The sequence below is a fragment of the Falco rusticolus genome, chromosome 4 (assembly GCF_015220075.1).
Source record: "Falco rusticolus isolate bFalRus1 chromosome 4, bFalRus1.pri, whole genome shotgun sequence".
Lineage (NCBI taxonomy): Eukaryota > Metazoa > Chordata > Aves > Falconiformes > Falconidae > Falco > Falco rusticolus.
Window position 1 is genome coordinate 52,230,823 of NC_051190.1, and position 71,905 is coordinate 52,302,727.

General features: G+C 44.0%; 1 protein-coding gene across 2 annotated transcripts; it reads left to right on the forward strand.

Annotated features, from left to right (window-relative positions):
• Window positions 1-1,496: 1,496 nt before the first annotated feature.
• Window positions 1,497-37,062, forward strand: MYL3 (myosin light chain 3). Of its 2 annotated transcripts, XM_037386930.1 has the most exons (8): window positions 1,497-1,586; window positions 1,979-2,121; window positions 23,499-23,526; window positions 27,774-27,923; window positions 29,056-29,229; window positions 31,261-31,338; window positions 32,644-32,679; window positions 36,242-37,062. In XM_037386930.1, exons 2-7 carry the CDS (start codon window positions 1,999-2,001, stop codon window positions 32,670-32,672), a joined length of 582 nt encoding a protein of 193 aa, XP_037242827.1. In that variant the 5' UTR covers window positions 1,497-1,586; window positions 1,979-1,998; the 3' UTR covers window positions 32,673-32,679; window positions 36,242-37,062. The 2 variants fall into 2 exon arrangements, with proteins under 2 accessions (XP_037242827.1, XP_037242826.1); XM_037386929.1 differs by lacking the exon at window positions 1,497-1,586 and having other exon boundaries at window positions 1,906-2,121.
• The last annotated feature ends 34,843 nt before the right edge of the window (window positions 37,063-71,905 follow it).

Sequence of the window (71,905 nt, forward strand, 5' to 3'; positions counted from 1 at the left end):
GCTGCACAGCTTATAGTGTGTAGATCAATAGGCTGGTAAGCTGGTCTCAGAAACTTTTTCCTGCGTGGCCACACAAACGTGGGTTGGGACTGGTGGGCTCCATCAGAGCAGGTCTTGTGGCGTTTGTGAACTGAATAGAAGTGACAGAACTAGAGTCTGGTCTGGGAGAGACAGTAGACAGATTTCTGCATAGCTGTTCATGGAGACACATCCTTTTGCTGCTACCAGCTTTGACCAGAATTGAGTTACCTGGAAGGCAACACACTGGAGGGAAAAATGCAGTTCTCCAGGTGGTCCCTGAAACAGTGAAATGCCAAAACACCAAAATACCTCACTAGGTTGGTCAGGAGCAGCTCAGGGCTCCTGTCATAGGCAGTGTTCTTGAAGTGTCCTCTTTAATTAGAGGAATGAGATTTGCTTCCCATTATCCAAAAAGCATAAACAACCATTACTGTGACAGTTACGCTATTGTAGCGATGTATTTATTACTGTAATAAATGCTGTGGCATTGCCTCAAACCTGGAATCAGAAAGCAGGCTCTCATTCAGGTAGGACCTGGAACTACACCATATTGTATAGACACAAAGCTCAGCCCTGCTCCATTCCCCCTCCAGTCTCTCCAGGTTCCCCAACTGCTTTCACTTGCTGAAGCCATGGTGGAGACAGCAGTTCAAAGGGGGTGGCCAGCTTTCTGTGTAGGAATCATGTGGCACTTCCAAGCTGCTTGTGTACTGCCAGTAGTGGATGGGCTACGATTTGGGAGCAGCTGGGCGGGATAAAGCACAAGCACTCTTCCAGCAAAGCCAGCCAGGGAACCAGGAGTGCCTAGAGCAGCTACTGAGGGGTAGGCTGGTGGCGGGGTGGGCAAAAGCAGGTCTCAAAGGGGTCTGAATGCTCTGTTATCAGGATGACGTAGTAAGAAAAACAAAGAGATTTATGATTCAACTGATACTTATTTGAAATGCCAGCACAGATCCCTTTTTCAAATACATTGTGATTTGGGGGGTGGTTGTCTTGTTATGGGGGGTGTTGTTTTTTTGGAAAAAAAATAGATCAGGCAATGTGGAAGTGACCATGTCTCAGACAGTGACCTGATTTAGAAAAATAACATAAGCAAATGCGGATCTGAAAACTGTTAACTCCATTTTGCTTTGAAGAGGAGTTATCTAAATCAAAGTAAGGCTGGGATTAGAAAAGCTTCAAGTGGATACCCTTATCTTAGTTATTCTAATAGGAATTTGGCATTCAAGTCCCTAAAATGGTCTGGAAAATCTCAGACGTAAGGATGTACTTACAGAGACCCAGTGTTATCCCAGACGCTGTGTGTGCGTGTTTCCATGCTTGTTAAATACTTTCTGCTATAAGCAATACTGGTTCTTTGCACCTTCCTAGGAGACCAGTGTGTGATCTGAGGTAACAATTCTCCCCTGTGCCAGCTAACGTGTTGATGGTCAGCCTCCCATATAGCTCCATCCTCACGTCTAATTATAAATCTGTGGTCATCTTTTAATGAACAGCAGCACAACAAAGGCCGGGGTGCAGTCCAGCCTGAAAAAGGGACGCTGTGCAGCAAGTGAGCTGGGAAGGTAGGTGTCAGCATGGCCCTGGGGATGATAAAACCCATTGATGGACCTGGGTCATAACCCAGCCACCCCGTGTACCGCACATGCATGCACATGCGCACCAGAAATGTTTGACCCAGCGCCAGCCTCAGCCCTAAAACCCCCAACCTCTCATTCCATTTAAGTGTTAATTCATAACAATGCCGTATCTGATGGCTCTAAAATAGCCCGGTAAATGTCTTGTCCTTTTATAGCAGCAGCCCTATTGTAAGCTCTGGCATGTGACAGGTTGGAGAGTGACACAAGTGTGACTTCAGGAGACTGGACAGGCATAAAGACCTGTGTGCGCTGGCGATTTATCTTGCAGCAGCCACCTCTTCCCTGACTGTCTTGTCTCCTTCTCTCCCTTCCTAAAGCAGCCCACCAGCAAACCAGCATGCCTCCAAAGAAGCCCGAACCTAAGAAAGCTGAACCTAAGAAGGAAGAACCCAAACCGGCACCTAAACCAGCAGAACCAGAACCCAAAAAAGAAGTTGAATTTAACCCAGCTTCTATCAAAGTATGTATCTTTTGAGCTGGCATAGGAGGAAGTGGGCTGGTGGGGCTTGGGTTGGTGGTGGTTCTGGTGGTGGTGTATTCAGTACTGTGAGATGACCTTCTCCAAAAGCAGCTCATGGTTTTGAGCAGAGAGTGTGCAGCAAAGGCAATTGCCGCAGGCAGAGTAAGAGTGGGACCAAAGTTGCTGAGCGGGTGTCTGCTAAACAGAGAAGCTAAAAGCTGAATTTTATTTTACCTGAAGATGTTCAGATGTGTTTGTCCCATCTTATCCCCAAAGTATCAGATTTTATTGCATGCAAGTTTCACTGACCTCAGTGGGAACATGACTGCTCCTCTGCAGGCAATACTGCAGGTACATGTCAGGAAGCCTTGACTGTACCCGGGGCTGACCACTGACTAACCAATGGCCAAGGCCAGACTGGAGCGGGCTTGGATCATGTGTTGAATTAATTTCTGTCTGCCTGGAATGCATCACTTTTGTAGACATTACCAGTCTGGGACTTCTTTAAAGTGAGCCTTTGACACCTCCTGCAGTTTTCCAGAAAAGCCCAACTGGATGGCAAGGGAACTATGTGCTTATGTGCGTACTTTGGAAGGCAGAGAGAAACTTGGGCAAAAATCCAGGTTTCCTGTATGACCTGCTACTTTCAGGTTCTGCCCCAAGGTTCCTCCAAAGGGCATGAGCCTTCTCCTCCTCCTTTAGAGAAATTTCTACTGGAAAGAGTCAGTGCTGCTCCCATCAGGGTTTGCTGAAGTCTTGTTAAAATATGCAAGGATAAGATTATATTTCCTATATAGGTTTTGAGAAAATTTGGGGTCACTACTGTTATCCTGAGCTGCCTAACTGGCATCACGTTGCCCTTTCAGTAAACCACCCCATTGACAGGGAACTGCCAATGTTTAGGAAACACTCAAGGTTTTAAAGCTGTGAAGTAGTAATTCCAGTGAAATGATGCTGGAGGTCTGTTTTCCTTCCACTTGTTTTTTTTCATGGAAATTGACCCTTCAGCAGATAACTGAGAGTGACTCATATTTCAAAAGAAATTTGTATCAGAGAATGATAAGGAGAAAGAAATTATATGTTCCTATGGAAATGACCATGAAATGACCTCCTGACTTATAAAAATGCAATAAGCAAATGAAGATCTAAAGGTGAGTAGTTCCCCTTTGCTCCTTCTGCACCACACATGTTCAAAGGCAATGTCAGAGGCCCCTGCAGGCATCTTTAGAAACACCTCTCCCGTATTGTTTGCACAGTAAATACCCCAAGATGGACCGATACTGCAAGGCATAGCAGGATTTCTTTGCAAGGCATTGTCCTTTGGGAACTGTCCTTTGGGAAAAGGCATTGTTGCCCTTGGGAAAAAGAAGAGGAGCTTTGCAGCATCTCACGGGTTTCTTTCTCATAGGGATTTGGCCCAGACAATGACTGGGTGCAAATCAGCATTATTTGGTTGATTAGTTTAGAGCAGCCAGATTCTTTCCTGTTTCTTACAAGATACTGAGCAACCAACAGGGGAGTCCTGGTGATCACCTGTGTTTAAGGTGAGCCATAGGACATGAGGCAAGACTAGATATTGCTGAAGAGGAAAAAGGACACAGCTCCACTGCCATCCATGGCACCAACTCCTCAGAGCTGAGACGAGGGATGAATGTCTCTGGGATCCTCTCTTGTTAGCTCAGAAAGTAGTTTCCCTCTCAGGAAAACACAGAAACTATGTGAGGAAGGGCATAAGTTACTCTGTCTCTTCGATGTGCCTCCTGAGCACGTGGCAACATGGCTCTTGCGTGGCTTGTAAATCATGGACTGCTGAAACTGTTTGCTTCTTCCACATGGGACTGACTCCTGCAGCTAGGGATTTATAATAAAGGAAGCACTGACAGTGGGTTTGTCCTGCCTTGAATCATAAAGACCTTGCAAATCTTTCAGTTTTAATACCAGTGAAAAAAACCCAATAATTTGTAACTTTATCAAGAAGTCTAATTACATGGAATTCAGTTTTGGGCTAGTTTTTAAAGTACTGACACTCGAGTAGTGCTGTGCTCCGATAACTTCCACCATGACCTTGAGCAAGTGGTACGTGGTGGGATCCAGCTTTCTGGTAACGTCTCTGTACTTAACATTCCTGCACTGTAAAAGGAGGAGAGGGCAATCGCAATAGCTTCTTTTCCAGGGCACACATAGCTTCAGCCAGAATACCATGACATTGTGATAATGTTCAGCTGGGATACTCTGACACTGTGGTATGAAGGGCAGCTAAGTCCAGTAGAGAGATGAGCTGTAATTAAAAAAAAAAACACCAAAAACCAACCCTCAAGCTGGTACCGCTTAAAAAACATTTAACACCACCATTTCAGGATCATCAAATACATTTTCATCCAAATAGGATTTGAAACCAATTCATTTTTTGCATTATTTTTTAAAACGTACTCGCTCTGCACACTTCTTCATGCAATTTCTTATTTTGCCTTCCAGCACAATTTGCAATTATGGACTCCTATCATATTTTTTAAAGTGCTAATAAGTGCATATTGAGTAAGTAAATCCAGTACTCCTGTGATAGCATTGCTTCATCTTTGCAGAGAATATTCCATTATCTACGATATAGCAATTAGGACCAGGGAAAGCATAGGTAGATGCATGGGTTGGGTCCACGGTATTTTTTTTCCCCAAAACTCATATGCTATAAGGGGAGACAGTATTCTCTAGAGAAGTTTTCCTGGGAGTTTTTCAATTAAATGTTTTTAATCAAAAATGCTTTTGTCAAAATTGAAGCTATTTGTGCACAGGGCTGGCAAATATACTGCTTCCTGCTCCATAAACCTAGCTCTGGTGGAGCTCAGGCCATCTGGTGTAGATCAGAACACCTCCCTAGATCATTGTACAACATTTGAAAAAAATGCCTTAATGAGTTTTTAAATTCTCCAAACATCCCTTTACTGCATTCCAGGATGAAACTCATTCTTGTTTTCATGCAGAAGATAATCTGTAGTTAAAAAAAGGCGAGGAAAACAACCTTGTGTCAAAACAAAATGTTAAAAATTAATGAAATGCATCCTTTGATAGGAATGTCTCAAATTATCTATATTCATTCTTAGACCTTATTGCACAATTTTGTATTTGGAGTTTTTGACCTTTTTTTTTAGGCACTAAAAAGCCTCCAAACTAACATACTTCTGTGGTAGGGAAATGTACTTCTTGTTTCAATTTTCCTGTGTGTTAGTCTGCTGTCATGAGAATGGTCTAAAAGCCTTATTTTCTTATTTTTCTTTTTTTCTTAATTTTCTATGAGCCATGTTTGATTTTCCCATTGTCTTTCTCTTGCCGTTTCATTGTCTCAGTCTGTACCGAGTCTCTACTGGGTTATCAGCTGCAGTAGCCTAAATGTGAGATAAGTCCCATTAAGTACATGCAGTTATTCTAAAGTGTTAATGTTACTCACATATACATTCCCATAGGATTTGATCCAGTACTTTGAATCAAAGTAGATTGTATGTGACTGAATGTTGTTTGCAACTCATAGAAAAGAGGTTGTGGTTTTTTTGTTGTTGTTGTTTCTTTGTTTTTCTGTAAGAGTTTGGCTGAGTCCCCAAAGAATTATGTTTTTAAGAAATTGTTTCTAGGGCTCCTGAACCTCTTTACTTTGGGGAACAGATTGTCCTGAAGAGATATTGTTGCAAGAAGATTGTCTGTTGCATATACCTCATTCATTCCCACCCAAATGCTGTCTTTTAGTAGGGGGGAACATTTGCTAGATATATATTCTGCTCTCCTGAAAAATAGTAAGGCTGATGCAAAACAGGATTAATCTTTTATTGTTATGGACACCAAAGTTGTGTCCATACCATTAACCATTGGAAAGCTGATCATTGATCTTAAATGAATCATCTGTAATCAGCAGAGAGAAACTCTCCTGAGGTTTATCCCTTGCGGGTGTGCTGAACACATATATCAGGATGGATTGGATCACCCTTGGAAGACGCTGATCTCTTGATAAGGGGAGATGAGACAGGTATTTGGGTGCCGATGTTTCAGCTGCTAAAGATAGCTGAGATGACGTGTGCTCAAAGTCCAGTGAGTCCTGGGTCCCAAAAGGCCATGCAGAGACAACTGGCATATGTGAGGACCCGAAGGAACACAGCTTACCATATAGAGTTATCCTTGATAGCCACGTTTTCCCATGTCATCACTTGATATGCTCATTGTAGCAGCATACAGTAATACAGGTGCCTGGGGAAAAAACACTCATCGCTTATTTCTGTGGAGCGCTGTGATCATGAAGCCACGTGAAACTTGTTCTCCCTGAAATGCCCTGCAGGCTTCTGAACATCTGCAGGGATACTAAAAAATAAAAGTGTCTTCCCTTTTTCTGCAAGGACAGATGTAAAAGCATCTGGGATGGGAGCAGCCGTGGGGAAAATGTACAGGCATGGCACAGCACCGGTAAAGATGGGATCCTGCCGGACTTGTCTGTTCAGCTGGGAAGCACAGAGCGTGCCACAGTGTGACGGCCAGGTCACAGCCAGCAGATGTGCAGGGCTGCACGTGCGAGCTGTTGCTGCAGCGTGAGGCAGGACTGGGCAGGCTGGGGTGGCTGCACTCCCAGGAGAAGGGATGCAAACATCTCCTGGGGGAGATGGATTGATTGTCATGGGGGAAAATCCCATTTTAGCTTCTAAATGCCTTGCTAGGTGGGATTGGCAGAGGAGATTTTGCTGCCTTGCTGAAGAAATTATTCTGGGCTGAAGTGACTGAAATGATTATTTCGGAGTGAGCTTGGATGTGGGAGAAATGTGAGTTAATAGTGGACATTCGTGTGGGAAGGGCTTAGGGGAGTGGAAAGCAGGAGTTACTTTGTGGATAGAAAGGGGTTTGTTTGTGGGATGAATGTGCTGCGGGTTTCGAGCTTACTGCTGGAGAGGGAAGGGTATTTTGCACGTGACAGAGGAAGTTACCTACGTCCCTGCCTTCCGTAAGAAGCGGGGGTGTGAGTGGGTAGAGGCGAAGGGTTTTGTAGGCAAAAAGGCTTCTTTGTAAGTAAGAAAGCTGAGGTGTTGGCCCACTGGAGACTGTTTCTGAGTGTGCAAAAGAGTTGTTTTATCTGGATGTGTGAGGGAACCATGAGCTCATGGGCATGCGTCTCTTCTGGGATGAGAGGCTCAGCAGCGGATAACCTTGTAGCTGGTTGGTGGCAGGAGTCTAAGGTCCTTTACAACCCATGGAAAACATGATACAACAGGTTGTATAAGAAAGAAGGGGCCTTTTCTTGCCAGAAAAAAAAAAGGCCATTTGCTGGGCCAAGATTAGGACATTCCAGTGCAAGTGTGATTTTAATCTCGGCATGTTGAAGAACCCCTTCCCTCTGGTACAGAGACAGCAGGAGCATGTGTCTTCAAAGCCATCAGCAAGCTGTGTAACCCCTGCTGTACACCAGCAAAGCACAGCTCCATCAAGAGTGCCTCAGGTAAGATGGTGGTACAGGGCTGTCCCTGAGCCCCCAACACAGGGCAGCTCCGAGAACAGTTTCCTTGAGTCTCTGAGCAGATGGTGTCCTGTGGGATGCTAAAGGCATCCAGCTAGTAAGGGCTTGTCTGATCCAAAGAAAGCCTGGCTGGATATTCCATGCAGTGCACATATCATACCCAGCTTGCACAAAGTAGTTATGTTCTCTTTTAGTAAGATGCTGGGGGGCAATGCAGGTCTTTGCTCACTTTGAAACCTGTCCTGATGTTAGATCTCATGGAGTTTGGCCAAGCCTTCCTTGAGAGCGACGTGGGATGCCTCTTTATATGCATGTATGCCTGAGCCTCCAAGATCAAGACATCTTTATGCATGTATGCCTGAGCCTCCAAAGTCAGGACAGCTGAAGGTGGTCACCATATGAGTTCCACCTCGAACACCCTCTCATCTTTCTCTCTCTAATCTGTTTTTTGCCTTGCTTTCATTCCTTCCAGGTGCTACACATTTCCATTGTCATCACCGCTATTATTATTGGCCTACAGTGCGTGTCGGTAGAAATACTTTTAGAGAGCAATTTCCCTCCTGTGCTCACATATGTGAAAGTTTCTGAAGTGGGCAGACACCTGCCAGGCTAAACCAAGCCCACGCTGGGCCTCTTTCTCTCTCAGTGGTTTCTTCCTGAGCCTTTCAAGCCCAGAGAAATTTGAGTAGTGAGTCTTTAGGAGGCCCCAGGCGAAAATGAGTGAAAGTTTAGCAAAGACAAGAGACACCATTGCGAGCCCGAGCTCGCGGGAGTCAGTAGGAAATGTTTCCTTTTGAGTGTTATGGGATTTGCCTCTGACTCACCATTCTTGCCATGGACCAGTGCTCTGGCAAGGTGTGAGAACTTTTGTAAGCTTATTCTGATTTATTTTTAATTTAGTGAGAGGCAAATGCCTCTTAGGTATGTGCTGAAAAATTGCATAGATCCGGCAGAATATCTTCAGGTGCATAGAGGCAGCTCCCTTTTTAGCATCATAACAGTACAAACTCCTGTAACTCCGCAGGAAGACTTCAGATGCCACTTATTTTAAATACCAGATAACTTTTTTAGGATGGGATGAATTAATCCTCCTGCAGGTATAATATGGTATAGCGCTTTCCCTTTGTAAGTGGTGCTTTCTCGCACCCTGTCTCACACCCTCTGCATAGCAGGGGGTGCAGAGGTCTGGTGTTGCACACTCATGAGTCTGCATGGGGAGGAGAAGCTCAGCTGGAGGATGCTGTCAGGGCTGTCACCACAGTCTCTGTTCCCTTTCCAAAGCCCCCCCTGCCTGTGAGAGGCTACCCAGCTACCACAGGTATCTTCTCAGGAGCTGGTGGCTGAGACACACTGCCTTGCACATAAAAATCAGCTGATGGTCAAGCTTATAATGCCCAACTAACAATTTCTTTCAGTGCTTCTGGATGGACCTCAGAGATTAGCATAATTAAAATGCCATGCAGCCATAGCATGCTTCTAAATGCAGCTCTGCTCTTTTATTCTCCCCTTTATTTATCACACTCCGTGTCATTCTGGAAGCACAGGACGTTCCCAGCCACGCTGGCCATTGTAGAGCAGCTTATAATAGTGGAGTGAGCACCTTTCTCCCTCCTGTCCCTCTCTTTGCAGCAGCTGGCCCCAGGCTGACATGAATTTGGCAGCTTGCTTGACAGATATGAATCAGTGCCTGAAAGTATAAAGGGTATTTTTCAGCGTTAGGAAACCACCTGTGGCCTTGACCCAGCAAAATGTTTCATCAGAAGAAGGGATGTGGGATGACTGAAGTCCCCGGGGCTGTAGCATCCCAAAAAGAGATGATGCCCAAGAGATGCAGGCCAGGATGCAGAGCAGGGAAGAAATAGTAAGATGCTGAGCAAGCATGCATTAAAACACAGCAAAAGGGTTCCTTTGTAGTATATTCCACTCATTCTAAGGGCCAAAACTGAATAGCACTGGAAATTGAAGGAGCTTTCCAGATTAATTTACTGGGCCAACAAAAGCCTGGCTATCTTTGTGTATCTTCCTTGTTTGCAGAGCTGGGTGATGTTTCTCTTAAAAATATTTTTTGGGGAGACTTGAAAGTGCAGTTAGGTGGTACCAGAATGCTTTGCAAATAGACACAGATTTTGCAAAGTTTTCCAAAAAAATCTGAAAAGGATAAAGAAAATTACCAGTTTCAGCTTTTTTTAGTTAATTCCCTCTTTAGACTTTTTTGATCTGAAGCAGCTATTCATTTTGAATGGTTCTTTCCTTCTTATATAAAAAAAACAACCAAAAAACCAAAAAAAAAAACCACCCAGAAATTTTTAATGGTGGAATTACCTCAGTTTGGGCAGAAGAGAAAATTTTGACCAATCTGGAACATTTTTTCTCCCTCATTTCCAACTAAAACTGTCATCAAGTAGAACACAAAACCCAAACCTGTTTTCAGTTTTAATCAAAATTACTTTTTCCCTGAAAATCTGGAAATTGCTCAGTGGCACCCTAAAATACACCACAGTATGATTTTTTTTTAAAAAAATAATAATTTTCTGGGTAGTTTCCTCTTCCAAGCCTTTGTTATGCAGCTGCCAAAAAATAACTTCTTTGCAGTGTCTGGTGTCTGTGGCACAGAGACATACAAAACCAAACCTGTAAACAGCTCAGCTCGGTCTGAGGGATGTAGAGACGAAAACCTGTCAAGTTTCATATGTTCTTTTTTATTTGTAATAACTCGGAGTTGCAGTGTTACTGAATCCTCAGGCCTTGGAATATTTAAAGCAAAATAAGCAGCTTTCTGAGCCTGTATCTGGATTGCTGAGAAGCAGAAGTGCAGTGGGATTTTCTGAACATGGCTTTCTTTAGTCTCTCATGGAAAGGAGATGATTTCTGTGGAGGATCTGAAACACCATTAACTTTATTTCCCTAATACATAAGGAAAAGCTGTGGTGCTGGGTAGACCCTGCCCAAGGGTAGCCCAGCTTTAGTGAGTCATTTGGAATCATGGAAAGTAAGATTTTCTGCAGGTGTGCCTGGGAGGATTTTTAATCTCCATTTCCCCTTGTAACCCTGCACGTTCCACATCTTTATCTGTCTCCTCTAATATTTATACACACCTTGTCCCTGCAGTATTTCCCAGCCTGCTTTTCAGAAGCATGGAAATTGTGCAAAGCAAAGAATTGTGCAAAAGCACTAGAGTTGGTTTGAAAGGGTTTGCACTGCTCTCAGCAGGGTGATTTCAGTGCTGTTATCTTCCCAGTTGATTTTCTCTTTTCAGTCATTATCTCAGACAAACTAGGACACGAGACATTGTTTATTTCTGCTTTGCCACCAAATGAACTTTGCAGCCTTTGGAAAAGTGGGGGGCGGGGGGGTGGGAGAGCGATGAGCAAATAACAAGTCCTGTTTTGACAGTTTCTGGGGTTTTCAAGCGGCTCTGCACCAGGTCTTGACCTAGGAAGCCCTTAGGGCAATACATCCTGCCACAGCCATTTATCTCCTGAGATCTCAGCCAACATGTTTGTCTGCTTGTCCAGCACGTGGTGTGGATGTGGCCTGGTAGGCTTGCTTGCGTGTCTGTAGTTGTGCCTAAGGTAGGTTTTCTTTGATTTATACATGGGGAAGTAAGCAGCATATCGGTGGGGATATGTCATGCTATGGGTGTGCGAACCCGAGGTGGGAAGCGAGCTGCCTACCCGTAGCTTTGCCATTGTCCCTCCAGCCATGCCTCCCAGCCTTGCCTTTTCCTTTGCCTCCCTCCCATCTGCCCCTTGATGAGCAGGGAGTTATTAAAAGCACACTCTGGGTATGGAGCAGCTCTGTAATAAGATCTGCATTTCTCACATAGCTGCTAAACCTCAATCAATATGGTTTTAATCGCCATTTGTGTAACGTGCAATAACTATTAAATTTAAATTAAATGCATAGCTCAGAGCATGCAGAAGGCCCTGGCCAAAGTGCTAACTTTTCCCAAGTTGCTGGAAAGCTGGACTGTAGAGACAGAATATTTATTCCTCTCATAAACCAGTTAAATCTTAACTTGGAGAAGGGGAAAAAATGTTGAGAGTAGTTATACTAGAGATGGGGCTGGAGAGGAACAGTGGCTCTTAATACAAAGAGAAACTTTGGGTTTCCCAAACTTTTGCAAAGACGTTAGTGTTCGGGTAGAGGTGCCTGGGTGCATTTTTCCCCCGTGTCTGTGCTAAAAGGATGGAAAAAATGTTAGTGGGGTGTTCCCCGTGGGAAACAGAGGCACCCAGGTTGTGAGCTGGATGGGGACGTGACTCAGAGCCAGATGATGATGATGATGATGATGATGGTGATGATGTGCTGCCTTCCCTCCCAGTCCTGCACCCATCCCTTCCCAGGGGCAGGCTGGTTACCAGCCTGTCACCGAGTCCTTGCTGTGCTGGCCAAGGGCAATGCACCTCCATATGAAAAGCACTGCCAAGTGAAAGAGCCCTTCAGCTCCGCTCTGCAAGTCCCAGGAGTGACCCTGGGAGCTGCCGCCTTGGGTGAAGCCCTATCTCTGCTTTCACACGCTCCGGAAGCAAAATGGGGACAGTGATAAATTATAGCTCTGAGATGGGCTTTCATGAAGGGTTTTGAAGTGTTAGAGGAATAGGACTGATCTAAATACCTAAAAGATGTTATGGAGCAGTTCCCCTTGGCAGCAGGAAAGGGCAGGGTGAATCTGCAGTGATTTTCAGGCTGAGGCGTGCAGCGGGTGCCTGCTTAGGGTAAAATCGGGGTGACCAGTGAGCTCTGCACTGAAACCAGGAGCATGAGCAGAGCTCCTGCTGCCTCTCTATGCACCTGCCTCCAGCTGATGATGACACCTGCCGACCTTGCTGCACAGGCTCTGGGATTTTGGGTCTGAAATCATCCCAGCCTCTTCTAAAGCTATAGTGGCGCTGGATAGTCTCCAAGTATAGAGCTTTTGATGTTGGACTAGAGCGAGCTCCTCCACCTCCATCATCTTTCCTCCCCCAGCCCAGGGACAGAGCTATTTGCTTAGGCTTTGCTGTAAGGTTTCCAGGTGGCAAAAAGATTGGTTAAACCTCAGGTGTTACTAAAAATAGCAACAACAAAGCAACATCAAAGCATATTTCCTAACAAATTTTCATATAAACATATATATACATATATATGTATAAAATTATCATATGCTAGCCAGTGTAAAGAAGTGGAAAGGAATATGGGAAAGGAAATGGACGTAATATTAGTAGAGGGGCAATGCCAAAATAATCTCCAGAATGTTGGGGGTTTTTTTCCTCCTAAGCAAATTTCCTTCTTGAGTTTGATTTCATGTCTCATTGTATGCACGCATCTTACATGGCATTTTCCCCTCCCCTGTCCTATCTGCAATCTGAGTCCTAAAAAAAGCAGACAGCAGAGAGGGACTCACCTAAATTTAAACTGAAATCATTATGCTATGCTCAGGGTATGTGGTCAGCGTGCAGCCCACCTCTCTGATGAGATAGCTGCTTACCAGAATCCCAGCCATAGCCAGGGAACCGGGGGTGACTGCCTTAAAAACAGGGATCAGGAGAGCTTTAGTGGCTTTTGCTCATGCATGCCATCCACGTCACGGACCGACTAGTAGCAGGGGTCAGTCAGCATAGCCCCTCCAGTCATGCATACACCGATGCTGATTTATCCCAGCTCAATACCTGCATCCTACTTTTCCAACAGTCTGTGCTGTAGGTCCAAAAGATTCTAGTGCCGAGATTTGAAAGGATCAATGCAGGTTTATTCTGGTCCTTTATAAACCATCATCTCTCACGTCTGCTTTCTCTGGCTGCCTTCGGGGTTAATGTGTGTGTATGGTTGTGAACGCGAGTTGTGTGTACAATATTTGTTAGGGAGAAATCCTTCCCTGTAAGGGCGGCGAGGCGCCGGCACGGGCTGCCCAGAGCAGCTGTGGGTGCCCCAGCCCTGGCAATGCCCAAGGCCAGGCTGGACGGGGCTGGGAGCCACCGGGGCTGGGGGAAGGGGGCCCTGCACGTGGCAGGGGTGGGACTGGGGGGTTTTTAAGGGCCTTTCCAACCCAAACCAGTCTAGGATTCTAGGAGATATATATATAAAATATATATATATATATAAAAAAAATATATATATATAGTAAGTGTGTGTGTATGTATATATATAGTATGTGCATGTGTGCACAGGGATGTATGTAAGAAAGAAATGTGTGTGCTGTGCAGTGAGGTATATTCGTATGTACATATGAATCAACACACACAGGTAAACAGACATAGATAGAGATGTGCAAACATTTCCACCCATGCATGCCCCTAGGAAGTTTTCCATTATCCGGTTGCCTCGTGCATGTGTAAGCGCACACCGCACCCATGCAGGGTGCCTGGATGGCCCACCCGGGGACCCGTGCCCCCTTCCCAGATCTCCAGTGGGTGCAGGAGAGCCAGGCCCTGCAGCCTGCCATGCTGGGACCACACTGGGATGGAAGGTGGCACTCAGCCCACCACTTGGCCAGAGTATCCAGCCTCCAGCCTGCAAAAGCTGCTCGGCTTCAGCAGCCTTGTGCATCCCAGTGATCAGAACAGAAACAGGGACAATTCATCGATTGTGTTTTCTGGGAAGCAGTGGAACATCACGGCTATTGGACAGATGTGACTGAAAAATCTCCTGCGAGAAGTGTGTTCCTGTGAATGATTTTAGAAAAACAAACTGATTTATAACCCATCCAGCCTTAAAAAAAGCAGCAGTGGGGAACAAGGAAATAAAACCTCAAAAAACCTCAGCTATGGTTAAGAGCAGCATGAGAGTAGCTGGGGGTGGGGGGGTGGGGGGAGGGGCAAAGAGAAAATAAAGAAGAAAGAGAAAAAATCAAGAGAAAAAAGGAAAAAGATGAAAGAAGAAAGAAGACAACAAAGAAGAAAAAAGATAACAGAAAAAAGGGTAAAAATAAGAAAACAAAAAAGGGAAAAAAGAAAGATAAAAGAGAAAAAAGAAAAAAAGAATAATTAAAAAAAGATAAAAAAGATAAACTGTTTCTAAGGAAAATAGCTCAAACTTTTCAGTGTTTGTGGTTAGTGCTGACTAGTAGGTAACAGCCACAGCCTGGCACAAGGTAAAAACGTTTTGCCTCTTTGTTTTAATGTTTGCAAAAGAAACCCCCACCTGAAATGAAATGCCATCAAACGCCATGCTGCTCGGTGACAGCACTTTATAAACACAGCGACTGAATCTTTCTCCAGCACCTGTGTGTATGATGGCAAGGAGCGTGCAAAGGGTGTGAAAGGGCGCGGGGGGCTGCGGCAGGGACACGCTCAGACCTAGGGGGTCTTGGGAGAAGCTTGTTTTCCAGTGGCACCTTGCAGGCTCCACTGCAAAGCCTGCAGAAAACCATCCCCAGCCAGAGCACTTGCTAATGTGATCAGGTTTTGGACATTGACACTGCTGTAAGTGGACTGAAAAACAAACCTGAAACTCTGATACATCAGCTCCAGTTGCAGTTGTAGGAAACTTCAGATTTGGCTTCTTTCCACATAAATAAACCTCTAAGTCAAGCAAAGGACCCCAGCAGGCTGAACTGAAAGGAAAAACTCAAGGTGGTGGCAGGGAGAGGGAAAGGATTTCTCTTTCTTTTATTTTCTCTTTCTTTTATTTTCTACCAGAATCTGAAATTTCAATAAAAGGACAGGATTTAAAATTTCCGTCCTCTTAACCAGCCTCCCAGCTGGGGCTCTGGAGCTCCCTGGTGGTGCTGGGGATGGGCAGGAGCATCCAGGACAGCTGCGGTTACACAGCGAGATCAGAGCACGCTGCTTTCAGCTCACAATGACTAACGTCCTGCTTTGGAAAATAGTAATAAAAAAAACCCCAAAGCCACCCCCAGAGTATGTATGGCAGGTATTACTTTGTGCTCGTGGATTTTCTATGGGGAAATTTTGGCCCATTTTAAAGTGGGGCTGGGTTATAGTGTGATTATTTTGGGAGCAGCCTGTGCCCCGCACCTGCCCGCTCCATGACACAAAAGCAGAGCTCTCCCAGCTGCCAGCACGTTATCGCGGGGACTCTTGGGCAGCTTAACCTTGGTGTAGTTTTGGGGTGTTTTTCTCCAAGACAGTTGCAGGGCAAAGAGTGTGATGTTTTAAAGGGGTCCAGCTACTGTTTGATTTTGCAGGAACGGCAAGTGCACAAGTATGGGACTGGATTAGGTGGGGGCTGGAGGTTGGCATCACTCCATCCCATCCCTGGGAGGGCTTGGGGTGGCAACAGCTGCAGTGCCGGTGATGGAGAAAAACACCACCTTTGGGACAGAGTTGAATGGCTGCACCGTGCTGCTGTGTGAACCGTACGGTGTGGGGTTGTGTCAGGGGATGGCAGGGAAAACATGAGTATTTCCTACCCAGGACACTGAAGCTCTTTTGTGTGCACTGGGCTTCAAAACACTGTCAGCCTAGACCTTGGAGGAGGAGAAGTGTGGTAGGTGGTTGTGGTGGCTGATGCTGCTGGTGGAGGTACTTGCCAAGGTATTTTGTTTCTTGGGGGACCTCACTGTGTATGAGCAAGAGCTTCAGCTTCCACACGCAGAACTGATTCCTTTGCTTCCAGGAGATTTTTGCTTTACAGATGCCTTTTTCTATGCCTTGCCTGAGACCCATCAGGCTCATTTCACTTCGGCCAACTTAATGCCTCACATGGTCTCATTCACCACTAGCATGACTGACACATCAATCAGTAACCTACAGGAGTTACACAACGCTGTCATCTGAGAGCAGAATTAGTTCAGCAAAGGATGGTTGTTTTTAGGCTTGGTGGGAAATTAAAATGTTTGAAGAAACCAGCTTGAATTTTCAGGAAGAGGTTTCAGCAACACACAAAAAACCCACAGAAATTCCTTTTTGGCAACTCAAAATGGGTTTGTTCAGCCCCAAAAGAATTGGTTTGGTAGGGTTTGGGGTGATCTAATGCGGGGCAATGGGATTCTTTATGTCAATTTTACATGAAATATGTCATTTCAATATAAAAACTTCTGAATTTAAAAGAAGAAAAAAGAAAAATAAAGAAAAACTTCCAGTATTTACAAGACAAAACATTTGATTTTGAAAATGAAAGACAAAGGCTTTTATGTCGAAATAATAATTGTAATAATAATAATAATTATAGTAATGCCTCTTTTTTTTCCTTACTTAAGCTGTTTAAAAAATTAAATAGAGAAGTGTTTCCCTTTTCCTGGGTGCTTTCCAGCATATCATATCCACCAGATGCAGTATTTGGTGACTAAGTTCCCTGTGCTGTTTGAGACCTTCCACCATAAGATGAGCATGTTGCAAGGGGCAGTGCTATCCCATAATTACTTGTGGAATGGCAGAGTCCACCTGTCCCGGTGCATGTGGCTTGAGAGAGGGGCCTTTTTACTTCCTAGCACCCACTTACCAGAGGTGTGAGGGCCTGAAGCCCCTGGAAAACATTGCAGTGTGGTTCACAGGCTGGATCCTTGGGGCTCAGCTCTTCCCATTACAGACCCAACCCACGAGCTATTGTCCACTCCAGCAGACGGCACAGGCACCATCTGACCTCTCCTACACCCCAGGCTCCCCCCGGCATTTAACAGAGGGTATTTCTTGGGTTTTATAATTGCTTCCCTGGTTGTGAACATCTGAACAAACATCTGCTGGTGAGGCTGGTGAAGGGGGAGCTGCAGAGAAGGTGAGAAGCCAGCTGTTGATAAACGGCTGGACAATCCAAACCCATGTTGCTACAGGGAGAACAGTCAGTCTACAGTGTTTTATATTTCTGGTGCTGGCTGTTGGCAGAAGCTGTCTCAGATCTCCAAAGCAGCTGTGTCATTCTCCTGTTGAGGCTCTGGCTCTGGAATTTCCCTTTGCACTCTGGAAAGTTGTGGTAATGCATTCCCCATCCAAGAAAGGGAGCTATCAGTTTATAGCCTACTACCAGAGCAGGAAAAGCACAGTGACCGAAAAGCATGCTGCTCCTTCAACCCCAGAAGGTGTTTACAAGAAAACAAGGGGCAAGGGGGTGTGAAACCCTGCCAGGGGACTGCCACCCAGTGTTCTAGCTCAGGCTGAGGATGCAGAGCATCAGCACCAAAGGTGAGGCTGCTCTGAGTTGCCAAGTGCTTGGACAAGCTTTCTGCAAAGTGTAAAGCTGAACCTGTGCCCTGTAGATGCATCAGGCTGCGGTTCCTCACTCAGGGGATTCAGAACACAACAGTATGGCTGAGCACATGTAGTCTGAGGTACTGAGGTTCAGGATTGTGTTGCATTTCTTTCCTGGCTGTAGGACCTCACGGGTTCCTCAGTTCTGTTTCTCAGGCTGTCTGCACCACTGATCTCATGTCTCCCCACAGTTCTTCACCACCCCATGACCTTTAGTGCTGTGCACCTACCACAGCTCTCCCACTCTCCAGCTCTGTTACCACCTGGGAGCATTCTGTGGAGTTACTCTGAGACCCAAAATGGTGCTTCCTAACCCCAAACCAGACACTGCTCCTTCACAGAAGGCTTTTGCATCCACATCTTGAGGGATCAGGAGAATCAAAAGCCACAACACGGCAGACCTCATCCAGATTTATTCCAAAATAAAGTAGTATCCTGGAAGTCATAAAGTCTGCTGAGACTATAGTGAGAGCAGTGGTGATACACTGCTGTAATTTTTCAGCTCTCAAGAAACCTAGGTAAAAGAAAGATTCCAGGTGATCATCTTCTGGTGAAAAAGAGTGCAGGCTGGAAAAAAAGGTGGTTGTATATTTCCTTATGTAGCAGCATCCTCTGCATGATCTTGACAAAGACTTTGCTGCATTTTCCTGATCATGAACTACGTATCTTTTTAACGAAAGATTTCAATAATTCAGCTGAAAATAAGGATGGATTTCTACTTTCACTTCTCTTCCATTATCAGTATAGTTAGGCATTGTAAAAGGTCAATAATTCAGTACTCTATTTGATTCCCAAGCAACATAATTTGTGCCATTCCCAAATGACCTATCATTTCAGTCCAACTTAAAATAACTTTTCTTCTGAAAACATTGGGGACCAAACATAAACCCAAAAACAGAGTATCAGTAGACTTTTATGGTTGCATTTCTATTCTGCAAAATGTTCATTATATTTTAGCTGTTCCCCATGAAGGCCAGGTGGAGCATCTCGTACTGTCACGTGTCGCAGCTTATATACCAGCCAAGTATCTTTACGTTGTACCATGCCTTCTCCCATTAGATCACGAGCTGAGTAGAAATAATGATAGTCCTTAGGGTAACCCTGGGAGCTAAATGCAGACATACCAAAAGAGTTTCAGAAAGCAGAGGGGAGGAAAGCTCAGGAGTGACTATCAAACAACAGTAAGGGATGGAGCTGTATGAGACTTGACCATGTGTCAAGGTTTGCCCGTGGGCAACAGAGAATATGTACATCACAATTGCTCTGCACAGAAAGTGGTGGGAGAGGGGATGATGTGTATTAATAGGTTTAAAAACATCTTAGTGGAAAAAAACACATGCTTGTGAAATACAGATGTAACATCAAGACAATGATACTGATCTTGATGGCCTTCTGGGCCTCTTTCCATCTGCTTCATTTCTGCCTCCTAAATTGGTCTCCTAAGAGCACAATAAAAAAACAAAAACAACAAAACAACAAACACCAAACCCTTTCCCTTCTCCAAAACTAGCCCTGCCATGGCTAAGTTAAAACTTTGCTGTTTGTATTAGGATTCCTCAGTGTACTACAAAAAAAGAAGAATACTTTTTCTTTTCTGGAGGGGCTCCTTGCTTGCGTTGTCTAAATGCTTCCCACAAATAACCTGACTGGTGGTTAGCGACAGTTTTGTTAATAGGACTTATTTCAAACTTGGTTATGTCTGACTTATCCTGCAGGGGGTTATGTGCTTCATTGAGATCCTGTGGGTGTATAAAAAAAAAAATTTCCGAGAGATGAAACCGTGAATGCTGTTAACAGTGCCAAGGGGTGCGTGCATCCCTCCCGGTGTCTCTGCGACAAAACCGGCTTAATGCCATTGTTTAGGCAAAGAGGACAGTAGCATTAGGGCTACAGCTGATGTCACCAGTGACCAGGTGATGATCCCTTGAAACCAAGTTTGCTAAACCAGCAGGAAAGCTGGCATAACGCTTCCCCTTTGTTATGGAAAGATTTTAGTTCAGATATCTGGTGTCTTCAAGGAACACACAGCACGGTCCATGCATCAGGGCAGGAGACAAGCGGGAAGAAATGAACAGTCAGGAGCTCTGTCTCTCCTGGATTTGTACCAAATACCACCGCTGTGAGCCTCAGGGCTGTGGGTGCTTGGCACTCGTAGGAAGGTCCTTGCTTTAAAATTTCAGTTGCCAACAGAAAAAACGCTAGGGGAAACTCAATTCTTCTGAAGTGCCAGTATATTTAAAACAAACAAATGAAAAAACAAAACCCCAAGGGAAATCATCCTAATCTACTTCCAAGGAGCCAGAGAATGTAAAGCCATACCTGGGAGAGCAAATTTACCTTAAGCCCATGACTAGGTTTTTGCAGCCTCCAGCTGCAGGTGATGAGGGCTGCCTTGCTGGCCAAGCTCGGTGAAGTGTGGGGTGGTGCTGGTGTGCGGCCAGGAGTGGGTCTGGCCATCAGGGATGACACTGGGCACTTTCACTCCCTTGGACGCCTGTTGCATCAGAGCAGCAGATGCAGAGCTGCCTCCAAGCATGGTTGTGGACCACTGTTTTTGTCTGCAATGCATTGGGGCTCATTTGCCTGCTGCTTGGCTTAGCTGAACCCCATTTTTACAGCCTGTCCCCTGGAGCCCTCCTGCCCAGGGTCTCTGGAGCAGCCCTCATGGACAGCTCTGCACTTGCTCTTGGTACATGGAGATGGCTTTGGTTTGGTGTGCTCCACACCGTTCCGAGGGATGGGGAGGGGGAAGAAAACCCCAGCCATCTTCAGTCTAAACATAGCCCAGAGCTCGTTCCATCCATCTGCAATGATAGCTTGTGGCGGGGTCAATGATGACTCACCTTTCCCTGCAACTCCATGGTGGTATGTGCTGAGAGGGGAGAAAATAGCAGCAGCAGCCACCCACGTCTCTGCAGCTCTCCTGAGAGGAAGCCATGGTCGAACCATCTGCCCACCGCCTTGCCAGCTGTCATGCATGGTCCTCCAGCTCTGGGTGGTGGTTTTATAGGGACCATGATTAGAGGTGAGCCACACTCAGCCCTTCAGCTCAAACCTTCCTTTTGATCCAGCTGTGGGAATTTGCAGTCATCCTTTTTTGCTCTGGCACAGTTTGTTCTGAGCTGCAGACTGCCAAGGGGCCAGCTCATGCTTTCTGAGTGGGACTTGTCAGATCAGGAAAAGGACATCTACAACATCTATATCTTGCTAGTTGCCCACAGTCTTTACATCGTCACTATAAAACTGATTGATCCACTCAGTGAAAAGGAAAGCATAACTCATCTTCTCCCAGAGTACAGACCTCAAACAAGTCAAATCACATTCTAGAAGTGCCCGTTCCCTTCTACTGGTATAAAGCAAATGTGGCGTCACTGACATCTGAATGTCTACGTCTAAAGCTGAGACGAATTATTCCCCAAGAGCAATCTGTCATAGTGACTTAAATACGAATTGCCAGCCGCTCTGGCCTTATTTCACCCACGCGGGCTATCGATGCCTGGATAAACTCAATATGCAATTAGCTTCAGATTCTCAAGGCTCGATATAATTAGACACACTGGGCATTAGGCTTCTGCTGACAATACACCTGTATAAATCTGTTCTCTGATGGGTATTTATTTATAATTAAACTAAGGTATGTAGATTTGGGATAGGACTCAAACTAGATGATTATAATTTTCACGACAAAGATGTGTTTGGACCCCTCCTTGTGTTAGGAAAAGGAAGAGCATTGCTGTTGTTCTGGGGGCTTCTTTATTGCATTCTTTAAATGCTTTGTTCCAGACAGCCTCCTGGCTGCCACTTAGGTAACTATTTTATTAATTAGGTTTCACTCAAGGTAAATCATGAGTGAGAATTACAAAGTGGTAATCCCCTGAACGAGCTAGTTCAGGTAAGGACTGAACAGGGCAGACACAAAAATAGTGGCCTGATTTTTAACAGCTGCAGGATTAGTGTGGAGTTCTGCCTTCCAAGTCCACCAGTTTTCTGGTTCTTCCTTCTAAGCCACAAGACGCCCACAAACACTATGGTAGGGAGAGACAGGCAAGACGCTGGGAGGAAAGAAGAGTTTGGGGATGTCTGTATCTGTCCTGTTGTAGACCCTCATTGTGTCCTCTGAATGCTAGAGCTCCTTGTGCTGCTCAGGGAACCTGGCGACAGAAAAGTGTCCGGGACCTGTCCACTGAGCCCTGAGTGGAATCAAGAGTTTAGTATTGTGATGCTCTGCCATGTCACAGCTGTCCTGGCTGGAGAGCTGGGGAGTTACAACAGCTCTGCCCTTTAATATTACAAAAATACCAAGTAGATGATAAAGGGATGTGTCATGTTGCGTTTCATCTTGAAACAAGAAAACAGTTTGTGTTTGAGTTTCTCACTGTGCCTATGTCCCACTTGGCTGTTTTGCTACCAAGGAACAAAATACGATACTAAACACTGAGAGGTGGTCAGCTTCATAGGGAAAGTCTGACCCAAAATGTGTGGGGTCGTACATATGTTGGGGAGGGGGGAAGTGTCACATATGTCCACAGAGGAATGCTTCCAAGGGTGTGTATTTATGTGCTATTAGATCTGTCCCAAGCATATGCTTTGCATGTATGCATTTGCATGTTTATGCACACCAAAATATGGTTTCTCCTTATTTATTTGTTCACTATAAGGGCAATCTGCCAGTCTTCCTGCACTGGAGGAATGTCCCCATCAGCAGAGACACCCACCTTGTTGGTTTTCCTTGAAGGCCGGTGTAAACTCATGTAAATTCACATTGCTGACCGATGCCTGTTCATTCAGAAGCTTGGACCTCACGTTCTGACATTGTGTTTCCTTGGTTTGCATTTGAGCTCAGCAGCAGTCTGTTGGCATCTTGTAGCATTTTTGGAATCCAGAGCTGCTAGAAGGCTGTGCCGTGTAAAAATAGGGAGTGGGACAACACTAAAACTTAGGAAAAAGGAGGAATTATGAAGTGATGAGAAAACAAGAGGCAGACGGCAGAGTCAGAGCAAGGTCCAGAGAGTTGTCCAATATAATACAGCAGTGGTTATTAGAGGATGCTTTAGGAAAAGGTACAAGAACTGGGGAAAACTTCCCTGAAATGCTCTTCTAAACCTCAGGCAGAGACTTCCTAAGCTAAGTATTTCTGTACATTTGTACTCTACAGAAATAGATATCCAGGAAATTGTCCTGTGACCCTTTACACACATGTAGGCTGTGAACATTTGCAGTATCCCATGACCAGCTCTCTGCAATTCAGCTGTAAGAGCAAAGAACCACTTCCTTTGCTTTCCTTTGAGCTGGATTCATGCCAGCTTCACATGATACCTCCTAGTTCTTCCACTCGAAAAGGCTATGGATAGTGGATCCCCATCTGTTTACAGATAAAACCCTTTCGGTGGCATTTGCCATGGTGCTACCCTAATCATCTCTGGAGAGGACATCAGTGGTGAGGAGTCACTTGGGACAGGGGAAAGAGACTGCTGCAGGAGCACAGGAGCAGCAGAAGAATGGACAAAGGGCATCTGAAGCCTTGTGGTGGGGGCAGAGGTCCTAAAGGTGGGGCTGGGAATTGGGGAAGGTGAAAGAGGAAGGAACAAGAACCTACAGGCTCTATAAAATTCTTTTCATGGAGTTATGAGCCATTCTCTTTCATGAACCTTACACATGAACCTCATGAACAAACACCCTGAACCGTAAGACAGAGACTAAACCAGCGCTCTTCTTATTTGCTTCAGTTTTCTGATTTTTATCTGGCTGTTATTCTTTGTCTCTTTCAGGTTGAATTCACCCCTGATCAAATTGAAGGTGAGGAAGATGTGTTTCTCTTCTGTGCACAGTAAATACCATCACTGGGAAGCGCTGGCCAGTGCTGGGGTGAACACGGGTGCGGTATTGGAGCTATCTTGAGAAGGCTGTGCTTTAACTGATGGCTTTGCTCCTGCTCTGTCCCTCCTCAAAATACTCTGTTGAGTTGGTCAAGAGAAAAGGGGGAAAGGCATGCATCATGCAGAGTACGTACTTGTATCGTTGAAGTAAACATCAGCTCCACTGCTGATGAGGCAAAACCAACAAAGAAAAAAAAACCACACCCCCAAAACCTCAGTCCCAATATATGCTCCTTCTTTAAAAAAAAGAAACCAAACAAAACAAACCACTAACAAAATATCAAGCCTTTCAAGACAAAGTCTCCCAACTCAGCTTCTGAGAACTTTTCCCTATATTCAGTCAGATTTTAATGTGTTACCATATTGTAACAGCTCTCCAGAAACCAGCAAATAATGACAGTGATGGCAGGTTTTTTTCTTTCAAAGCAAAACATCAGCATTTGTTTCTGAAACCTTTGTCCCAGCCCAAGAAACTGATACTAAAACCTCACGCTGGGAACACTACCACTGCAGCTGCCCCCTTTTTCCTCAACTACCAGTCTGCTTTTTACTTAAGGGATAATTGATAGATAGAGTCAAACATCTGGCAGAATTTTGCTTTGGTCTTTAAACACTTGGCAGAACTTGGTAGAGCCTGTGGAAGGTGGTATCAGAAAATGGCTTAATTAGAACAGATGAAAAAAAAAAAAGGCTGATTCAGAGAGGAGAGATAAAGAAGGGTTTTCTGAACTGGAATCAAATGTCATAATATCTTAGAGACTGAGGTTTTGCCACAGATTTCCAACATTACCTTGGGATATTCAAGCCCCCCTTAATGTCTTCAGTTTCTATTTTCCAACAAGTCAAAAATAAATAATGATTGGAGGAAACAATTAATTTTGGGGAACCACCCCTCTTCTGGTCCCAAAGTCACCAGAGAACTGTAGGAAAAGGACAATTCTGAGCCACAAACCTTTGAACTATTCCAGCAGCACACAACATCTGGATCTCTCACCACCTAATGTTTTGGGGACTGGATAGGACCTACCTAGTGTCTATTCCTTGTTGTGTCTTTCTCTGAGGAGAACTAGCTCTAGAGGCTGTACTAGAGAATGGGGAAATACTTGTTCAGAAAGAAATGGGATGCTTGCTGGCCATCAACCCATTGGAATGGAGAGAAAATGACAAATTTGGAGCAAACCCAGGGCTGCCATAGAAGGTAGCCAGTCTAGAGCAGATGTGGACCATCTCTAGAAACAGAAAGTTGCATCTTTCTTTTCTTCTGTTCTTCTTACAGCTGCCTTCTGGTCTAGCTGTACTGACTGCATACGCAGAGAAAAGCTGGGAATCCAGGGCTTGTGCGATAGGATGTCCTTGAAATGTCAAAAGGAGAGCCATGGGGCAGGAAGCAGATAACATCATCTGTGTGGGAAAGGCTATGAGACCTCCAGGCCTGCTACAACAGCATAACAGAGTTGTACTGTCTGCTAGCACTGCGGAGAAACATTAAATCCCATCAAGGTTAATCCCCCAGTTGGTTCATAGGTTCTTCCAGGAGCTGTTGGAAGGAGTGCCTAATGGCCTGAACATCAGCTGAAAACGGAGCAGAAAAGCACTGCTCATCAGTCAATTCCACAGTTCCTTTCTATCACCATGGACCCAACTGCTTTTCTGGCAACTGATTCTGAACTGAAGTGATCGAGGAGAAACAGACAACACAGCATCTCATGGTCTTTTCCAGACCTATCTTCTAGGATACTCTAAACCTCTTCTTCTTGCTAAGGAAGAGACTTTGTCAACCAGACTTACTTCCCTGCAAGGATTCATTATTATGTTAGCCCCCAAAATAGCACTCTCAGAAGGAGAAGAGTGGTCTGTGGGTGAAGCCATGTGTAACACGACTGTCTTTACATGTCCTCCTGCCTCAGCTGAGAGTGGAATTCATTGGTTGTGGCATGTGTATTTACTTAACTGGATTTCTGGCCTCTTCAGCCCCCTGAATTGCTAAAAGAAAAGCATATGAGCTATTCAAGATGAGAAGATAGGTAGTAATTAGGCATTTGAAAATATATACTGCACCTGCCAGTGGTTTAATGGCTAGCAGGAGGACAAAGGAGACTGTAGCCATGCTGGTTTCATTGCTTTGATGGAAACTTGCATTATGCCAGCAAATGCAAATGAAAAAAAAAAAAAGTGGACTGCTTCTGTATATTGACTAAATGGGGTTTCCAAATGCACAGGCCAATGAAGCGGCTACATCTGATTTAAAATTATTTTTTAAGAAAAGAGAAGAAAAGAGAAATGTGAACTGTCTGTGACTGGTGAATTGTAAACCTTTAGGAGGTGGTGTGCAGGGTGCTCAGGCAATTGGTCTCAGGGGGTAGGTAAGTGCAGGCAGATGAGTAGCTTGGGGAGCTAGGTGTATTTGTCATCCACCTCAGCTGCTGAGACCCTCAGGAAAGGAGAGAGCCCGGAGTGGGTTTCTGGCCCCCTTCCACTGTCAGCAAGGAACCCATGAAAATCCACTATTGCCCTCTGCTGGAGTGAGGGCTGCCAGTGGGACCTGGGCTCCGGCCAGTGATGGAGGCAAAGATCCAGGAGAGAGAGGCAGGGAAAGAAAGAAAGGGGGAGCAAAGAGGAGAATGCAACGAAGAAAACAAGGGGAGTGTTAGTTAGTCCAAAATGAGAAAATGCATCATTGTTTGAAAGTGTTGGATGAAGAAGGAAATGAGTAAAATATGAGCGGAATGATAAAAATGAAAAGGGATGGAGAAAAAGGGAGAGGAAATCCCAGCAACACTGGAAAAAGGAGGGAGAGAGGGAAATAAGCAAAGAAGAAGAAAGAAAAAAGAGGGAGGTGGAATAATGAGGAGGAGAAGGAACTGAGAGGGGAAAGACAGGGAAAATCTGACATGCAGAGTGCATGGTTGAATTAGGCAGGATCTAGGGAAAAAGAGATAGCCTTCCTGTGTTTGGAGAGTGGAGGGGAAATATACAGAAGAGTAACAGCAGGACAAGGGGCAGGTTCAGGGATTCACAGCTTTAAAGCCAAAGGAATAATTGTGATCACTCTTAGACCGTGCACTACGCAATGTGTTCAGTAAAGGATAAATAGGGAGAGGTGAACCTGAGTAACTGGTGTGTCTGGGGAGGTTTCCCCTGGGATCCTGCACTGACCTCATTAATCAGAATCATAGAATCACAGAATTATTTAGTTTGGAGAAGACCTTTAAAGTCATCAAGTTCAGCTGTTAACCCAGCACTGCCAAGCCCAACACTACAGCGTACCCACCACCACATCTACATGTCCTTAGTGGCAGAACAGGGACCCTCTCCCATGGTCCCTGGGAGATAGCTCTTGTCAAGATATTTTTGCTCGCAGTGGAAAGGCACTCCCTCTTCAGACAGAAGTGAAGAGAAGACACAAGGATATGTTCACAAGGACGTAGTGGAGGGGAGCTGACCATCTTGCAAGGGGAAGCATGCTGTGTGGGTGCACAGAGGGAAAGCAGGCAGCTGGAGGGAATGATTGCATCTCCACACATGAAATGTTGCTGCTATCCATAGCTGATGGCATACCAAACCTTACTTCTCCAGGTGCAATTGGTCTGAGTGCTAGAAAAAAGGAAGATCTGAGGATTCTTCTAGATCTGCTCCTTGACACTGCTACATACAACAGTTGCTCCGTTACAAGGTTTTCCATATACCTTCACCCTCCTCCACCAGTAGACTCTTTGCTGTGTGATAATTCCAGTAGGTTACCATGGCGTATCTCGTTACCTGCTAATAGAGGTGCTCCTTTATCTCAGTGGGCTTTGTCAGTGCTAAGTGTATAACGCTGAATATAATATCCAGTTAGCTAATGAGCAGAACTGCTATTGAATTCTGTGCTATCCTGAGTGCTCCAGATGAGCTGGAAAGCTCTCAAGGCCAACCGTTTCGATAAGGTTTTCTCTACTCCCCGATGTTAGCTGAGACGGAAATACCATGAGAAGAGCATCTGACCTCTGCAATTCCATTCCCTGATTGAACCAGAAAATGCAGGGGAGGAGGAACACAAACATCGCAGATAACAGCAACAGCAAAGCTCATCAAACTTGTTCCCAAGCTGCAAAATAAAAGGGTCAGGCAGAGTTAGTTAGGGGGAAGGTCTAGGCTTGCTTTGACTTCATCTTTTTTGTCTTCCAGAATTTAAGGAAGCGTTCTCACTCTTTGACCGGACTCCTAAATCTGAGATGAAAATCACATACGCGCAATGTGGAGACGTCTTGAGAGCTTTGGGGCAGAATCCAACCCAGGCTGAGGTCATGAAAGTGCTTGGCAGACCCAAACCAGAAGGTTGGTGCCCTCCTCTGTGTTTGTTTTGCAAAAGATCACTCTAAGAATTATTCATGAAGCAGATGATGTCTCCATTTTCTGATGGAAAGATTAATCGTGAAATAGGAAAGGATATGGAACAGCCTCTGCAAATTGCTAGCAGAAAAGTAAATGAGGAAAAAAATGGTCTTGCAGTCAATATAATTGTCTCAAATTTAGGGGAATGAATTAATTGAATGGCCCTGTGTGTCAATGTGTTTTACAATGAGAAGCTTTTGCCTTTTAAAATTGCTTTGCTGACAGGCATTCACAGGTGTTTACTAAAAACACAGTCATTTTGAAGACATCCAAAGAAACAAAGGGATAGATTGATTGTGAGGACACAGTCTGTTCTACAAAAGTATGTGTTAGAAGGTCTGTCATGATTGCAGTAATATCTCCCTTCACCTTCACCATACACTGGATATCTCTTCAGAACAAAGGAAATCTCTCTCAGACCCTATCTAAATTCAGGCATTTTTTACATTCCACCCATCTTTTCCTTCCACTGGGGTGTAACTGACTCTCAGGCCCTCGTTCAACAGCCACGATATGTCGGGATATGGCAGTGACACTGTAACAGGTAGGACAAGGAGTTATATGGGAACAAAGTGTCCTCTGATCCTCTTGAAAGGCAAAGAACCAGGAAACAGTGGGATATGCAGCCCTGCTCCTGCCTATTCCCTCTGAAGCTCCTCTCCCAGTACAGTTTTAAACATCTCTGCGTTACAAGGCTGCAAAGCAAAGCTGATTTTGTATTGGGAATGAGCTTCTTTTACTGTCTTCTGCTTAGTTTCATGCTTTTATGTTGCATGGAACAGCCCTGGGAGCCTAACAGCATTTTCCCCCCTTGGTGTTTATGTATGTCAGGTAGCAGGAGATAGCTATCTATCTATTAAAAACTCCTGTTTCTCTCTTTTCCAGATCCCTTTCCTGCTCTACCCATTCTTCCATTTGTACTTATGATATTTCTACGCTTTTCTCTGCCCTTTAGCCAGAATTTATTGCCACAGTTCTGCTACCCTCATCACTTACCCATGGTGGGTGCCCCATAGTTAGTCCTCAGCTCTCCCAGAATCCACCAAAAATTTCATTTCCATCTGTGTATTTGTAGACATGAACTCCAAGATGATCGACTTTGAGACCTTCCTGCCGATGCTCCAGCATATTGCCAAGACGAAAGACACCGGCACCTATGAGGACTTTGTGGAGGGTCTGCGCGTGTTTGACAAGGAGGGAAATGGAACGGTGATGGGTGCTGAACTTCGCCACGTTTTGGCTACCTTGGGTAAGGTAAACCTTTTCCTCATGCAGTTTCATCGCTGAGGTCTTTCCCATACAGCTTGTATCACTATGGGTGACCTTTATGGAGGAAATGACTGGGCAAGACTTCAGTTGTTACACAGTCCTCAGTTATAAAGCTTAAAGAAAGTTCTTTAATAATGAAGCTAAAAATCACTGATTTATAGCTCAAATATTTGTCTCTCCTCCTTCCTTCCTTCCTTCCTTCCTTCCTTCCTTCCTTCCTTCCTTCCTTCCTTCCTTCCTTCCTTCCTTCCTTCCTTCCTTCCCTCCTTCCTTCCTTCCTTCCTTCCTTCCTTCCTTCCTTCCCTCCTTTCTTCCTTCTCCGTTCTAGCGTTTTATTTCTCCAACAAACATATTTCTATCACCACAAAATGACCCAGCCATTGGAAACCCCATCTATTCTTTTAGTGTTTGTCTCCATTTTTCTGCACCTTCAAGCAGAGTTCGAAGATGCAGCACTACTTTATCAGGCATCTGTTTAACAGAAGCGTCTCTGAAATGGAAAGCTCCTGGTTTTAAAGGAGGGATTAATATTTGTCTGTCCTTTCAAATTTTTATTTCAGAAGCTCAGTTTTTCACAGAAAGTGATGACAACAGAGTAAGTGCGAGTCAGAAAATCTGGCTGTAACTAAATGACAGGTTTCCAATTTGGATTAGAAGGCAGTGACATGTTGTCATCTGAATCCAGTAAACATTTCTCAAGATCGGCCTCCACCACTAGCGTTTATGCCCTATTTTTAAAAAAGGATGAGCCTTTACAAAAGAGATATGATTTAGACTGAGGGATTCCAGTGACAGGTTTTGACCTGCAATGTCAATTCAAGAAGCCAAACCTTTTATGCCCAGAGGGTTTCGTTCAGTGACACATCCGTGCCCATTAATGACACAGGGATTAAGAAAAGCCAGCAATGCTATTTTCATCAATGGCGCTATTGGATCGGTTTGGGGACCAAATTCAACAATGACAAAACAAATCCCACAGGGTCAGGACTGATGCCCTGTCTAACCTTACTGGGGACAAAGAAACCACTCTGGGCAGTTTTGGGAGTTTCAAGTACTTCAAGAAATACGTTGGTACTTACCCTTCTATTTCCAGTAACCCAGAGCAATGTGGCAATTCTGATTTTCAAGCACTGATAGGAAGTATTTCAATCTTAAGAAGTAACAGTTCTGTTCAGTATTTCAGTTTTAAGAATTAACAGTTCTATTTAGAGTGGCATCTCTTCACAGCCACAGTCAAATATTCTGTAAATTAGCATGCTTTTTGCTCAGTTTTTAAAAAAATCAGCTAAATTTTCAGAGGTTCACATCACCTGAGGACTTGTTCCTGTAGGCTAGAACTCAGTGATGGAAAAGTGGAACATGAGTAGCAGGGCACACACAACACTTTATTTTATTTCTATTTCTATGATTTCAGCTGAAATCACCCTCAGATCTCTTGTTTACCTTTCTGGAACTCATTTGATCTCATCCTAAAATCAGTGCCTAATATCAGAATAAGTGGATGGATTGGGCTGATCTCTGCTTAAGCAAAATGAAGCCTTTATAGGCAAATAGGCACCTAATATTTGGATAACTAAATTGACTAGATCACTGTTCCAAATCACACATTCTAAGTTTGACCTTAGAATCTTCCTAAACCTCAAACTCAGAGGCAAACTAGTTGGTGACTCTACTAAGAGTTTTCTTAGTGAGGACTTGGTTGAAAAGTGACTAAAGCGTTCAAGAGTTGGCACTTTGAGCAAGCTTATTCTTAGAAAAATGCATATATGAACATGCTATCATGTGGGTTTCCATATTTATTCTGTCTTTCTGGTTTTTAGATCAAATTTTCTCAGTTTGCAAGTACAAAAGTATCTTTCCCAGCTGTCAGCGCCTCAAATTAAGCTGAAAAGAAAAATCACCCCTTCTCCTCTCTCACTCTTTTTTGGTATTCTTTGTTTCTTTGAACTGTGATTCATAAATTCTTTTAAAAGGTCCCAGGTCCCAAACAGGCCTTTTGCTTTCCACCCAGGTGAGAGGCTGACTGAAGAGGAAGTTGACAAGCTGATGGCTGGCCAGGAAGATGCCAATGGTTGTATCAACTATGAAGGTAGGTATGATCACCCTGGTCCCAGCAGTGCTCATGTGGAGTAGTATGTGTGCTTTTCCAAATTCTAGACCAATTCAGAATCTATAATGCTTCTGATATATCCTATTTGTTGAAGGTTACTTGTATTTTTAATAGCTGATGGCCATGGCCCTTTCAGGAGGTGGGACTGTATATTCTTATTTTGTTTGCCTGTTTTTAAAATTTTTTACATTATTTTTTCTACCTGCTCCCACAGTTCCTGGTCCTCTCAGAAACAGATACACATCCATCTTGAGACTTCCTTACAGAAAATAATTAGATTTTCCTCGAAAAACTCAGGGAAAAAAAGAAAATAATGAGTATGTGAACCACGGTTCTCTCCTACATCTTACAAGCCTATGTGGTTCAGGCTGTTCAATAAAACCACAACGTTGTGGTAGGAATCATGAACCCGTGCTTTCCTATACAGCTGAGTCCTTTGTAAGGTTAACTGGTGACTATTTGTATCATCCTGGTGATTTAGCCAGTCTGTTATATTTGCTTTCATGAACATTTGGGTTGGTGGTCTCCTGTTTACAAATACTAGTGATCTGAGCTCAGGGAAACGTTTCTTACAAGTAGTTTATTGGTAGAAAACTGTGGATTTACCCAATCAAATGACTCATGAACTAATGCTGAATTCAGAGGAATTCATAGCACGGGGGATTATTGGGAAGGAAAAAAAAATTCCTTCCTACAAAATTTATTTTTTCCTTTCCTTTTGAATTTCAAAATTATATGTAATGAATGCTTTTTAAAATGGAGAAGAACAGAACCCAAACCCTTTTGAAACAAAAGCTTAATTTGACTTTGAAATACCTTGTTTGTTTGTAAACCTGAGTTCACTGGAGAGATTTAGTCACGGTACCTGACTTGGTGACCTTCTGTGGAATGCACCCCGACTTAGTACAAATGTGCTGAAGTCTTGAAAGCCTTGCGAGATGAGGACCCAGAGCTTCTCATGGCTGTATGTTTTGGAAAGCCAGTTCCATATGGCCGCCAGGGATAAGGGATTGAGCAAGCTATGGATGGACTGGTGTGCGTGTTCATTTCCACTGGCTACCTAGACTACTGGCTACTCTGCACTGTATAGATATTAACTTAAGGACTTACAAAGCATTTAGCACCTGGTGTCTGGAATCTCAGTTACAAAGTGGTGTGGTCTTCATTGCATCAGAGGAAGCAAGAAGAGTGAATTTAAATACCAACCAAGCTGAGATATCCAGGACATTAATGAATTCAATGAAAGGGAATTGATAATGACCCTTCTCTTTCTCTTGTTTGCAGCTTTTGTGAAACACATCATGGCTAACTGAACGTCAGGTGAGTCTCTTCTGTCCTGCTTGCATATCCTGTTATTTTGGTTTGGACATCTGAGAGGGGCTTGCAGAATATGTAAGTGACTAATGAGAGTGAATATTTTCAGCATGTTGTACAAGGAAGTAGGACAAAGATGAGTAAAATGTTCTCTTCATCCTATTAAGCGGACAGAAAAGCAGTGACCTTTCTGCAATTGTCTAGTAAATCTGGATGCCTTTATTTTAAAAGTCAAACATAATACATCCTAAAAGGATTTGATTTCCAAAGAACAAGTGCTCATTCTTTTATGATTGACTGGAAGCTTCAAAGGATGCATGTTTTTCATGTCCCCTTACAAGTCCCTGCTCCTAGACTTCTCCTAAAAAGGCAAGGAGATAGAACTGAACTGAACAGGGAAAGAGTGGGCAAAGGATACAAGGAAAAGTAGGTAAGAAGGAGTAATGCATGCTTATAGTGCTGAAGCTATACTAGGGGGATAATTATTGTCCTTCCATAAATCTGGCTCCCACCATCTCCTGGCAAATGGCTTGGTTTTCCAGGAAAAGACACAAGCTTTGTCCAGCACATCTTCTGGCTTTATTCAGTAGTGTTCTCCAAACCACAGTACCATTAAGGGTATCTCTGTCTCGCCATTGCAAATGAGCTGAACTTCATTTCCAGTATTTCCTGGTCATCATTTATTTTTGTATTCCTGGAAAAGATGCCCGCTGTTTTCAACTGGCAATCACCATTATTTATCTCTGTTCAGCTCTTGGGGAAGGTCTGACCTGAGAACTAACCAACTCCATCTATTCTGCAAAGCATCTGATAAACTGGGAAAAGCAATGGCTTCTTTCAGATCTGTACTGGTATTTTTGGATTTTGGTTTTATTTTGTTGGTTTGTTGTTGGTTTTTGTTCTTCTACTTTGGTTTATTTTTCTACTCTGTCCTGACCAGGACTGGCTTTGTTTTGCTTTTGGTGCTGACATTATCCCAGCCCACTGAGGCCCGTCAGTTGTGTGGTGACTTTTGATCATGTTCACTGGCACCCCAGGGAGGAAGTGAAGCAGGAGTCAGATCCAGATTTTGGGGACTTTTGTTCCAAGACCTATTTGAACAAAATGTAAACTGGCTAAAAAAGATGAGTGGTTTCCTTATTATGGTCCAGGTTTTTTTCTTAAAGGCGTTAATCCTCTCTGAGCATACACTCAGTTTTCCAGTAATGGCTCCCAGTTTTTGATTTCAAAGATCTGGACTGGCCCACAGCCCTAGTGGGTAATCCCACAGCTAGCATGATCCTTATTTGTTGTTTAGGCGTTTTCAATCCTTAATCCTATCCTAACCCACGGTCATGGGAAATTCCCATTCCAATGCCAGAAGTCATTCTAGTCACCTAAAGCAGTGTCAGCCCCTGAAGAAGACAAATGGTGAGTGGTAAAGCTGGCACAGGGCTGGAGCTGCAGCACAGGGGGCAGCAAGAGGGTCTTTGCCTATGGGGTTTTTGGAAAGGGAGCTGAGGGCTCCTGGCTCACAGAGAAGCGATGTGCCACTGATGCACTGATGAACCATGATGGGCATCATTCAGTGGTGGCACCTTCCACTCCTTGCTGTGCTGCTGGTGGCGTGGTTAGGGAAAGATGAATGCAGTCTTTACCCTGGAAAGGGCGATGGCCCTTTGCCATAGAGCATATAACACATCCCCAAACTCTGGATTTGAATTCAGTGAGAATCTGGATCTGCATGCAAAAATAAAGTAGGGGCTTGTGTTTCTTGGCCATTCCCACATGCTGGACAAAAGCTAAAGATGTATCCCAGTAGAAGAACTGAACTATGTCTTTGCTTTTTTGTTTATTTTCTGAGTGTAGTTGTTGTGACTAGTCTATATTGACTTTTCTTGTATACAGCCTCTCCACTGGCTTGCCCCCCAGTGCTACATACTAATTATAACACAGAATAATCAATTACATCCTCAATTAGTGCCTCTTCCACTGTTTTTTTCAGCCCCCCCAGGGTCAACACTCTGCAGGATTATAGACAATTGGTCTTCCTTCACAGCAGGCACTGCTGTAGGAAACACTCGCAGACTGGCTACACATCTGCTGCTTACACTGTTCGGTGTAGGGAGTGTGAGGGCAGGACACAGGCAGCAGGACACATCAAGCTTTCTCACACAGTGATGTGAAAAACACAGCTGTGCTTTCTAGCTGTGTGAGAAAGCACCGTACCCCACTCGTGGTCCAGTGACCGCTGCAGTGTGGAGCAGGGCTGTGGGGTACATGCATCAAACTACATGGACCCCCGTACCCCTGTGAAGGCAATGCACAGAATCCTCCCCCTGCCGTGTGATGGCATACGTGATGAGCACGGTCAACCTTATCTCATGGTCCATCTCTTGGGTGCATACCCATTCATGGCAGCTGGTCAAACAGCCCAAAATATTGGGGAAGAACATTGGGAGCAGGCTGGATGTTGTCAGAGTTGTTTGGATACCCACTTTAACACAAATCCTGTGTTACAAACCCACCTTATTTAACTTCAAACTTACAAGCTGAGGTAGTGGAGCAATACAGCTGGAGGGGCAGCCTGTATTTTGTCTACACAGAGGCTCAATTCAGTGCCCCACATGCAGGTCCATGGTGGTGTTTGAGGTGCTCCAGGGGTCTCTTATGTCCATGGCCTCACAGACGGGACGCAGCCCATGGCAGGCTGGTACTTGCTGGCAGCTGGCAGCCAGGCAGGGTACGCTAGGACATCTCAAGTGGCTTTAGGTGCTGAGGTGTGGGGAAGTGAATTGAGCCCTGTGGCTTGAATTTGTGACTGTAGGTGAAATCCTCGAATATGCCATCAGTATTCGACCAGCTGACATAGTCTTCCTCAGCTCCCCCTCAGATTAACATGCCTACAAGTAGGTGGCTGCATGCAACTGGGGTGTCTCTGTTTCCAGACCTAAAGGACATCCAGTCAGATGGAGCATGCAGAGTGATTCACCTCATCTGGAGAAGGGACACAGATGCAGTGATTCCAGCTGCCAATGCTGAGGACAATTGTCCCGCCAGCACTGCATCATATTTACTATCTGTATGGGGATGTTCTGAGCACCTTGGCGCTCTCAGATTGCCTCAGATGCTTATGGTTTGGGAGCTGGATCCTGCCTGAAATCTAGATGTTGGCAAAGAGAAATACCTGTGCTCAGACATTACTGATGGAAGACTGAGGGATAACAGAAGTAGGAGAAACTGTCTAGTGGCTTAGGAGCTGGACTGTTTTTCCGGAAAGCTGAGTCTTTACCCTGGCTTAATGTCTGACATGGCTATATTGCCTCTCCATATCACTGCTTCCCATGTTTTGCCCATCATTTACACATTGAGTGTAAGATTGTGGGGTTGGGAGTGACCGAGCATATTCTGTCATGTTATGCCATTGCTCTTTGGTGTCCACATCTACACAGATGTGCAGAGACATCAGCTGCAGGCTCACTGCAGATGAGCAGAGTACAGATGCGTGAGGATGACTGAAGCCGATTCCCAGTAGCATTGTTTGTTTCTTCTTTCTTCCTCTAATGCTTATAAATAACTTTATTTTTAGAACAAGATTGGTGCCGAGAACCCCAGATGCTGGCCTTGGATTTCGATGTAATGGAATGTCTTCTCATTTTTCAGCCCCGATTCCCATTACAGAGCTACAAAATGTGCTGTCCCTGAAGTTACTTGGATAAACGGGTTTTTTTGTTGTTTGCTTTGTGTTTTTTCTTCATGGGAAGAAGGTAGCCTCCGTGGAGATTCAAGGAAACTGAAGGAACTGGAATCAGAACTTTGAATACCTGGGCATTGTAATTTTTTGCTGATAAAGAATATAAACAGCAATACAAAATTGTTAGGTGAGAGGGGATTAAAGGGGAGTAATTTTTTTCATTACTAAATCAACCAAAAGACTTATTTGTCATTTAGCCATATGTTTCCCTCCCCTCTTCCTTCCAAAACAACTGGACCTTTCTCTTGTGTTTATTGCATTTGTTAAAAAACAGCTGTAGGAGAGTAAGGGAGAAAAGAAACTAAACCAATCATATAAATCTCATGTGTACAAGAAATACTCTCAGTATTTAGAGAAAAAGAGTTAAAGTAGAATGCCCAGCAATCAGCAACAAACACACATTGTTCACATGTTTCTCAGCTTTGGAAGATACCACCGTTAACACATAAGATGTAAAAGGAAAAAAACAAAGCAAAACCAGAAGTATACACAATGTTTGCTAAAAGGCATCTCTTCTCCACAAGGATTACTTCCCATTGCAACGGTCTGACCTATGAAACAAGTAAAAAGTCTTTCCCAATGCAAACTGGAAATTGTTCTAATATACAAATCTTGGTCCTGTAGCTTTTCACAGTAAAACATGGGATTCTTTGTCAGCTGGTTTCATCATTGTTTCTATGTCTGTGTGAGGGAAGGGGAAATGGGAAATAAATGCTGTTGGGAAAAACCTCAGTAGAGGCAAATGCAAGTTGAGAAGCATGAAAAAGCAGATGGATTAATCTGGCTGATTTTCTGGGGAATAATAATTTTAAAAGTAAAAAACCCCCAAAACAACAATATATCCTTTGGGGCTGGAAAAAGGAGAAGCTACAAGCTGGTACACTTTGTTGGGAAATACAAAAAAAATCTGAATATGCAACACTCCATTTAAGCAAGAGGAATTGTTAAAACAGACAACTTGGAAACTTGGTGGAGGAAAGATAATCAGTGGAACATTGGAATACCAGGATGCAAACTGCATAGCAATGACTGAATAGGTCATCCCTGCAGAGAAGAATTGCTATGAACGAGAGAACACAAACTATCAAATTACATGAATATACGAGCTGTAACAAAATGTACCATTGAATAGCCATAATAGAAAATCAGCAGTTAGAGAGCTAAATGCACTATCAAGCTGATGGCAATAACAATAAAATCCTAAAGGAAATTCAACAAGATAGTGCAGAGGGAGGAGTAGAAAGATGCTCATGATGACAGGAATGTCTTATACCCAGCCTGGATTAACTGTACACAAAGGTGGAAGTAAGTGACAAAAAAAGTTGTCACTATGCGTCACTAGTTTTGAAGAAACCACCTGTGAAGCATCATTCCTGCACACAGCCATGCACTGAACAGCCACTGATAAGGCCATGAGATCACCATCTAGGTCTGCTCCAGTGTGCCGGGGGTGGACTCCAGAGGCAGTCACCACCTGTGGTCCATCTCCTCCTCGGGGCTCCTTTTGGGGACATCCCCTTCCACCCTCAGCATTGGCTCCTGTGATTTCCTAGGAAATGGAGCTAACACCATTTCATAAGCATCTTGCCTTCACTGTCTTGTCACTGTATATTTAGATATTGATTAGATATACCCTAATGAGGGTTTAATACTGTTTTGAATCTAAGGTGTACAGCAGTTGGAAAATGCAGCTCTTTCTCCCTTTCCCACTGATGCAATGAATCATTGGGAATGCCTCCTCTCTTCTACCTTACCCTTCCAGGGGTATCTCTAGTTTAAAGACCCCTTGAGCTCTAGGTCTCACACAGCTGAGGAGCACTATGAGGGCTCAGCACAGAAACATTCTGCCAGCAGGTACCATCTGACCACCTCCTCTTTGTCCTCCATCCCCTGTTGCTCTGTCACCAAAGCTCATCTCTAAATTGGGCTATTGCCATGACACACAGAGTCCTACACGTCCTAGTCTGGAGCCAAACCTGTCAAAATTTTCATCAAAATCAAAGTGTGGTTTTTTGTCCTGACCTTTATTTACCACATCAGGTGCAGCTTTAGAGGAGAAATCCTACTGTCTCCAGTGGGCTGTCAGCTGCTCACTTCCTCAGCTGCTGCACACAAAGCCACCACCCTGCCGCTACTCAGACCCCCAGTAAGGGGTCACCTGGAGCTATGATATCTAAATCTTGCAGAGTATTTCACCATGTATCCCCCAAACAACATCTGTCCTCATCCACAGATGCAAGCAAGGCTTTCGTCTGGGCATACGGGTGGCGTTCACCTGTCTAAGTGCAGCAGAGCTGGTGTCGCCATCCGTCCTGGGCTTCAGTGCTTATCTCCTTGGCACACACAGCATTCTGTACCGTGAGGATTACACATCATTACTGGTTTTGTTACTGGTTTTGTTGTTGCTGTTACTAAAATCACAGTTTGAAACACCCTCAACCACATGAGTCCAGCAGCTGGGACTGATGTGAGGCTCTGAGCTATTTCAGGAAAACTGGAAGGGCTGGTAACGCTGGGAGCAAGCAAGCAAGTCCTTTGATGGAGCAACAGGAGAGGCAAAGACCAACAAGCGCCTGAGTTGGTGTGCAGCAGCCGAGAGTGCAAGGCAAGAGCACTGCCGAAGTGCAGCGCATGGGGCAAGCTGAGCTCACCGGTGAAGCAGAACGGAGTGAGATAACAGCCGGTGTGTCACCCCAAGTGCATTGGCAGGGCTCTTTGAGGAAGGATCCACAGGTCAATCCAAGGTGCATAAGCAAAGCCGTGTGTGGGAGCAGGCTGGCATTGTGCCTATTGCCTCCCGGGTCTCGGGGCGTGCTATTGCTGGATGTTGTTTTCCTAAGCACAAGATTCACTTGAAAGCAAACCGGAACAAATAAGCAGCATCTCCCCCTTCCCTTCCCCTCTTCTTCTCCCTTACCCCTAACCCTAAATTTTTTTAAAAAAAACAACACAAAACCAACCTCCTATCTAGAGAATGTTTCGTTAAAAAAAGATGTGGGCAGGAGGCAAGCCAAGTTTCTAGGAGATCTTTTTATAGCAGTAGCATCTGGCTCTTTGGGAGACTCCGTAGGGAGTTTTGCTGGTGACTTTACATCTGCTGTGGTTAAGCTGCTAATGGACTGGCTGTCTGGGCTGCTGCCTGCTCCACTGACTCCTTAGTACCATGCTCTGGTTATTTGAGGAGTTTGAGCCTATTGACTTCTTGCCAGAATTACATAGTACATTCCAGTAGTAACTTGCATTGCAACACGCTGTCAGGCAGAAGGGGGTTCAGATGGAGCAAGGATATTGGCTGGCGTTTCACTACCCTCTCCTTAAACCCACCCAGCTCTAGAGCATGGGATGAATCGTGGATTTTAATTTTGATACGGAAAAAAAAGGAAAGCGAATACTGTAATATTTTTTCAGTAATGTCCACAGGCAAATAAACAAGTAAATACATCAAAGATTTAATCTGGAGGTCAATTAAAAATTCTTAGCCCCATAGCGATATGTTCCAGCTAATTATTTTTTTTACTTATCCATCACTCTAAAAGGTGCTTTTTAACCTCAACTAATTAATTACTGGTTTTGTAGGGAAAAAGCAAGATGCATCTGCCCGCATAATTTTGAAATTTTTGAAATTTTATTTCAGCCAAGCCTGTTGTCAAAATTACACCTGATTATAAGCATGTATATCCTCCATAATGCCACTCCCTAGAGAATCTGCAGTTTTTCCCAGAAGTGGCTTCAGGATTAATTTTTGTTAGCTGACTCATTTGATTTTTCATAGCTTTTGCTTTTTTCATGAGATCAATTGCCCCTTAGAAACACTGTTCTTCCCTCCACTGGAAACACTGTTCTTCCCTCCACTGAGAATAAACCAACCCCAAACAACCACTTCGGGATCAGGCTATTGGAACTCAGTTCAGCTGTGTGCCTTGTCATTTGCAATGCTCTGGGCCACTGCCCCGTGCTCTAGTTGTTGCTCAGAAATATGCATCTCTTCTGAAAGTCCTGTTTTGAGTTTTTGTGGATGAAATTCACCTGGCTGAACTTGTTAGCTTGACAGATTTGCTCACAGACAGGCATTGTCGCTTCCCAGACCTTGCCTGCATACTATTGCACCCCTTGCCCTCCCCACCAAGATAAAGCCCTGCCAAGACAAAAGAGCTGTCTATATCTAATTGTAGCAGCAGTGGTTGTGGAGGACTGATGATGTGAAAATATCTGTGATATCATGTTTACTGGCAGAATTAATATCTGATTATTTGATATTAATCTTAAATACAGAGATGAGTGTTTATGCAGAGATGTAATCGTGCTGCACAACGTAGACAGTGTGAACTATGAATCCACCAAATGCTTTTGTGATTCAGCATAGCTATTTTTTCCCCAGTTTTATTTAAAATAAAAATTCTTTGGATTTCCTGGAGTTTCTTATGTAGCCTGTGTCCATCTATCCTTCTTCTCCCATTTATCTGGTAAAGTTGTCAAAATAAGTCAAAAGCCCAGTAGAACAGCAAAATGAATGTTTTCATTTATAAATCCAAAAGTGCCTGTGTTTCTGAACTAGCTGTCTGTGAATTCTTTCACTTTCCTGTAGTAAAAGTGCCACAGGAGAGTTATGATGTATGCCAAAGATAAAAGGAGAAATGAAGAAAGAAAACTACATATGTGTGTAGGTAGACCTAAAATGAATTAAAGCAACTGTGTGTCATTTAGGACAGCACTAGCATTTGGAGCTGTGCTTCTGTTCCCACCAGCAAGAATCAATGGGTGCAGAGGAGTAAGCACACAAACATACAGATAACACAGGCTCAACCAAAATGTCTCAAAGATGTGGCTTGACATTTCTAGAATGAAGTTTCTAGGTTGATGATCCTAGCCTTTGGGGAGCGTAGTAACATTATTTTTTTAAATACCCAACCGACTCCAAAACCCATGGTTGTGCAACACAAAGTCCTTCTCCAGTGCAAACTCACTGTGTGTCTTCAAACCAGCTTCTAAAGAACTTCACTTCTTTACAGATGGCCTTACAGAGCATCACCTTTCTCTACCACTGCTTTCCTGCTGGCTTGCCAGAAGTAAAGCATCGGTAGTATCTTTCTGTAGCTTCTGTAAAGCACGTATGAGAGTAGAAACTCAGCACACACGGCATCGTGTGCACCAGCCAGCATGACAGGATCGCAGCCGCATGCTCACAGTTGGTCTGGATGAGAATTTGTGTATGTAAGTTTGTGAGCCCCTTCCAGGTGCACTTACATGCACAGCTACTTCAAAACAGGGACACTACTTGAAAATGGTCTGGCAAGTGCCTTTCCAGAAGGCACCTTTTGCTTATGGGATGTATGTCTCCACATTTGTCCTGTATTTCAAACCTTCTGACTGCATGAAGATGCACTTGTCCACAGAACAGACCAAATTTGGTCTTGACGGTGGCAGATCAGACATTGCTGGAGCACCAGGCAGGAGCAAAATAAGATACCCATTGTAGAAAAAGTAGAAAAGATGTGCTTTAGGGCCAGAAGAAAGGGCGTAAGTCTGTCATGCAGTGCTTTTCTGAGTGAAGAAAACACAAGAGCCTTGGGGTCTCCTGTCCTGATCTAGGCAGATGTATCATCAATCCAACCCTGCTCCCACCAGAGGGTGAAACATCACAGCTGTGCTACGTGAGGAGCTTTCACCTCATCTGAGCTGAGCAACCTGAAAGCCTAGAGTGATGCTTCTGCTGAACATTTTCATTTTGAGGAGCTCATTGTCTGATGATGCTTAGTCATGTCTTACTCCTGCCAGACTGCCTGAATTTTAGTGTATCACCCACCAAAGAAACCTTTAAAAAAAGAAGGGAAAATAATAAAAAGCGCCCTTTATCGCAGCAAAGCAACTGCAGGAAAACATAACACATTCCACTGCTATTTGTACATGCTGAGGATTGTAAATAATGGGAACAAAGATAATTCAAACGTGCCAGATGTTTCAACAAACCATAAAGAGTCACAGAGTAAGTCCATGCAAAGCCTATCTTTGAGAATCAAGTATTCCTTGAAGGGAAATGTTTTTTAAGTGCTTATGGTGTGCAAAGAATAGTATCGTTACCAGTTCGATTGCCCCAGCCCATCTCATAATTCTGTGCTGTTAATTAGTGGGATTTATTTCTTCTCACAGGGTACCCAAGCTTGAAATGTCACTGCTGATTTTAACAGTAGTGGGTCAGCTCACTCTCCTGTCCCAGGGAAGTACGTACAGGTATGTTTCCAAAGCACATCGATAGCTTTGGGTGCTAAATCCCATGAAGGCAGTTACAGCACCAGTGTGCAAATGAGACAGAAATGATATCACCTAACTCAAGACACGTATACAGTCTACAGTATAGACAGGTAGGTTGGAGCACCCACCATAGTTGGCAAGGGAAAATGTTTGGTCCTTCCAAGTACTACATTTAGAAGCCAAAATCCAGGTTTAGCCTGTACAGCTCATTTATCATCTCCATAGCAGAGCAATCCAAAGCAAACTTCTGCCCAAATTCAGTAAATTTTATGAAGATCTCTCCAAGGTCCCGGTTATATAGTATCTCTTATATTCCCACAGGAAACAAACAAACAAACAAACCAGCCACCTCCTGGAGGTTCCCAAGTTGCTCTGCTGATTTTTTGGTCTTGTGGCTAGAGTTCCTGCTTGTTTGATACTGGTGGGGTCAGGCCAGGTGAGGTGGTTGCCACAGATGGGACCTTGTGGGGTTGCACATGTCCCCAGTTTTGAGAGGCAAATTTTATAACAGAGATGTAAATATTTTCATAAAAGTGGACCTTGGGATAAACTGAATAGCCTTGGGGCAACTCAGAAGGATTGAATTCTACCTGCCACCTGTGGGTATTTCTGAAGCATCCAGCAGTAGTGATACCATATTAATAAAATATCTGCAGGCAAACGTATCTTCAAGTCCCTGGCTTGCTGAAGCAATCAGAGTGCTGGACTATGGAGGTCCCAAAAATGTCCTTTAGGTTGTGTCATTTGGGCCACACACGCTGACAGACACCAAAGGCAGCAGACTGGAGTGGGAAGGCCATGAGGTAGCAGAAACACCGTGGCAGTGGACTGCAGAGATCTCTGCCTCTGCCAAGTCCTCTTAGAAGATTTTTTTTCTCTCATTCAGCAATGCAAAATTCCCCAAAAGCCCAGGAGGGACCTACTGCTACTGTCCAACAAATGGAGTCTCATACATTTTGGAAAAGAAAGTGGAGAGAGAAGGCTGATGTGTGCATTGGGACACAGCTGGCAGATGCAAAATATTTAATTAATGCATTCCAGTATTAACAATTGTGATGCGCAAAGCCCAGAATGAACAGAGGCACTATTAGTAACTCCTACTCATCAATAATTGCTATTAATTTATAAATCCCTAATAATCATTGTTCTTGCCAAGGATTACAGCCATTGACTGGGATTATGCTGTGCTTGATGCTAGACTAAAACAGAACAAAAAGGCGATTGCTTCACTGGGCCATTTGCAGTCTAGTTTCAAAACCATTGTTTTCATCAAAATGCATATTTATGATGTTTGCTCAGTGATTCATGGTACCATGAAACAGAAAAGTGAGGAACTGACCAAAAAATACCATTTTAAGCAATATTAAGGTGTCACTGAAACTGGATGAAAAATGACTGAGGAAAATTTTTCAAAGTAGAGCCTAAATTGCCATGACTTTCTGGGGCCAACTTGTAAATGAAAAGTGGCAGAGTAATTTCACATTTCTGTTTTGGAGAATGAGGATGAATTCTGGGAATGGGAAAAGTTACCAGCTGCAGTTTTGCTTTCTGACACTTTTCTTTGCACCTTTCCTGCATTCACATTACAGCTGACATTGTCGCGTCCTGCTCACAGTGAAGCGTGGGCACGTTGGCTGTGCGAGCGTTTCATCACCCAAAGAAATGTTGCCACAAAAGGCTGGAAACCGCATCATCTCCAACCCCATGCCCCATGCCCCAGGTCAGAGGCATTCCCAGGGGACACCTGCCCTGCTCCAAAGCTCTCTGATGCCATCCCTGAGGGGATGCTGCCCCTTAGGGACCAGAGCTTCTTATACCCCGCAGTGGGATCGGTTTCCACGCTTGTTGCAGGTGTTACAATCGAGAATTTTACCCTGCAGAAGGAGCATGACCGCTGGGCTAAAGGGAACTGATTCAGACTATGACCTGATGCAGTGAACTGTGTTTATGCTTGTTTCTCCCTTTATCTATGTTGTTTGGTGGCATGAAAATATGCTAGTGTTGTCTGGTGCAGCTCTGCCAGCAGAAGCTGTGAGGATAATTACACAGACAAGACTGCTGATTTTTTCTTGGTGTAGCCTGTGCACAGCAGTGAAGCTGCCTGATCCAAGCTCCCCTACTGTAAGTCTCCTTTAACTGAGAGAGGCAGAGACACGGTGTTTCAGACAGGAACGGAGTCTGGAATCAAGCTTGAATTTAGGAAACGGTAAGATCTTTGGCCGTGGGCACAGAGGGGATGATGCATCTGGCAACATGTCCAGATGCTTTTAGCTCCCCTTATAAATGCAAATAACAGGACTTTATTCAAAGCAGTGTCAGCGAAGTGAGGTCAACAGACCAGTGAGTCCATAGGTCAAGCAGCGATGTGTATGTAATGATACCTCTGCAGCGCTGCAGTCTTAAGTGCATGTAATATCAGCTAGGAGCAGTGTTAATAAATACTGACACTAGTGCGACACACGTGTTATGAACTCACATCCTGGTGCTGTTTCATCAGCTGAGGGTTTTTTTTCTGGGAGGAGAATAATTGGGCTCACAGTTGCAGAGTTCAGAAGGATGCTGTGGCTGTGCAGGGAATCATAGGACACCTGAGACTACAAAGTTCTCCTCATCCAGAAGAAACAGACTGTTTCCATTAAAAGAGACTTAATCTATAGCTAGTGATATAGGGCTGGTGAGAAATGGGTTTGGGAGCCTAGGAGCATCTGCTATAGGGCACTGACACATACACATCAGAGCCAGCTTCCCATTGCTGCTATTTAGAACAGGGGTGATGGATTGAAGTGATTCTTTCCAAGGTCAAAGCTTGAGTCTGTTTCAAAGCCAAAGTAAATACTTCAGAAATACTGACTACTGTCCAGATGCTGGTTTTATGTACACAAGCACTGCAAAAAATGCAATCAGATAAACATTAATAAATAATACAGAAATAACATCAAGATGTCAAATTCTGTTCCAATGGCCAGTTTGCCATAAAAGCAAAGATTTGAAATGTAAAACCCTAGAAGACAACTGAAAATATGTGCCATAGGGGACTGGCTTATATTTCTAGCAGAAGTCAAAAATGCTATTTTAAGAAGTTTCAAGGTTAGACCTGCTTCATGGCATACAGATCTGTGGGTGGCAAAGTGTGTGCCCTAGGCTACCTTGGCAATTCCATGCTGCTCCTGGACAGAGCTTCAAATACAGAACCACCTAGAAAGCTAAATGAAGCTCTCTGAGGATGAAAATACAGTCACAGTTTATGGGAAAATGCCAGATTAATTTGAGCTACATGGTTTCGTGTAGAGCAGCTTTGACTAAAATCACCTCAGAGATCTAATGAGCTGCACCTGCTCATAAAACCCACAGGGAAAAGGTGCAGGATAAAGAATGGAATCAAAATCAGAGGGTGCTTTACTCCCAGGAGTATTGTCACAAAGAAATGGAGATGACATTCCTGCCATCGCCCTGTGGGGAGGGAAAGACTATATCAGGTGCCTGTCACCCCACGGCAGACCTTTCTCATACTGGTTTATTGAGGATGTGGCTAGCTGGCTGCATTTACTGCTGGCCATCCTGTGGCAGCTGAAAAGGAAATGGAATACCTTGGTGGGCAGTTTGGGGGGATCACTGTCTAATCACAGCTCAGACACTAGCACCAAACGTTTCTGTTCAATGAACATACCCTTATCTTTTCTAGAGCACCCCTTTTTGTCATTATCAATGAGATTATGTAGAAACATCTATTATGGATACCAGTACCCGCACATCTTGTATTTATCTCAGTTGGATGCTCACATGTGTGTGACTACATATGGCTTTGCAACCAGTTTTGCATGTGTGTCTGTCAAAGTGTGCCTGTGCCTGTGCCTGGTACCCATCCATAAGTCAAAATCTATTTAGGAGGGGAGGGGATGGGACAGGTATGTCTGTCTCTGTGTATTTCTCTGTAGGGACCTGAGTCTGGATAGTCATTATATAGTGGTCTGTGCCTCCCTTTGCATTTATACAGGTGGTTATACAGCCTGTCACTGTGTGCATAGTCTTTGCTTGTAGGGTAGGGTTGGTGAGAGATGGTAAAGCCAACGCAGGTACATGATGCTCAGGATACATCCTGAGCAAGACGTGATGTCTGAAACACCATGTGGCAGACTGGTTATAGGAAACATTCAGCCCAGCCAGGGTGTTCAGCAAAACACAACCCATCTCAGATCTCCCTTCCCGTTTCACAGGCCTGGTCCTGCATTGGCTGAGCTGTAGTGAGGGATGAAATGCTGCCGGCAACATGAAAGGGAAATTCCAGGCTTCCCTCTTGCCAAAGAGGAGGTGTGCGGTGGAAAGAGGGGAGCTGGGTCTCCGGGATGTCTGCATGTTTAGGGTTGGAAAATTATTTAAATGAAAGTGGGAGAAATAACTTGCCTGTGATCCGTAAAAGCACAGCTGTTCCAGAGGCTGCTCTGGGAAAGCAGTGCGCTGGAGACTTCACGAGGCGGTGGGCTGTCGGGTAGGAGCCTGAGACCGTCGTCTTCCCCATCTTCTTCACTTTTGCTGACTACAGCAAGAACCAATTTCCTGGGTGAACCTCAAGTCCGACACAGACACTCTATAAACTAACAAAACCTCAGAAAGGCAGGAAGACCCAGAGGCAGGGCAGCATAGTCAAAGACAACAGCTCCTGAAGACACCCAAAAATGCTTCACCATCGCCTCCCAGTGCCACCATTAAAGATATGTTGGCTCCGTTTTGGCTGGGTTTTTTTGCAAGAGGGCAAGATATTCAGCCTGTCCCTGGCCTCCCTGGACACTGCATAAACAAAAGGCAGACTCGTCTTCTCCCTGACTCCATCCCTCCTTATGGGGTGGCCTCTCTCACAAACCCCTCCAGGAGAAAAAGAAACAAACAAACAAGATTAAAATTTAAAAAAAAATAAATAAAAGCATCTGGGGATATGGCCAGACAGGCAAGCACAAAACTTCCCCAAGGATAGGCAAATCTTTCAGACTTGGAGGGACTTCTTGCAATCCAGGTCTCCCCCTGGCCTTCTTTTTACCCAGGAAATATTCCCTAGCCACAAAAACCTCTGAAAGCCCCCACAGTGGCATAAACACATGCACACACACACAAATGTATGTTTTAGCTCCTACAGGCAGGACTTTACTCATGGCTTACCAAATAACTGTACAGGCTTGCCAGCCATGTCCACGGTACCCAAAACACACATGGCAGGCTCATGTCTCACCTTTCCCACAGCTGGACTTTTATATCCTTGTGGTTCTTCCTCTCTCCATCCCCATCATTTCCAAGCAGTAGGTGCAGCTGGCTGGGCTGGTGGAGCTCAAGGGCTTCAAAGAAGCCATTTACATGCTGGTGGGCACCATCTCCCCAGAACCCTTCGTGAAGGTTGAGCTCCAGTATGGTACTCGACACTAGGGCATCCTCCCTTCCAGGCAGTCTCGTGCATGGAGGGAGAAGGTACCCGAGGTGTCTGTGCAGGACAGACAGCTTCTTGCCTTGGGCAGGACACTGAGCCTGCCCGTGCTGTAGCTTATCATGGAAGGATGCAAAGCAGGAGGTTTAACCTCAGTTAAATTAAAGGCAGTCCGAGGCAAGGCTATTGCTTGTGCTTAAGTCTCATCCAAATACAGGGACGCAAGTGGAAATTCCTGTGACTCAGCTGATGGTGGTTCAGCACAGGAGACAATTTCCCACTGTTTTCCTGTCTTTCTTTTATTTCCCCCACACACAAGGACTTCTGATATTGCCAGTATCCAGGCTTCCCCCTGTTTCCTTTTCATGGTACATTTTCTTTTTAAGTCTCTTGAGGCTGTAGGGATCCTGAATGTGACACAGGAATTTGGTCAAGAGGGATATTTTTTTACTTCTGCATGTGAACAGAGGGAATATTTGTATTACAGATTTGTTTGAATTAAACATGAATTGAGCAGTTATCTGGAGTGGGGTCAGGAATCAGTTGCCATAAGAGTCCCTTCCTACCTATGAAGCCTCCTGAAGGTTTCACCTCACTGATATAAATAAAAATCCAAATATACACAATTATTGACTTAGCTGCGAGTGTAAATTGGCACTATTGAAACTGGTGATTTCTTACTGGCTTTCTTGAAGGGCATATATTGATGAAAGTCTGACGGAACCTGGCACAGCTGTGTGTTGTTGAAAGCCAGTTTGTGTTCGTGTCCTCCTTGCCACGTTCATTTCAGGTGTGCTCATCTCTGAGTTGCTGTAGGATATGGGTAGATTTAGGGGGGTTGATAATTTTTCTATGATTCCTGATTATCTTCCTCTATGCAATGAGAGCTATGGACAGCAACTGTAAGCAGCACCTTGCAAACGACCGGCCGAACCACAGGGACGCCATGAGCTCGCTGAGGTTCTGCTCTGCTTGCCACGTGCACGGGAAGGGACCTTCCCTCACACAAAGGTGGCGATTTCTGAGAACAATGTTCTCTAATGCTCTGCATGTTTCGTTTCTCAGATCTGCTGCAGGATGGCAAAGCACAGAATGAATGTCCTTGGGCAGACTCATGTAGGACAGTAGGATATAATAGCTGCCGTGAAGTATTTGTTATGGGATTTATGTGATTAAGAGTCAACATTTCCACCCAAGCTAGATACTCTGACATCTTTTTATTGCCATCAGAGATGTGTTCAATACATTTAATAAACTGCAGTTTGTTTTTCTCATCCAAAAGTCTGTGTTGAAGGTAAGTCAGATGAATTACTCCCTAAAATCCCCATTCCCCTCTGCTGAGTGTAAGGAGGAAGAAGGGAGACTAACTCAGCTGTACGTGTTGACACTGCACGCACTAGGGCTCTGTTCACCATCTGCAGCTATTTAAGAGCTTAATGTGGGCATATTTTTTCTCCAAAAAAAGCCAAGTGGGTTTGGCAGCTGGTGCAGATCGCAGAAAGCCACAGGTAGCAGCCAGAAGCCATTTACAGCAAGCTCATGCTGACCTCTTTGATTGCTTTCCTCTCAATTTTCAGTGGTGCTGCCCACCTGGGCACGTCCCTGGTACGGCTTGAGGTGATGGAGGCAGCAGGGGTAGGGGACTCCATCCCGCCGCCGTTGCACCATGTTGTCACTGCTCCTCTCGGCTCCATGGACACAAGGGCTAGGTTGGGCAGGATGGCTGCACTGGCCACTGAACCTCTCCTAGCTGCTGAGACCTTCCCAAATCCTTTGGCCACCCAGAGCTCACCCACCTGACCTCCGAAAAACCTCTGCATCTGAGCATGCCAGTACTTTCTCAGGACTTTGGCTTCTCTTCAGAAATAACTCTCCTATTTTACTCTGCTTTTCTTTTCTTTTTTTTTTTTTTTTTAATACTAACTGTAGCCTAAAATTATTTTACACATACACGCATACATGTCACACATATTTTCAGCACAATCTACAAAAATGCAAATTTGTCAGTTGGAAGGAAGCCGTTCAGAGATGTGAGAGACTGGGAGATGTACAAATCCTCTATTATTTAACTCTAGGTGAAATAACCAGCTTTTTCATACAGGCGAATTCAAATGAACTGTGTGCTGCTTAGTGGAGCTCACCTCCTTTCTTCATTGAGTATTTCTGCTTTTGACAGAAGGTGTTGAGTGGGAAAGTATGTAAGGGAAAGAGGCTGGCTGGCATGAATTTGTTTACTTGAGAGTCCATTTAAAGTTGGCTTTGAGCATATTTAAGTGCAAGTTTGCAGACTTTTCAGTTTGCCGTGGGACTGTGGATGGCGTTGTCTGTAGATATTTTCATAACTTCTAAAGGAGGCTAGAACATTTGTTGTGGCAATGCACTGAAATACTTGTTCCTGAGTATCTGTAGATGGTTGGGTTAATATGAGTGAGGTTTGTAATTAGCGACTTTAGACATATAAAAGTGATCTGCCTAAACCTGATTCATCTTATCCTAAGAGATACCCAGACACAGTTCAGGAGGCTGGAGCGTAGGGACCTGTAGCAAAGAAAGGTAAGTGAAGGAAGACTTTTAAACTAGACATCTATATCTCAGGCATCTAAAGTCAGGTCAAGTAAATCTCAAGCCTAGTTTTTCTTGCATTTTCTGGGGAAAAGTGTAGTGTGTGGGACATGTATCTATCAAATGAAAGGAGAAGACAGGGCTTTGTGGGGACTGGACAGCAGCCAGGCCCTGAGCAGCTGTGCTGGATTGACCATGGCTTTTTGCCAGGTGCCCACCAGGCTGTTCTTTCACTCCCCCTTCTCAATAAAACAGAGGGGAGAAAATACAACAGAAAACTCATGGGTCAAGATAAAGGCAGTTTAAGAAAGAAAAGCAAAGGCTGTGTGCAAAAGCAAAGGAAAACAAAAATATTTATTCTTTACTTGCCATCAGCAGGCAATGTCCAGCTGCTTTCTAGGAAGCAGGACCTCACTTCAGAAGGCTTGAATGATATCTTCTGGGTTATGCTGAACCCATTCCCTTGGCCTTCCCTCACTCCACCTCCCCTTGCTGTGGTCCCTTACCCTTTGAATGGGGGGGACACCCAAGTCTCTTTGTAGGTAGCTCCTGCTAAACTAAGTCATTGCTGCCTTTGCCTCTGCCATCAGCTTTGGTTTAAGGTCAGCAGTACTGATATCCACAGAGGGGTGTATTTGTGGAGAAAAGGTATACTTTGGACTTCACAGCTGCAGGAGTTAGACAGTGGGGAGGATGAGGGGAAATGCCACGTGGATTTCTTGTGGTTTGTTAGTTTGGGCTTTTACAAAATATTTTCCCTTACTTTGACATTGTGGTTGGAGGACCAGGAAAAAAAAGAAAAGGAAAAAAACCCCAAACCCTCCTTTATATATTTACCCTCCAACCACTAAATTCAGGCATGAAAGTATATTAGGCTATTTCAATGCATACAGGAAAGCTATTGTTGAGCAAAATTATTCCTTGGTTTTACTACTGTAATATAAGGGCATGTGTTAGAGTTTAGAGACTCCCTAAAGAGCAGCTGTTGGCCTGTAGCAATTTAATTAAGAATGTAGCTATGGCTAGCTGATTATGTTTTTAAATCGGTCTTTGGCTCTTTTCCCTTTTATCTTTGATCTTGTAGGCCTGATTCAAGGGCCACCCCAGTCAGGGCAAATCTGCCTTGAAGATTGATGAGGTTTGGATCAGTCTTGGACAGCACAAAGGTTACAGCCAAACATGTACTTAGTTTTATACCTCATCCTTGCAGTGGGTAGGAATGAAACTAAAATAACATCAGAACTTTCCATTCCCCAGGGAAAGAAGCTGGTAGAAATTTTCCTAAGCATGTGTGCATCACTTGGGATGTACGCTGCTGTAGCAGTGATCCCAAAAAGTCAGACCTCTAAATCAGAGCCTAGGTACCACAATGTTACCCTGTCATCAATGGAGAGAGACAGGTTCTTTCAAAGAGTGATTTAGAGGAAGGATCCAAATCACTGTTCTCAATTGCCCTTTCAAGGGTATCTTTATTAATTGTAGAGGGGGCTCAGAAGGATTGGCTTCCTAACGCAGGTACTTCTCTCGGAGCCAGATCCACATCTAGGGACCCACATTTGGGTGTCTACCTGTGGGCGTCTGTGCACTGGGCTTCCTACCTCCCAGCACAGTCAGGAGATAGCCAAGACCCTGCTTGACTTCCTCACCGTAGATACGTGTTGCTGTTTGAGATCCCCTAAACCAACTGTCCTGTCTCCCACAGGACCATTGGCAAGGGCCAAGTGAAAATGTCATGTAACTCAGAGTGCCTGAAATAGCACGAGGGGTCTATGTTTTGGCAAATTATTAGTCCCAGATGTACATAAACTGTGACAATAAGATATCCCATGGATACGGACACATTGCATAGAGATACCTGAGTGCAGATGTCTGAATCTGCAAGGCGAATGCCACCCCAAGGGCTGGGGAATGTCGATACTCCCCTCTAGCCCCTGGGCCTGTCAAGGTCCCAGTCTCCCCAGAATATCATCTGTTGCTCTAAGAGTGAGAAGGAGGAGAACTTGTTTGTATGTCTGTTGGTGATCCCAGACACAATTTACCTGGGAAGACAATGGAGCAGCATGATCCTGAGCCTCCTGGGCAGTTTCACTGAACGCTGGTGGGTCATCAGTCATTAGCATCAGGAGGTGGCTCTCAACACTGGAACCTTGGTACAGTGCAGAGCTCTGAGCAGATACTGATCCGCATCCCAAAACACTGCAGTCACATTGCGACAGTATTATTCCCACACTAATAGGTCTGAGCGTTATAAAAACAGATAGGATTCTAGCAAGAAACCCAGGACTTCACCTGTTTTTTTTTAAAGCAGTTTCCCTTAAGCTGTACTGACTCTATCCCTGGTGACTATAATTAGCATTTATCAAAATGAAAGCACTCTCCCCGTACCCAATTCCACTGCAAAGCATGAGCCCTTCTTGGCAGCGGGTGGTGTGTCTGGTGCTGTAGCTGGGAAGCCAGCATTGTTGTCCTAAAGCGAGTTTAAGATGAATGGAAGAAGAGAAGGAGGGGTGTGCTTATATGATGGCAACTGACGTTTTTGAAGAGCAGCTCAGTTTGAGACTTTACTGACGACCCACAGTCGGAATATCCACATTTTAGGTTCACCATACACATTGAGGTTTGCACCATATCTCTTTGGTTCTCACATCTATGACACCACAGATGCTAAATAAGAAGTTACAACAGATTCTCATTGCCTGTAGGTAGTGTTTGGCTGGGTGGTTAATGCCTTAACTAGTCCTTAATGCCAGCACCCTACTGAACTTGTGCAAGTCCTGAGTCTCAAGCCAGACAAAATAATTCAGCTTTTAATAGCTGACCCTTTGCTATGCTTTTTGATATGAAAGAGGTCAGGAAACAGAGACAAGGCAGCAAACAAACCATTTAGAACACTTTTCTTTATAAGGGGATTGAGAAAATATACATCAGCACGCCAAAATCAGCAACAGAGAAAAGTTTTATACAGTGGTCCCTTCTACAAATGCCTTTGCAATTACCCTGGCCACACTGTTTCCCAGATACTCCTGAGGCTAAACATGTATTTGATACTAATTACAGGGAATATCATGAGGAAGGTTAATTGCTAACCCCAAAACTGTAGAGAACCACATTAACTTGTCCATAAAGAAGATAATCAACATTTATGTGGGACATATTAGTTAAGCTGTGAGCGATAATCCCCACACAGACCACTCACCATGATACTCACGGTAATATTAGGCACCAAAATCTTCGATTTTGGATAGCAATTCATGGTTTAACTGCAGATGCCTTTCCCTGACTCTGATCCCTGCACCAACAGAGGAAAACCACGGTGAGATATAAGACACTTACAAAACTGGATTGAACACGACCTTTTTTCTGACTAGGAATGAGACTCTATCGCCAGTGACCTGAATGCAACTTTCTGTGCTTGGGGGTACAATTCAGCTTCGAAACCTTGGCCAAAGCACAACTCAGAGACTCCAGTGCTCTACATTTGACACCTGACTTTACCAGAAAATTCATTTTTGATGCTGGATACAGTATTTCCCTTGGCCTTTCCTCTCCATCTGCAAAAAAAAGGCTACAAAAATTGCTTCATCTACTCAGGAGTGACTCATCTATCCAGTCTCAGAAATCTCATTACATTTTAGATGACTAAAATTATTCCACTAGGTCTTCAGTTTCAGAAAAGTCACATGATCGTGGGTTTCCCACTGATCTTCTGTCACATCTATCAGCCCTGTGCAGATCTCTTGGGAATCTAAGAGTGCCTCAGATGGCACTAGACACTGATTTCTAGATGCCCAAATTGTTCCACTGGTGTCTGTTATTAAATAGAGATGTGTATAACACAGAAATGAGCCTTGAACTTAGGGTCTCTTGAGAAAGACATCACAAAGATTCCTATCTGCTGCTCTCTTAGGGGACAAAAGGGTTTCAAATGGTAGGGAAAGGCAGGAATATACCAGTTTCCTGAGATATAGTAAAGAGGTTGTTGTAAAAGTCTCAGAAATCAACTGTTCTCTGAGCCCACTGGGTGAAGGAAAAATGTTATTCGCTTTCTCAGAGTGAAAGCAAGCTTTGGTGTTGAATACTGAGATTCAGGTAAGCAGTAGTGCAAAATATGTAAAGATGTTATGGATTTCCTTCTGGGGAAATTGCTGGAAACTTTTTAGGGCAATACCAGGGAGAGTATGAATATCCCGAGCCAGCGCAGTGAATTAGATGAGGTTCTTTCTACTCATGCACTGCTGGAACCTCTTTGGTTGTTTACACTTCACATACCCCAGGGATGCTCAAATGACATTTCCATACAAAAGCCCAGCTTATTTTATTGCTGTTCCATCAAGACTCCAGCTCTATTTTCTTGTTGTCACAGACGCTGATCTGTGCAAGCCCTTTCGGTTAATGGCCTGTACATGAATAACTGGTGATGGAGGTTTTTAACTGCAGCTCAAAAAGCTCTCTTAAGTGACATTGGGCAACAATCTTGGAAAGGGAGATAAATTTTACAGAATTTGGAAGGTGGCAAATTTAATGGATATTGCAGATTTAACTCAGTGCTTAAACACTGGTTTTTAGCTAGTTTCAAATGTCCTAGGGTTTCTGAGACATCCAAGCTGGACTAGCATATGTGACCCAGGATCTACAGGAGAGCTGTGTCTTTCTCGAACTGCAGCTGGAGGTCAGGCAAGACAACCTAAGGTATTTTCAGCTGCAAGAAATGCCTTACATTTAGGGAATTGAATTACTTCTGCAGGCTGGAGTTCAGCTTAAAAATGTAGACATATAACTCTAGGTGCCCACATATAGGGAGCAGTCAGCGGGTTAGGTGTGGAAACTCCCATCGCAGCCTGTGGAAATATTGAGCTCGGTTCAGCCATCCGTATGCAGAAGCCTCGTTTAAGATGCTCAGCAGGAGCCCAGCGGGTGTCTGTCTGCTGGGTGGGTGTCTGCCAGGCCCTGTGCTATGTCCCCCACCCCCGTGTGGATGTCTTGGATACCAAAAGGCATCTTAGATGGCAATAATTGCTTAGATTCAAGCAACTAAACTGCATCCCTACTAGCTTCTTAGATGAACTGTGCTTTAAATTTCACTAAGTGCATTGACTTTCCCACCCGCCCCAACTGAAATGGGATCTTAATGACACCATTTCACATACAGACGCTCGCATGTTTTCACGTAAAACTTGAGTTTGAACCTGCAAACTGAAACACCCTGAGTTCTGCATAATCACCATCAGTCGAGCATTTGGTGTACATGGTTAATGTTTCTCGGAAGTTCTGCAGTATCTCACAAGGGACATCCTTTCACACTGTACCTCCCTGAATTTGGGTAAATCGCCTTTACTTGAGCAATTTCATGGCACTAATACAGACACTAGCACGGTGTCATAGGTGACATTTTGTTTTGGAGCTGGGACAGATGGAGAGCCTGCATGCCTTTTGCCATGGATCGGTGACAAGGAAAAAGTTGCTAAAGTGTAACTTTAAAAACATGAGTGCTTGCAGTCATATGGACGTGCTCAGGAATCTTTCTCAGTGCATCATTTGGTTCCCACTACTGCAAACATAAAGCCCGAGCTACCACCTCACACAAATTCAGCACAGTGGTCTGGCATTTGTTTTTAAGCCTGTGATGAAGCAAACCTACACCCCTGCGCACAGCTGAGTGAGTTTTATGTTCTCTACCAGCATTTTTTTTTTGCACATTTTGCTTCTTCTTTTTTTCTAGTGGAAAATAACTCTAAAAGTGCCTTTAAAGCAAGCAACAACAATGTAAAACCCCCTTGTTTGCAAGGGTGTAATTTGCCAGCCTTAAGCTTGCAGCTACAGAGCAGAAAAAAGGCATGGCTTTTTATTTCTTTTTTTTTTTAATAAACACAAATTACAGGGTGATCCAGTAACAGCTAAAGTCAAAGTTGTTTCATCTTATAACAGGGGCCATTAAAAGCAATGTTCAAAAACAAAGGACATCATCCAGTTATGAAAGTTAATGGAGCAGAACGTTCATTTCAGTTCCGAGTTTTCCTCATGTCTGGTCCGGGAATGCTTGTTTATAGAGCCTTGTGTTTTAATGCAGAACAGGTGCTGGATGAAGAAATTCAAGAACAAATTGACTAGACAGGCAGCTCGTCAAGATCTAATATAGACCATCAAAGCAGGAGGTGGAAGGGAGCAGGTTGCAAACCACATATCGTCCCGGGGAAGATTGATGCTATTGTTCGTGTGTGACTGAGAGACTGCGTGTTTATGATTTCCTGAGAGAGTCTGAGGTTTTTAACCTACTAGTTTTAGACTGGTTTTGGACATGACTATCACTCACCGAAGTTAACGTGTTTTTTCTCCTTACAAACAACTTAAAAAGTCAAAATGTTCTTCTTTCAGAAGGGAGTATTTCAGCATTTTTGTATTCATATCCTTCTTTATATCTTCTTTTGATCTCAGGCAAAAATGTAATCTTTCATTCCCGTTTGTTTTTTCTTTCTCCTTTTATTGATCCTCCCAATGCTTCCAGTCACAGCAAAAGAAACCAGTGGCAGAAAATCTGGGAAAAGACAAACTGAGAAATATACAGACATTAAAAAAAATTAATTTCAGAGTATTAAGAAGTGTTATTACTTTCAATAAAAAGTTTGCTAAGTTCCTTTAATAGACAGAACATGGACAGTGGTGGTAGGAAAATCACTGCATTAAAAATATCCAACCAATAAACCAAACAAAACAGTCCTGGAAAATTATCTGTAGCTTTCCACTGCTTTTGTCAGTGCTTGACTGGGAGTCAATGCTGCTGGTGCAACGTCAAAGGAGCACTGAATATTTTGTCACTATTTGCGATGTAATTCCACATGATTTGGAAAAGGTCGAGGCTGAGGCGTGTATCCTGGCATGTGTTTTGGAACATTAATATCAATTAATAATTTGACAGAAGCACTGTAGAAGTCTGAGCATGCATTTCAGGTAACAAACACATGGATAACTCATACTGAGTGTAAGGTACAGGTCCTAATGTGCTTCTTTAACCCGATTTGACTATATTCTTAAGGAAGAAGCAGTGGTTTCAGCTACAAGCATTTATGCTCTTGAAATCTGGCTTTCCCTAATTCAAGCTCCCTTCTGTAAGTCACCATGATGACTGTCCTAAAAGCACCAAGAAAGAGTTTGCAGCAGTGTGCACTGGGAACACTGGGACCTTCTGGGTTTAGCTCAGAAAACCCTTCCCCCTCCTACTCTGCCCTTAACCAGACATTTTTTTCCCTACCTGGCACACTGTCCTCCCACCCTTTGCACCATTACTGGTGATTTCCATCTCCCGGATGCCAAATCTCACATTTCTGTGCCACTTAACAGAAAGGTCCTATTCCCTTCTGTTCTCAACCTCCAAAATAATCGGGCTCTTTGCTATGTTGAAGCTAGATACTTTGTGGTTATTTCCCCTTCTTTAAAACCCATAGAAAGCAGAAGGGTGGGATGCTACTGTACAGTGAGTTTTGGGTTTTCTGTGAGATAAATTATTAATATGACACCGTGTATCTTTTCGGGACACACTACCTATTAGCTGAAAAATCTTGACTTAGTTGGTACTGAACACTTCCCACATCTGCCAGGGATGTGGGCGCTGTGACCCTGCCCCACATGCTCTGTCAGCATCCCTACTGACTGACTGACCAAGGCAATAAGGCTTTTGTTTCTCACAACAGGTTAGTAGTGGACATTACTGCTCTGCTGAGGACAAGAAGGCTTTTGCCAGTTTCCACACTAGGAGACAATTTTTCCTTGCTGCAGACTCCAACAGCTTGTGTCCCTCCTCTCCCCCAGCTTCTGGGTTGTTTGTTTTACAGCAGTTGCCAGACAGAAACAATCTGACTTCATCAACCTGTGTTTGTTGGGCTTTTTTGTTACCCTTCTTAAACTTTTCCCCAATGATTGTAGCTCTCTGTCTCATCGCTTGGACTTAATGAGACTAATATGGTAAAACAATTTGAGTGTTTCACGTCAGAGCTTTCACCAACGGGTTGAACTGATGCTATTTTATGCTGTGATCAGTTCATTTTGCCAGGGATTATGCTATTTTCCATGTCCATGGGGTACAGAACAAAAGGTCCTGGACTGAAATACGGCTCAAGAGATTTAGGTTGGATACAAGGATAAAATTCCTAATATGAAGGACAATGAAGTACTAAAAGTGATTGCTTGGGGATGAAAAGGAGCTTCCAACTTTGGAGGCATTTAAGAAAAAGCTAAATACATCTTTTATGCACATTCAGATGACCCACTTCTCTAGGAAAAAGAAATACAGAGCCGTTCTACTTTTTAAAGCCTGACATAAAGAATACTGAACTTTGATTAAGGAAACCCAACCAAACAAACAACAAGCCAAAACCAAACAACCCCCCAACAAACCAAACCAAACCAAACCACCCCACCACACCCCACCTCACCCTTAGAGAGTGATCCATCATCCAACAGCTCTTATACCAAACTTCAGGTTTCTTTAAAGCTGAGAATGGCTTCTGGAAAGACATATGATTAATCTGAGAATACACCACTAATAGACACTTGATCGTGAGTTTGTTGTACTAAACCTGATTATTTCTTTCAAGACTCCCTTTCTAGCGTAGGTGTAGCCTGAGTGAGACACCTAAGCCTGGGCTCACCTTCTAGAGACCCCTCACAGCTGATGGAAAAAAGCATCCCTCAGTTTATCTTGTGTAGCTGCCTCTCTCAGGTGAGAGGGTTTGCTCTCTGAAGTTGCCATTTCTCTCTATATACCATAAAAGCAAACTTGGGAGAGCAGCCAAAATTTTTCAGTGTTAAATGTTGTATATTGGTGATTATCACTGTCTCTCCCTTGGCTTTTGGAAAAAAAAATATTTTTTTTAATACGTTTAGCAGCAAATGCAAGTTATTGAAATTATTTTCTTTCGTCTGAGGGCAATCCACACATTTCAAATCATTGGTGTCAGCAAAGTCAAGGTGAAGGACAAGTTGAGCAGGTCCCGGGACCCAGTCTGTATTTTATCTGAACGCAGCTCGATTGGGTTAGGTACCTAAACTCAGGACACAGTTTCTAGGTGTAAATCTGATACAGAAGGAGACTTTTCCCACCAGTCTAAAATGTTGAAAATCAACCCTTTTGAGGACTCAAATCAGCACTGGCCCTCAATGTTTGTGATGACCTGCCTTAGCGGGAAGCTCAGCGAGCCAGCTCCACTCCTCATCCTCATTTGGAGCACTTTATTCTCTCTGTAAAAAAACCCTGATGTTCAGACCCAGCAACTTACACAGGGTCACTAAACTTCAGAGGTTTCTGCATCATTAGGACCAAAAGGGAAATCAGTATGTTCTTGGCTCTGTGAGGTTTGGGCCCTTGTGCCTTTTTTGTAGATCTTTCTGGGTCAAAGTCATAGTATGGCTACGCCCCAGATTGAGCCAAAGCTCATTAAATCCAACAGGATAATCTCTGCTGAAACCTGAGCGAGTGCTCGAGTGTTCTGTGGGTTGGGATCTTGCAGTACACGATGTGATGCTGGGAGCTAAAGTGGCAGTTCAGTAATGGCAACAAATCACTATATGATACCAACTGTGACAGGAATCACAGCTTACCATGCTAAAGCTTTGCAAATGTTTCCAGACACACCAGAAACTCCTGAAGGAATAAATTCTTTAAATACATCAGTAGTGTGACTGAAGATTTAAGAGCGTTACTGGTCAGACTGCACAAAAAGCGCACAGAAAACCTGAATTCTACAAGCTGTTTTTCCCTCAAGTCCTTTAGAAACATTGTGTAAAGACTTATAGCTATGAAAAATACCCTGATGGAATCAGAAAAAAAGGAAGCATTCTCCAGGACTCCTGCTTGGCTGATAGTTGTGCTGTAGCTGGTTAACTAATCTAGATCATTCTTGCAGGGCTAGATTTTATTTTTGCCGAAGTCAGTATGTCTATACCAGTAAATTAATCAGAGCCAAGTCATGGATCTGGGCAGTGTCCCACAGCTGCCCACACCATTACATTGTTAGCAGAGCCCACGGCATGGCTTTGACCTGTGTCCAAGAGCAAATGCTCAGACAATGCTTGAGCACAGCTGGGGGATAGCACAAATGAGCTCATTCCCAATGGGAAAACTGCCTGTAGCTGCTTATTTTAGGGTGTATGGGAGGGACATAATTTATTTGCATCACTCAGGGTCCAAGAACAGGCTCTGACTGATATTATTTACTAGCATTGCCATGAGTTGGATCAAGTGAAGTTAAGATATGTCCTGGGTTTGGCTGGGATAGAGATAATTTTCTCCTTAGTAGCAGCTACAGTGCTGTGTTTTGGATTTAGTATGGGAATAACGTTGATAACACATCAATGTTTTAGCTGTTGCTAAATAGCGCTTGCTTTAAATCAAGGACTTTTTGGTTTCCCAGGCTCTGCCAGTGAGGAAGTGCACAAGGAGCCGGGAGGGAGCACAGCTAGGGCAGCTGACCCCAACTGGCCAAAGGGATGTTCCATACCATAAAGCATCATGCCCAGTATATAAACTGGGGGGAGCTGGCTGGGGGCCACCGATCGCTGCTCAGGGACTGGCTGGGCATCGGCCAGTGGGTGGTGAGCAACTGTGCTGTGCATCACTGGTTTGTTGGGGAGGTTTCCCCCCTTGGGTTTAATTCCTCTCTCTTTCTCTCTCCTTTTCATTACAATTGTTATTGTTGTTGCTTGCCTTTTTTTTTTCTTCTTTATTTCAATTATTAAATTGTTCTTATTTCAACTCATGAGTTTTGCCTTTTTCCGATTTTCCTCCCCACCCCACCAGTCGGGATGGGGAGTGAGTGAGCAGCTGCATGGTACTCAGTTGCCAGCTGTGGTTAAACAAGTTCCAAACTTTAAACCTTTGTCAGAGCAGAATTTGACAACTTGGGGTCACCACGGAGAATGACAGAAGAGCACACATACATATGCATGTGCACACCCCTCCATCAAGTGGAGACACCTAAAAAGCCAGTGAGAGGGCAAGGACACCCCCGAGATGGGTCCAGTGGAGCCTTCCCGGTGTGTAATAGCACCTAGAGGTGCACAACGAACATGAATGGGGCGGGCTGGTAGGAATAAAAACAGAGTCTTGTAGAGGGCAGGGTGGTGGGGAAATTGGAGCAGGAACAAAGTACTCTGAATTTTCTCTCTGATACTCATGTAATCTGAAAGTCTGCTCACCTTGCCTTCAGCATGCTGACATTTACAACTAGGTAGTTACATTAATAAGAAAGAGAATAAAAGGGAAAAGCAGCGTGGGTGATAAATGTCAGGTGTGAAGAAGGAGTAAGAGACTTTCTAACTGCCAGCAAGGAGGGCTGTGACTGAAAAAATGTAACATCTCTGCAAGCCTTTAACGTAATTAAAATAATTACATTTTTTGATAAGGTAGTAAAGGATAACCCATAATAAAACAGATTTTTTTCTTAGACTGAATTTCTGTCAAAGAGGAGATTCCCATGGGCAATGCAGAGACCATTTCTGCAATGCAGACTCCAACACGCAGACAAATTCCTTCCACAAGTGACCTTTAAATTCAAGTTTTAGATCTTTCACTTTCTCCAGTCTTCAGTCTCCAGTTTGATAGGTGCAAATTAGTATATGCCAAACTGCAGTTTTAAGATTAAAAAAAAAAACAACCAAAAACATTTTAAATAAAGCCCTTTCAAACTACTCACCTTGTGTACATCAAGGTGTTTCCCAAGGGTGGCCCTCCTGAACTGCCTTGGTACCCTGGCAGTGTTCTGCAGAAACTTGTTTGGGAGCATGCTGGACGTTGTGTTTTAATACTTTGCCCTGAACAATGACAAGAGAGATGCTGGAGGGACCCCTTTCTGTTAAGACTCTCTACACAGCCACGCACGTACTAGATCTAGGGTTAGATTAGCAGTCAGTGGAAATCAGCATTGCACCAGTGGTGTCAGCAGAGCAGCATGAGGTTGCATCAGGTGAGTATTTAACCACTCCCAGTTTATTCTCAGTTTCAAAGACAGAGCATCTTAAAGATGAGACCCTATACTTGTGCAGCTGTCAGGGTTTGGCTGCTCAGCTGCAGAGTATATAAAGCTGCGCAAATCTCCAAGAAAGCTGTACATGATGCATAAGCAAATAATTCAGAGCATATGCAGAGAAAGCAGGGTCATACCTGCACACATTTCTGTGCACCAGTCTGAAAGATTGCTTCTGGTCCTTTCAGCATAGGAAAAAGAAATTATTTCCTTTACCATGAAATTAAGTGAATGCAGAGGAAAATAAATGTGATTTTTCAGCTTACCCAATTTTTCTGACAGGTTCCAAGGTTATTCTCCAAATGTCAAGGAAAACTAATTTGGTCACAGGAGATGTAGAGAGGACAAATTCATAAAAAGTGAACTGTGTAAACCCAGGATCAACTGACCTGCACAGTGAGGTCACTGGCTACAGGACAGAGAGCTAGAGTTTGGAAGATATTTGCAGTGGATATTATAGATGGCTCAGCTGCACTAGGGCATCTTAGACACTTCTAGATGCATCTTTTGGCACTGTACTATCAGGCAACAAGAGTCCCAGCCTTTCTTACTGATTCCTCCAGTTTCATCAAAAGAAAACCAAACCACAAAAATTACTCACCTTATTAGATCACTGGAAACAAGTGAAACCCAATATACAGTATTTAATTCTGCATTAAACTACATTCTTCATGCTTTTCGTTGTCTCAGCGCAGACAGGCCAATCCAGGTCAACCAAACATCTGAAATCTGGGTTTCTAGGCCCTTATTCACTTTACATAAAATAGTTAATGAAAAGAATAATCCAAGAAATAGAACTGATATTGAAGCATCAAAAACTATTAAGGAACTGTGTAAAATCTGCTATATTCTAGTATGAAATTCTGGATAGAGCTAGAGGAAGGTGAAACACAGCAAGCCATCAAAAAGAATGAGATTTAGTGGAACCAAATTATTTATTTTGATTTAAGGTTAGCTATCCAAGAAGGAAACGTGAGAGTCCTCTGCAGAAGCTGGTTTCAGCACAGACTATGTTGAGCTAAGCCACAACCGACTCCAAAAGAGCTTTTGCAATTAAGCCCGCATCACCTAGGTGCAAGCCAAATCGGGATTAGAGTGATGAGCTCCCAGGGGCTGCTGGTGATGTACAGCCAGGTAGATATCATCTGTCTATGTGGATAAGACCATCTGCTTGCCCTTGACGTTCCAGCCTGCACAACACCCTGACCAACAGCCCATTTGGGAGGAGTTAGGCTGGCCTTTCACACACATCCAGGACGTGAAGAGAATTGGCTTCCCTGGGACCATAGCAAAATAGCTGAAAATTTTGGCCAGAACTCCACCCCGTGTTGAGTAATCATCACCAGGGGATGGAGCCTGCATTGCTCTGGAGGATTCAGGCAGGTTTATACCAGTAACGTGGAGAACAAAGATCAGAGCAGTTCACAGAAATGTTCTTTTTTCTACTCATTGACAGTTTGAAAACAAATTTGTGATTGCAAGAAGACAGAGAAGATAACCTTTGGCAATGCAAAGCATCGTGGATTATCTGTGAACTCTTTTGAACTCAGCTTTTTTATTAAATATCATAAGTAGCATGTCATTTGGAATTAAAAAAAAAAAAACCAAAACATAACAGAAAACCTACACACGAAAAATAGAAATAATTTTCATTTTCCAGAATTTTTGCTCAGAAAGTCCTTCCTACCCTAGGAAGCAGCCAAGTGAACATTAGTTTGAGAAATGCCAATCTGCAACCTTCAGGATGCATATTCTGCCTTAGCCTTGTGCTTCCTCCAGGAAACATTTTTTTTGGAGTGCAATATTGCTCAGCTGTAGTATTAATTCCCTGCTCCTATCTAAGCATCCAGAGAGACACCAACTTTCCAGCTGTCTTTCTGAAAGAAGGAGCTCTGAACAGAGTGGATATGATGCAGCCTAGTAAATTACAGGCTGGGAAATTACCAGGACTAATTTCTTTAGTTCACCCTGTCCCTCCAAAATACCAAGTGTCAATGGATGACGTCAAGTCTGCGTGCGAGCCTTAGTCTGGCTCCCTGGGCTGCTGTGGCCCCGTAACACCTTGGCTCCTTCAGGAGCTTTCACACCTTTGTGCACTTGACCTTTTCACAACAAGATTGGCCCTAACTTTTTTTTTTCCCTCTTTTTTTTTTTCTCTTTTTTTTTTTTCTTGTTCAGCATTGCGGTCATTGAAGGAGAATAAATCTTAATGCCAAGAGGCTACCACTGAAAGGATCGTGTAGAATAAAATTTGTATTAAAAAAAGGTACTTCTGACAAACTTCACGTTCCTGGGAGCTTTAAAGATTCCTGCTGTGTGGGAAGTGGATGCTTTAGAGCATCTGCTGCACACAAATGCAACAAGGCTGTCAACACACCAGCCTGCTCCTGTCCTGAGAAAACAGGGCGAGCCTGCAGGTAAACAAGGAAAAGGTGGTAGGAAAAGCAATTATCCATCTAGAAGCTTCCAGCTTAGCTCAGGAATGATGCTGAAGGTTATGATTGCTCTTCTCTGCACCAGGCTGGGTGACAGGTAGACATTTGTTCGGAGGGGTCAGAGGCTGCTGGCTCAGACGCCAGCCACATGCTTGCCTTACGTGCCACCTCGGCGTGCCTTAGCCATGCTAGCCCAGCTGGCTGGTTACTTCCTTCAGACTTTTGACTCAGCTAAATGTTCTTGCTCGGACCAGCCAAGAAAGGATGCCCTCAAACCGCACAAGTATGCCAAGTGAGCATTTTTGGTTTGCCTCCTCCCGCTCCCCCCGCCCCGCCCCCCCCAGCAATTGCCAGCAATGCATCCTTAGCCATTTCAATCATTTTCATTCTTTTTAATTTCCTGGATGATCTTAGCTAGATATTCTTGCTTCAGAAAAAAATATAATAGTAATAATACAGCCTTTCCCCCAGTTCCTCCCCAAACCACACACGCTCGCACACAAAACTGGCAGATGGTGTTTTGCTTCGGGTTTGCCTTTTTTTTTTTTTTTTTTTTAAACTCAAGCCAAAACTTGGAATGCAGTTTTACATTATTACCAGTCACATTAACATCAAGAAATAATAACTGAAATGAAAACCCTGTTGAGAGAAGCTTTGAACATTGAGAGGAACACATTCCAGTCACTTTGTGTGGCTCTAATGATGTCACCAAGGGTTGTGCTCTTCTGCTCGACATGCAAACGCTGCAGAAGCGGACCCCGCGATCGAAGCACTCACGTGTCACAGGTACCTTCCCACCTTGTTCTCAATCCACCAAACACTCCCATTGCTGCTGTGACCTTTCTGTAACCTCTGGCAGAAACAGAGCTTTAGAGATGACGAAATGCTCATGAACAGGGTGCCTGGGACCACCAGCTTCCACTATGAATGGATGTCACCGGCAAACCAGTTTAAAAGATCACTTTGGGAGTGCTGAGGAGGACAGGGCTGCATCCTGGAAGCTTTCTTCCTGAGCTGAATGAAAAAGCCAAGAACTCCATGCATTTGATCCCTTGCTGATCAGTCCTATCTCACGTACTGGGCTGCATCCTCCAGAGTTAAACTAGTCTTAAAATTGTCCTCCTTCTGAAAGCTCATGACTGCCACCAAAATGTCAGTTGTAAAAGCGCTAAAGAATTGCAATGAAGTTTTTCTTTGCAGTTGTTCTTGCAATTGTCACATTCCTCAGCTGAGCGACATGGCTCTGTAACAGCCTCCTTTTGTTTTTCAGCAGGATAAAATTCATGTGAAAGTGAACTTTCAGGGCCCAAAGGCTTAAACCCTGGTAGATGTTTGAAACCATTCCTAGGGTGCATCTCATGGCCAAAAAACTCATCAGGAGATATTTGCATACACACACACACAAAAAGAAAGGATAAAATGGTGGTGAATATTCCATAAATGATGACTCTTCCACTTACAACCACTTTCTCTAACTCAGGTAAAAGTCTGACTCAAAGCCTGTGGCCAAATAGCAAATTTGTGGTGGATCACAGTGGGATCTGGGGTCCCATTCTTGGTTCCTATGGAATAATTACACTGCAGTTAAGGTTATTTATGTTAGGTAGGCATCTGACCCCCTGCCCCCATTTCAGTAGACTAATGCTACCCTGCACAGGTTGAAAAAATCTCTTTTTCTGTCCTCTTTGTCAATACTTTAATGACTATAATAAAATCAAGCAAATTTCCAGCTTTGACCAGATGAGCAGTAGACTTGGCCATTTAATCATGCTTGTAGATGATTGCTGGGAGGTAGAGTCTTACCTTGGTGAGCAGTGGAGAAGGAAGAGGAGAGAAAACTTCTAGGGCTGAGCTACTTTATGTGACCTGTAAACATACGTTCTACTTTGAGAGCAACCAAGAGGTTCCTGTTTTTCCACTGAAGATATGGAAAGCTTGTTTGCCCAGATACTGGCCATTGCACATCCCTGGAAAGCCAGACAGATGCAGCTACTACCACATCTCCCAACAGGGTGGGTGGAATTCATTTAAATCTCTGTAATGTAGTTGTCTCCACCTGAGCTAATTACTGAGAGCATCTTCTATGGCAGTGGAGCCATGAGGTGATATAAGGGCTTAGGTCTGTGTTTCTGCCTCCTGATTTTTAGCTGCAGCAACAGCAGATGGCTTGATGGCATGGTTTGAGGATTCACGGTGTGCTTTGGAAACAGCTGAACTTCAAAATGTCTAGACACTGTGACAAGGTAGGAGCATAGCAGCCCCTAATTTGGCAGCTAAAATGGTGCAAATAATGGACACTGCTAAGGTAGCAACTGGAGATAACAATATTTTTTTGGGAAATAACCCACCAGACTGTGCCTGGCTACATTCTTCATGGGTTTTTTTTGCCACTAATGCTGTTCAGGGAAGGAGGATTAGATAAGAGCAACTATCCTGGAGATGCCTGGGCATCTCTTGCTGTGGCATACATTCACTTCTGTTGTTGATGTGGCACCTAATGCTGAAATAATTATATGTATTCTGGTGTCCAGAAATAATCTCTGATGGGGTTGTTACATGGCAAAGAAGACTGTGGCTGTGAAGACATCAGTCCAGATGTGAAGAAACTGTGTTGGTTCCAGCAGCTAACTTTAGCCTAACCTCATGAAAACAAAAATACTCTTGAGAGGACAAGGTTTTTGTTGGCTCTGTCAAGTCTAAAGGCATCCCAGTAGGCAGGTCAGGCTTAGCCATCATTATGGGAACCTTGGGTCTCATCCAGAGCCTACTAAGTCAAAGGGAGTCTATCCACTGTCTCCAGCAAGACTTGGATCTGACCCACTAGGTACAGGAGCAGAGACCTTTGTTCATGTGGGAAAACATTGTTTTCCCCCAATTCTCCAGAGTATAACAATTTTAGAGCTCCTGCTTTTTAACGTCCCTCTCCCTTCCACCTCCCTCCCTCCCCCCATTCCCTTGTGTTTTTTTTTTTCTTTCTCTCCCTTGGCAGCAGCTGGTGTGGAAAAGTTGGAGGAGAAACATGATCAGTCTGTTTTCTTCAGTCGCATGCCGCCCTCAGCATTGTCTCGAGTAACTGTCTGCTGCTTGTTAACCATCATTACCTATTTCAAGTGGAATCGTTATCTGGAGCTCCAGGTTCATCAGGCAAACTGGTGCTGTGCAGCAGGGACACTGCTTTTTATTTGATTGCTGGGTTTTATTGCCCTTTTACAGGGAATGTGGGTGAAGTCCAGGCTTAAGTCACTGCAGGTGTTCCACCAAAGTCCATAGCTGGAGGCCAGCTGCAGATGATCACCTCCTGGGGGGAGGAACAAGGGCTTCAGAGCACTGTGACTCCTTGTTCTTCCCACACTGCTCGGCATCTGATACACAGAACTGCATCTGGAGGTTTTTGCTGGGGTCCTGATCTTTTCTGATTGTCTGGACAGGAGATATCACAGTATGTCATTGCTCGTATCTGGGAATAGCTCTTAAGTTTCTCTTCTGAACACCACTGAACCTTAACTCCATCTTGCCCGTCTATCATGGTGTATACCTGGGTGAAGGAACAGGGAAGCAGCCAAGAGGTCTCACCTTGAGACCCAAGTGCCTCAGAGTCACTGCCTTCAGTGTCTTCACAAGAAACCCTCACTGTGTTCCCTCTGGTCCTTACCAACCTGTAGGACAGGTGAAAGATAAGGATCATCATTGCAAGTAGAGAAATGCAAAAATTAGTTACGCATATATAGGAATCCTGTGTCAGAGAGATACCTTGGAGACAACTTCAACATGGGATGGAAGATATCACTGAAGACTTGTAGGAGACCTGCATCCTCCCATGGTAGCACCTGGGGCCAGGCAAGGTACCTTGCGTGTAGGCAGCTGTGTTACCTCAAAGCTGTGCAGAGGGCCTGTGCTGGTGGAGGAAATGGCATCTGAAGCTTAAAAGTTACAACCCTTCACCATTACCTTTATGTGGTCACCCTTAATGCTGCCAACTTGGAGCTAGCCTTGCTGAGGGCAACCGAAGGTCCTCTGTCCAAATCTAGACCTCCCGTTTCACTTACAATGCCAAGTTCAGTGACATGCAGTAACTGGTTGGTTAACTTTCTTTTGGAACCGTTGGCAAAAAAGAGGCACTTTTAGAATCCACTGAAAAATTAATTTCACTCCCTTAGGAGTCTTCTGCTTTCAGGATGAAACCACACACTGAAATTCCCTTTCTGTCTCTTTTCCTTTTGAAGCAAAACTTGAACAACTAGTTCTAGTGGAGCAGTCTACTTCAGCACAGGTGAGTCCCAGAAAACATGTCAGGATCCCCCAGATTTGTCATTTTCCTATTGCATGTCAAACACCACCTCTATAGCAAAGTAACCCCATATCTGAGTGCATGCTAAGAAATCTTGTATCACACACACACACACACACCAGCTACTTGTGACATTGACTTCCACCCCCAGGGCATGAGAAATGATGGAAGTATCCCAGCAGCCTGATTCATTTCCTTCTTTAAAAGGAATCCTCAGGAAACAATCCTGGAAATATCTCAGTGGAATTCACAGTCCTTCATGTGTCCAGGCTCTAGACTTCCTGCTGAGCCATGCTTGAGCTGAATAAACTAAGTCCTCAGGCTTTTTTTTTCCCACACTTGATTGCTTTCAGAACAGCTTTTAGCAGCTGCGCGCAGTTACCCCTGAACTCTGCTTCACTTGCTGCACGAGGTCCTGGGTCTGAACAATGTAGAGCCTAATTAAATCAGTGCATGAAACTTTGGTTTGATAAGTGACATAGCTCAGTAACTGCAATGACACAACAAGGTCTTTTTACTAAGCCACCGTGTAATAGATGGCTTGGTCATGCGGATGTTTGCCTGACATCCAAGGTTGTGGACATCCTTAGAAAGTGCAAGGGGTTTGGCCTACAGACTCCACAGATCTGCTGGACAGAGGAGTAACAGCAACTGCAGTACCCTGACTGCCATCCCCATCCTGCTGTTTTGCAGATTTGCCGCTGTACAATGTCCGCACCAACTGCTGTGCCCAGGGCAGATGAACAACTTTGTCAGCGATCTCCTGACCTCAGTCGGAGGATGGAGGAGCCCAGCTCAACTCCCTCATGTATTAGCAGAGATCAAACAAGGATCTGAACTGTTTTGTGCAAGTTGGGTGCTGAGCCTGTCGTGTAACAGGAGTCTCCATGACAGTCTCTCTCCATCTCTCTGGAATGAGCATTGCCTATAGACACGAAGGAGCAGAAAGAAGCCAGGCTGAATGGGCTAATCAACAAACAGCAAAGTCCTTTTTGCCTCTTGACTAATTAATATTTCTTATTTTTCTCAGGAAAGCTACCTGGGATAGCAAATGAGGTTTGAGTTTGAACCATGGAGCTAGCTATGAAAGGCAGTTATTCGCCTGATCTGTTTTAATGCAAACTCAATCCTACCTGTTCCCTCAGATGCTGAAGGAGACTGTGAAATGCTTCTGATGTAGCAACAAAATTTTCCTTGAAAACTTCCTGATATACTTGAGAGGTCTGTGGGATAAAGTAACCTCTGAAAAGGGAGAAGTCCAGCAGAACGATGGCTGGAAAGAGCCTGGGATAATCATGATACTGGATTTCTGAGTTTGTTATAACTGGATTTCTGAGCTTATATGTTATAACCTCATGACAAAAGCAGAACAAGCAATTGAGATTGGTTATGTTACAATGAGCACTGCAAGGAAAGACATTCCACTTTAGCTGTGACTCCAGATCAGACTTTTTGGATGAAATGTGAAAGTCAGCATGGCCTGGAAACTGAGGCAACATATTGGTACTCAAGAGGCTGAAGTGTGTATCTGGCTTATGAGAGTTTTAAGACCAGAAAGGTCTTAAATCTGATGTGGAAAGCATGGGCTAGAAACAAATACTATTTCCCTTCTCCTGAATCCAGTAACAGGTGTTTGCCTTAGGAACTTCTTCCAGAAAGGCATTCAGTCCTGAAGCAGGGGAGCTGCCTTTTCCCTTCACAGGTCGTTCCAATAGTAAATCATCATCATTCCTTAAATGAGCTCCATTTCACAGCTGGATTAATTTAGCTTCACATTCCAAACACTGGGACTTATTAGAACAACTTCTGCTAGATTGAAGAGACCTTTAAATCCCAGTGTACTTTTAAAAGTACTTATACATCAGCTTAGCAGGGTATGGTTTTGACCTTGCATGTCAGTTATGCACTCTTTTCCATGCTACAGGTGGATACATCTCCCTCCCTCTCTATCTGTCTACAGAAAGGCACCTAGTGATCATGCAACATGTAGAATTTGAGATGTCTGCATAGATCTGGCATATATGACACAGGTCTTTTGGGATGGCAGCTGCAGGCTGGGTCATCTCAAATGGTACCAGGCACCTCTGAGTAACCAAACCCTGCTGTTAACTCACATGGAGACAATGACATGCTGGTTACCTTTTCCTCTCCTCTCCTCCTCCGCTCTCTTGTTAATTTAATCTAACTCAAATGTCAGAATCTGTAGTTGAATCCCGCTTCAAGTGCCATTTTGAAAAGTTTAGCATTGACTCCATGTCCTTACTAGACCTCTGACCTTGTTTCTCCAGCCATCTGTGTATTGCTGGGAGGGACACCGGGCAGCCAGCAAACATACTGCAATAATATTCTTAGTGACAACAAATAGCCCTTCTAAGTTGTCATTGCTAAATTATAAGGGATTCTTGAAATTAAAAAATTAATGTCTTCTTGATAAAATCGACAACTAGAACAACTTTGGTAAAGGATGCCCATGAGTAAAGGATTCTTTCCTTTTGTTTTTTTAAAACCAGTAAATTTCTGCTTGTACCTCATTACAAAAGC

What these genes read in the sequence shown, in the direction of transcription:
- MYL3 (XM_037386930.1), top strand. Translation starts at nt 1,999, where the DNA reads ATGCCTCCAAAGAAGCCCGAACCTAAGAAAGCTGAACCTAAGAAGGAA. An exon ending in CACCCCTGATCAAATTGAAG is followed by an intron (nt 23,527 to 27,773) that starts GTGAGGAAGATG and finishes TTTGTCTTCCAG; the next exon opens with AATTTAAGGAAGCGTTCTCA. An exon ending in CCACGTTTTGGCTACCTTGG is followed by an intron (nt 29,230 to 31,260) that starts GTAAGGTAAACC and finishes CTTTCCACCCAG; the next exon opens with GTGAGAGGCTGACTGAAGAG.